This window comes from Tenrec ecaudatus, chromosome 1 (assembly GCF_050624435.1).
Source record: "Tenrec ecaudatus isolate mTenEca1 chromosome 1, mTenEca1.hap1, whole genome shotgun sequence".
Lineage (NCBI taxonomy): Eukaryota > Metazoa > Chordata > Mammalia > Afrosoricida > Tenrecidae > Tenrec > Tenrec ecaudatus.
The window spans coordinates 14,455,356-14,526,158 of NC_134530.1; the positions used below are offsets into that span (position 1 = coordinate 14,455,356).

Here is a 70,803-nt window from a genome sequence, read left to right on the forward strand (position 1 = left end):
CTAGCCCATGGTACTGGCCTGTGTGTCCCAGTGTCAGGCGGGTCTTCAGCACCTGTGGAGGCAGGGAGGCCAGAAGCTCCTGTCAGTGGTCTCACGGGGGACTCATGCCCTGTCCCTGTGCAAGGAGCTCTGTTGGCACAGCTCAAAAACAGGGTGGGCCTCCAGGCCCTCAGAGGACGGTGAGACTGTCCACGGCCGTCAAGGGTACACTGGTGAGGAGGGTCCTCAGAACCCCTAAGGGCACCTCTGCTCTGGGGCCTGGAGAAGTGTAGTGAGTGGACATATGGGGCTAAGTGCCCTGGAGCCAGCCCTGCCTCAAGTCAAACACCCGCCCCAGGGAAACAGACACTCCCCAGGTTTGTTAACCTCACCTGCCAGGAGGCAAACACCCAGGGTTTTATTCATGAGTGGGTCAAGTAGATGGCCAGCCCTTGCTTCCTAGTTTATCCGGTACAATATTTGTGCCCAATTTTACTCCTGTATCTGCCCCCTTTCAGAACAAAATCATGACCCGCTGTCAATGCAACACTTTAGTACTAAAGCCAATGATGCTACATAATGTGTAGGGATCTGTTTCTGCAGCCTCACTGGGTCTTCTCAGCACGCCTCCCTCCCTGCTCCCTCCAGGCTCAAGCCCATCCACTCTGGGAAGCTTTGGTCTAGAAGCTCTGCTGAAACCATTTCAGTCCCGTGCCAGCCTCCCTGACTGGTGGTAACTCTGCCTCAGGTACACTGTCTGGGATTGTATCCCCAGCCATCCCGGGCCTCATCAACTCCACGCTGGACACCAGAAACACAGAACAATTGATGTTCACGCTCCCTGAACCAGACCAGCTGTGTCCCCACATTCATATGAACACATGAGCAGAGGCAGGAAGACCGCATGGTTTCAAACCAGGAAAGTTGTGCTTCAACGTCGGATCCACTCCCTGTCTTCAGGATTCCATCCTGTGTGCAGACAGTGATCCCAGATGCTGGGCGATGCCAACAAGTACGTGGAATCCAGAGCCGAGCAAGGCCATTGAGCAGCCTGCCGGTGCCAAGGTTACAGCCTTGCTGGCTGGGAGAAAAGTAGTCTGGAAGTACTTACCGATGAAGATCAAAGACTACAGCCGTCAGGATGGATGGCACCCCAACACAGAGGAAACCAACGACCTCAGAACTGGACCGAGAAACAACAGAGTGACACAAAGAGCAAAGAGCAAAGCAGTCAAGGGTTTCCGTCTGGCTCAGATCTGCCACCAGCTCCCACTGGAGCCGCAATCATGCACTCAAGGGACAGGCTGCCTTGGGCACTTGTGCAACACCCCTCTTGAGAAGTGTCCAAGAGCCACAATGCCAAGGCAGGACTCAGGTGGAAGCCATGGTGACGTCATATGCACGTAACAGTTGTGCAATCAGCCGATGCCTTAGAAAGACGGTATTGGCAAGAACAATAACTGGACGATGGGATCGTAGAAGGAGAAGCCCGGCTTAGGGCAATGCCAGCAGAGGCTTCTCAGATGTGAGGACAGCAAGACTTTGGCTGAGCGACCATGAGACCCAGTGGTGATAAAAAAAAGATGTCCTGGTTGCGAAAGGAGGAGGTCAGTAAAACACAAGGGCCAGCTTCCCAGAGATGGATTAACAGTATCCCCAAAGGGCACTGAGTGTCTCTGTCCACGCAGTGTTCCCTGATGTCATGCGAGTGGTTCCTGTGAGGTGCTGGGGACTCGGTTCTGACTCACAGGGACTCAGTGGAGCAGCAGGAACCAACCCCCATCGTACTTCATCTTAACTGTGCTTCTGATGTTTCTGCCGGGGTTGCGGCCGCTTTGTCCGCCCATCTCCTTGAGGCCCTGCTCTGGTTCGCAGCCCTCCATTTTGCCAAGCAAGAAGGCCTTCTCCAGGTACATGAGCAAATTCGGAATCCAAAGTCACGCCATCCTTGCCTCTCAGAGCATTCTGGCAGATCTGGGAGTTCATTTGACAGTCCGGGGAACCGACCACATCCCTCACCAGCACCATCATTCAAGGGCATCGATGCTTCTTCAGTCTTTCTCAGTCAAAGTCCAGCTGTCCCATGCATAGGAGGTGCCCAAGAATGCCATGGTCAGGTTACCAAGCATCAGAACCAATCTGACAGCAACCACCAACCAAATGGAGCCGGCACAGCATGTGGCGGGTCCTGGTGAGGGTCGAACATGGTGCTTTGTGCAGGATGCCTGAGGCACACGAGTCATTGCTCAGTAGGTAGGGACTGCAGTCGCTTCATCGCGTGAGGCCGCCCGCTGACCAGGCTCTCACTTACCTCCAAGGGGTTGATGAGTTTTTGGGAAATGGCCACCGCCAGAGACCTCGCCAAGGCATCCTCCTGGAAGATGGGGTTTGAGGACTCCCTGAAGTGAGCTTTACACTGCGGGCCCGAGCGAGGAGAGAGGAAGGTGAGCACAGCTCCTGGGCTTTCCAGCCTCACACCTATCTTTGTAGAGGGGTACAAGACAACAATGAGGGTGGGTCACTCTGAGTCGCATGTCATCTAACCTGCTACTGGTAGACTGCAGGTTAATTTCCCGGGTCTTGAGTGACTGGAAGGAGAGACACTGCCAGCCGAGGTTTAGTTCCACACAGACAGGGGAACTCGGGAAGTGGCACTCAAATTGGAGCACCATGAGTAGGCAGCTGATTCAGGGGATACCACCCACAGCTGTGTGTCTCGGCGAGGCAGTCAAGCAACTCCTGGCGTGGAGCCCATTGCTGGGGGTCAGATAGGTCAACCTCTGACAGCGGTGGCTGTGGTAGTGGTGAAGCACTGCACCAGCTCAGCGCAGTTGGCTGAAATGTCCCAATTACCAGATACCAGATCTCAAGGCCTAAGCTCAGGACAGATGTGTGGGAGGGGGTTATTGACCCAGGAGGTCCTCTCACTCAGCAGAATCCTTCCACTAGGCTGCCTGAACACCAGACCCCCCGCGCTCAAAAGACCTCTCAGTAAGCGCTGCTCACCTGGGCATCATCTTGACTGGTTTCGGTGACATCTCAACTTTAAGCAAGCAGACCACCAGGCCTTTCTTCCACTGGGCTCTGAGAAGTCCCTAGAAGAGACCATGCATGGGTGGACAATAGCTTCCCCGTCCTGCCACAAACAGTCCAATTACACTGCACATTATAAGAAGCACACAATGATGGTGGTGGGCGATGGCCACTCAGACCTGGTTCAGATGGGGCACGGGTCCCTGCTTTGGCTATTCACCGTGGGTGATTCCACAGGCCTGCACAAAGCTGTCAAATGTCTGCAGCAGAACCCCAGAAGGTGTGTAGACCCAGGAACATACACCAACCACCCTGCCCCAGACAAGTAGCCTTCCTCTGGGCTATCTCATAACTTAGGAGGGCAGGCCAGCCAAAAAAGAGGAGACAAGAACAAAACAGAGCTAGCTGAAGGTTTAAAAGCCCAAAGGGCCCGCACCCTGGGGCCAGGCAGGGAGCTCCCTGGGGCTCCGGACCCGCTTGCAGGAGGCCATGTCCCGGCAGCGTGCCCAGGGGCTGTATTCCCACTGGCGTGGCAGGACCGGCCTGACTCTGAGACAGAAGTCCAGCAGGAGGATCGGACCCCTGCGGAGGGGACCTGGCTCCAAGAGCAAAGGCCAAGCTGAGGGGAGGCACCGCCCCCTCCCGCCGTCACCATAACGGATAGCCGAGCGCGACCAATGGGAGACGGCCCTCGCTCACTGGCCACCAATTTCGAGAATTCAAGGTCAACCGCCAATCGGAAAGCAGCGACGGTCAGTAGGCACGAGCACAGGGCACTGGACATCTCGGAGAGCCAACGGGTTGCGAGCAGCCATCGTTGGCTGGCAAACCGACGTGACCTGGGAGCATGGCGCCAAACGAAGCAGGAGCTCCCGGCTCGCTGGGAGGCTCTGGGACCAGAGCGAAGGCTTCGAGGGGTCAAGCATGCTGAGCCCAAGGCTTTCGAAGGCCTCTGTGAACAGACTTGGCGGGTGCTGGTGCGATGGGTCGCGACCCCCACCAATGGAGGGCGGCCTTGTGAAGGCCCGAACTGGCTGCAATCAGCCCATTGCGAACTCGTCTGGATGCTATTGGACAGACTGGATTGCTTTCACTGTGACCTGAATCCTTTTCTAGACTTGACTTCTAAATGTAGCCAATGGCTGAGGTGAGCGGCTGAACCTGGATGCCTGACACCATTGGGAAGAAATGGCAAGGGAGGTGATCCAGTGCTTGCTTTCGGTGGGAGCCAAGGAAAACCAGGCTGCAATGGGCATGATCTCACATAAGATGGGGAACTGGATTGGTGGTAGGAGATGGAAAAGGCAGGCGACGTGGTCCTTGGTTATGGGATATGGAAAATCAGGCTTGACTTTTTGGTTTACCACCCTCGTGATCCAGGTAGTCAAGCCTGGCACTCGGTGGGCTTGAGGTTCAGGTCTTTCCAGAATATGACGGTCACAGATTAAAGGAAAACTAGAGCTGTCCTATGTCATCCTGGATTCCTCCCTCCGACATGCCTCCTTGGGTGAAAACACACTACACCCGCTTATCTCCCAAGTAGCATAGAATTCCATGCTCCGGGCTTCCCTGCTGAATTCAAAGACCGAAGGCTCAGCGAACTTCCAAGAAGTGTGGAATCTGAGTTTCTGATTCATGAAAAGCCACCCGCCCCCCTTACTGTAAGGCCTGGAGGTCAAAAATCTGGTCCTAGCCTCCATCTTATCTGCGGAACCCTGGCAACGTCATGATGTTCTACTGTCTTCAAGATACAGGGTACAGGTACCCTGGCATCCTTTCTAATCCTAGCGATCCCTAGTACCTCATTCCTCTTTTGGAATTGGAAATCTCAGCTGCCAGCTTTGATTTGGGGATTCCTGGGGCATTCCCTTTTACATTTGGGGATCCCAGGTCCCTCCCCACTGGAAACCTGAGGATCCATGCTCCCTGATTAGACTCAGGAATCACAAGGACTCCTCCTTCTGGACCTGGGGATGCTTGTTCGTCTCTTAGAATCAGTGATTAAAATGTCCCCATTCTCTTTCCAGACTCAAGAATTCCAGGGCCCAGGTCCCTTTCTAAAAGCATGAAAACCATGGTTTCCAGTAGATAGTAACTTAACAAATGCCCTCTATGGGGTTACCCAGGCTATCCAACTTAATAGGAGCAGACAGTCTCCTCTTTCTCTCAAAGCGCATGTGAGGTCTGTGAACCACTGACCATGGAGTTAGGAGGCCTGTGTTTACCTGACAGTGCCACAGGAAGTCACAGCTCCCCTCCCAGGCCCGGCATCCCAGGCACACCCGGCCAAGCTCACCCTTTAGTTGCCAACTGATTCCCAATTCCCCATTTGCTCTTGAGTCCACAGCATGTCTTTTTATTCCTGGCAGGATCCAGACTGCAATCCCGACCTGTACTCCAGCGATAGAGGCTCCAGCATCTTCCAGGCCTAGAGCTCCAGCACATTCTTTTTCCACAACTGTTCCACACAGATGAAGCAGCACGATTTGGGGCCGAGGGGGACTCACTGGACTCAGCCCTTTGGTCTCTTTCTGACCCTGTGCCTGTGGTTGAGCTCTGACCTAAACTCTGATGGTGGTCTTCCTTTGCTCTTATACCGCATAGCTGATTCCTCGTGCAGGAATGACCATGAGTAAGGTGGGTTCAGGATTCTGTATAGTCCATGCCAGGCCTGCTGTGCCAGGATGTACCAGACGAGTTATTTCACAGTGGGATTCGCCCTCAATAGTAATTAGGGGAACGAGGCCAAGTCATTGCCCACACCATTGTTGGAATGGAGGGGGGTGTATTGACGTGCCTGAAGGCAAAGCCACAGATCATGAAACTGGGCAGAAGTTCAGATTTGTGGGTATGTATGACTTGGAGGATGTCGGTGGAAAGCATAGGAGGCCAGACTCAAGTATAGAGAATTGGGTGCAGTGGGCCGGCAATTGGAGGACTTTTAGTGGGTGTATAAGATGGGCAGCATAGAGGCCAGGCTGCCCTTAAGCTTGCATCTTCATTCTTATCAATGGGTAGCTGGCCATCTGGCAATGGACTGTAGACAGTGTCACAATGCAGATGTTTACCCCAAGGTTGCTGGGTATTCGATGTTTGTCCTTGTTGTGTTCCAGAAGCTGTGCAGAATCAGTGAGAGGGGCAGGAGGAAGAGGAAGGTTAGAATGGGCTCTAGCCCTTGGCTACACCAGCCCTGCCAATCTTATGTATTGCCATGTCAGTGTATGCATGGGTCATAATTCCAAACACGTATGGTGTGTATCATTGATAAAATGAGGGGATCACTTAGCCCCACAGCATCTGAAATGCAGTCTCGCAGTACCTGGTACTGGTACTGGAGGGAGAAGTGACTAAAGATAACGGACCCGGCATGTTAAGGAAGTAACCGTTGTACGAGGAATGGATCCCGTCAGCAGAGCATCTGCAATGTCCAGGCTCACAGGTCCTAGTCCTTGTCTGTACGGCCCAGCGTCAGCCGAGTCTTCATCTGTGGAGCCATGGATCTCATCTCAGAGGAAATCATGGGGTGATTTGAGCCCCTGACATCCATCTGTCTGTCACACTGTGGTAGCTGGCATATTGCTGTGAGGGCAGAGTTTCTGGAAAAACTTCCCCACTCTTTTGACGCCGCAGGTTCCCACAGGGTGGGCAGCTTTCCGTGGCGCACCTCGGCATGGGTGAGACCAGGAAGAGAGGACAGGAGATCTCTTTCCCAAAGTCAACCTATTTCATGCTCTGTCTGAAATTCGTATACAGCACAATTCAAACCAGAATCTCTCAACAGAAAATAGGGTTTAGCAGTGCAGGAGTGTGCCCGGATGGTATGGATCCAGGGTCACACACATGGCCAGAACTGTGCCAGTGCATGCCTGGGAACAGGCCACCGGGCTGTCACCAGCGGCTGCCACCATATGTTGGGCTTCCACTCCTGCTCTGGGAATTTTCTGACACCTTCTTCACACAATGATGTCCTCCACATGGGGGCCTGTAAGGTGGGAGCAGTTTCATATCATGTAGTGTTGAATGGACTGACCCCACGTAATCACCCCTATCTACCTGTAGTCTGGCTCTCACCTAAATTCCCAGGGTGCTCTTCATAGTTTTGTACACAGAGTAGCTAATCCCAACAGCCGTGCAGCCGTGACAACCTTTAATATGGTGGTGGTTAGGCCTCAGAAAGCCCTGGCCAGCCCTGCTCAGCGAGGATGTGACGGAAAACTGCCCGCATGATGGGTTTTGAGCCTTCCACAGTATCTATGATGAATGAGGCCAAGCTATTACACATAGAATAAAGGAAGTCAGGATGTTGGGGGGTGATTGGGAAAGCCAGTCGTCTGGCAGGTTTGCAGAGGAAATGAGCTAGTGTGGAGGCGGCAGCAAAGGACTTCATTCGGGGAGTTTTCAAAGGCCTGTGTAGGGAAAGGATTTCTGGACAATTCCCCTCAAAGAGGTCACAGTGGTGAGGATGCCTATGATTGGCTAGGGCTTTGGGCATGTGTTTAGAGGGCACTGTGGAGAGAGGCTTTGTCGAGGTCAGAGAGTGAGCTCTGGTCTGTTTTGAGAGTTTCAGATGGGTTGGGGTGTGGTTATTAAGGTAGTTGGGGAATTAGATCTGAGGAGTTGTTTTGGGGACCCTGGTGAGGAGGAGCTGCTAAAGGTGAAGTGAGCCCAGGTGGCCCAGTGCATTGCGTCTGGTCTGCCCACCTCAAAGCCAGCAGTGTGTACCCACCAGCGCCTCTCTGGGAAAAAGACAAGGCTGTCTACTCCCATAATGGTTGAGGTAAAGTCCCAGACACCCACAATGGCAGTTCCACCCCATCTTCTAGGGTCTCCGAGTCAGTGTCGAGTGATGAATGCTGAAGCTGTCTGCTCCCATGAGGATGGACAACTTCAAAGACCTTAAGGAGCCGTCCTGCTCTGTCCAATAAGGTCGATGTGAATCCCCAGTTGGACTATATGGTGCAGGTCTGACCTGACAAGTGTGGGGAGTAATTATGGGACCATTCGTTGGCTAAGTCTATTTGAGCAAGCTGGCCTCTTTGGGGGTGTGAGTCCTGTGTCCTGGGGTCCCTGGGTGGGCTGCACTTGGGACATTGGTCAGCTGCTAATCAGAAGTTTGAAGCCCACCGCGAGATGCTAGGGAGGAAAGGCCTAGAAATGGACTTACTCTAACCGGGCCCTTGCAACGTCCTCGTGTTGCCCACGTTCCCTCCGACACGGGAATGTGTGAGTTGGCCATCAACTCTTGAGCATGTGGTATGGCACAAGGTCGGGGGAATCGTGCATGGGGGGCGGGGTGTGTGTACGCTGGGACTAGATCACATTTTGGACTGAGGGAAAATGGGACAGGATGTTTAGATTTGTGGATAAGTATGAGTTCTAGGCATTTGGTTTGCGGCATAAGTTGCCAGGGCCAAGTAGGAATAATTTGGGGATGAGAAGGGATGAGAACATTTGGGGAGGCCACAAAGTGGGTCTCATCAGGGGAAGGCAGACTTATTGCTTGCATCTTTGTTCTTATTAATGTCAGGAAATAACTGGCCATCAGGCTGCACACTATGGAGACTGTTTGGGTACAGATGTTCTCAGCCTAGCTAGGCTCTTGGTCATCCATTCTTCTCATTTGCCACATGTTGTTCATCATCTGCAAGGAGCAGGGGTCCAGAGTAGGCTCAGAATGGGCCCTAGTCCTGGGGCACACCACATCCTCCTACAGCAAGCTCACCCCCACCTCTGCCAACCTTTTTTACGGCCAGGTCTGTGCATGCACACGGGAGGATGCCAAGTATGTTGGGAGCATATCCTTAATTAAACGAGGCCAAGCCGTGGTGTCGAAGCATTTGGCAGATGCAGTCGCCTAGACCCTGGTAATGGCCTGTGCGACCCTGTGTCAGGCGAGTCTTCAGCACCTGGGCGGCCATGGATCTCCCCTCAAAAGTACTCTTGGGGGTGGTTGGAGCCCCTGACATCCACCTGTCTGTCACACTGTAGTAGCTGGCATAAGGCTGTGAGGGCAGAGCTTCTGCAAAAGCTTCCCCACTCTTTTGACCCCGCAAGGGCCCTCTTGATGGGCACTTTCTGTGGAGCATCCAAGGTTGGGTGAGACCAGGAAGAGAGGCCAGGTGATCTCTTTCCCAAAGTCAGCCTATCTCATGGTCCGGCTGAAACCCATTCAGCAGCACTGTACAAACCAGAAGCCCTCCACTGATAGAAGGGGTTAGCTGTCCTGGGGGGGCGTGGCTCCGGAAGGTATGGATCCTGGGTCACACACATGGGAGGAACGCTTTCTGCCACTGCCCCCAAGTGATCTCGCATGTGATACAATCACCTGCCACGATGCATCCAAGGAAGCCAGGTGACGCTGTGGGTGAGGAGTTCCCACTACTAACTGCAAGGTTGACAGTTCAAACTCATCTTGGGAAGAAAGCAAGACTTGTGGCTCCCAGAAAGATTCACAGTCTCAGAAAACCTGTGAGTCCCAAGTCGACTCACCAGCCCTGGATTTGGTTTAATAACGCCAACTGATGCTCTCACTGAACTCCCACCATGCCATGGATTCGATTCATCTGGACTCACAGCTACTCCTCCAGGACACATTATTGCTGAGAGTGTAACTCCTCCCAGGAATAGAAAGGATTGTGTTTTGACCAGGGATCGGCTCATCATTTGAACTGCTAAGTCTTAAGTTAGTAACGCATCATACCATAAAGTCTCCTCTTGCTACCAGCTTCTCAAATGCAAGGGAACATCACGTAATCCATCGAGGAAGAGGGTGGATCCAAAACCTCATGACTTTCTGAGATCTAGGCAGAAGAGGAGAGACACTGTGATAGGCGTACATTTATCGTGCCAACGTGGCAAATGAACGTGGGATTAATTAAAACGGGGAGAGATAAATGGCTACCCGAGCCTTGCCTTTCCTGTCTCTTGCTCTTTGCTGATCAGACCAATGTGTGGTTGCCGTAGCTGGTTTTCTGCCTCATCCTGCAAGCTACACTCCTTATGATTCACCTAACCTATGGACTGTGTCACTGTACTTTGAGGTTCCTTCAAGGCCTGCGTCACCATGCTACTGGAGTATACATTCATTTCACTGGGGACTGTCAAACCCTGTCATCTTGTTGACTGTTGGTGACCTGCCGTGCAGATTGGTGCTTTTGGCCAGAGAGCCTGCTTCTTTGACATATACCGGCAGCGCTTGAACTTCCAGTATAGTAGCTGACTCTTAAGCGTTAATTGCATTGGGCCATTTGTACTGCCCTATAGACTAATGAGCTTTTTGTTTCATGCATTGTGTATTTCTGTATATCAATCTTTACAAAATCCTAAGTGTCCTGGTTTTGTCTCTCTAGAGAACCATGTCAATCAAAGACACACAGATACTTGTTTGAGAAAGATGCCATGTCAGGCTGGGTTCACGAACCAGGAGAGCATCCAACATCCTGAATTCAGGAAGTCAGTGTTTGCCAGTGAAGTGCCTCCCGGTTGCCTTTTGTGACCACAGCCCAGAGAGACAAGGACTTGGATCTCTGCTCCTCCACAGCCTTGTCCTTTCCAGCCGACTCCATGAGAGGCAGACAGCTACGGAAAGAGGAAGTGATGTGGAGGTCAGAGCAGACCCCAGACCTCATAGTTGGCCAGGTCAAAGCCTGGGTAGGGAATGAAGCCCAGCCCATTGAGCAGATAACGTTTGTAGAAACCTGGGGCTTCCCCAGCATCTGCTGCACATAGTTCTGTAGCCTGTTGTACTGGACCGTGTCGTGCTGGGTCAGCAAGATCTTCCGAAATTGAGAGAACCGGGAAAGTGTTCACCCCGAAAACACTGCCACTTCATAAAATAGACTCTCCCCTTGTAAACCAGGTACCCTTACAACCATTCAATTGAAAACCACTTACCTTTGATGCTCCCACTGCCCCTGCAGCCTGTGAACACTGAAATGGCTATGGGTGTGGGGATACCAAAGGCATCCGTCACCTTAACATTCCAACTGTGCTCTTCTGTGTCCCTGTACACATCCATTCCTCTGGGGAGGTCCAGGTCCCACTCCAGGGCCCAGACCCAATCCAGGGATGCATATGGCAGCCACCTAAAAAGTAGGGGAAACGAAACACATGGGTAGTTGGGGAGCAGAGCACTAGGCCACCCAAGGGGAGGGTGTTGTTCATACCTCCACAGGAGAGGGAGAAGGTTACCAGAGTTCAACCTGGTGTGTGAAGATGTGAATGAAATATACTGGTCTGAAGCAAGGAACCAGAAGGTCTGTGGCGTCGCCTCCAATCCCGATTCCAACAACTTGGAATAACCTAACACCCAACCCCCATAAAATTTACTTCAGTGGATAACACTGAAGCTACAGTTCAGGGACAGGCCATTGTGGTTCAAAGCACATAGGAGCAAAGTAAGAGAGAAGGAGAGAGTGTGGAAAGCATCCTCGTGCACCAAGTCCTGGGGAAGGTATTCCTGCTAAAAGCATCCAATCCACAGAGAGGACCAGACAACCAGCCCCATCATGAGACATGTCATGCCTCACTGATCCATAGCACTAAGGGGGACCACACTGGAAACACAGTGCTGTGATTGTGTCAGATGTGACCCCAACACGCGGGGGCACAACACTAATGGTGCACAACACAGCTGCCAGGGGAGCAAAGCAATGAGGGCCCAGGAGAATATCAAAATAGACGTAGGGTCGCAGGCCTTTGTACCCCATCAGACAAGACTACAAAACACACCAAAGTTCAACAAACAGACCTGGAAGCATTTATAGACTTCTTTTTTGCGTGGTTGGTTCTTGTTTGTTTTGTTTTGCTCTACCTGGTTTTTAGGACTACATATTGTCTCCCCATGTCTATCAAGATTAGTTGGTCCGGATGAACAATCTGGAGAAAAGAGAGACCCACTGTTCCAGGGGTACTCAGTAGAGAGGACGGCAGGATAAAGGCAGTGGGTGTGAACAGACCTATGGAAAAGGGAACCAGTGATCTGAAATCAATAGCACGGAGGGTGTATGATGCCTACTGGGACTTAATGAAGGCAGTGTAAACCAGAGCAATTACTGAACCCTGAATGAAGGTCCTGCATGATAGTGGGACAAGAGGAAAGTGAAAGGAAGTAGAGTTAAGAACTAGGACTCAAAGGGCATTTAGAAAGGCCTTAATACAGCATGTTCACATGTGAGTATACTATATGTAACGATAGGGAGAGAGATGTCTGCAGATATATTTATGTTAAGTGTTAAGCTACCATGTGGACACTGGGTCTCTACTCAATTCCTCCCTTGACACGAGAACACGTTGTTCTAACAACCAGGCATTCCATGATGCTCACATTCCTGACAGGATGGCTGAAGTCAAAGTAGGTGCATAGGAAATGTGATGAAGAAAGCTGATGGTGCCTGTGTATCAAATGATCTAGCACGTGGGGTCTTAAAGGCTTGAAGAGAAGCCAGCGACCATCTAGCTGAGAAGCATCAACGTCCACAAGGCAGACACACACCACCCTGTTTGATCATGAAGTGTAGACAGTGACAGGTATCAGGCATCAAAGACTCAGAAAAAATTATCCCATCAATGTGCATGAGAAGTGTGCAGTGGAGACCCAAAGCCCATCTGTACATGATTGGGTATCCCTTTAAAGAAGGTTTACAAGGACGAGTCAACCAGTCAGAGTGCAGTATACCACTGATGAAACATGTAACTTTCCTCTAGTTCTTGATGGCTTCCCCCCTTCTCCTCTCCCCCCACTATCATGACCACAATTCTACCTCACAAGTCTGGCTAGACCAGAGCATGTACATCGGTAGAGGTGAGATCTGGAAACACAGAGAATGCAGGACACATAATGAGCGTAATCATACCAGTAGGGAAAAGGTTAGCTGGGAGGAGGAAAGTGGATCTGATCACAATGATCTACCTATGACAAACTCCCAGGTGCATAGAAAATACCAAAGTGGATGAAGGGAAAACCCAGTCAATGCAAGAGGCAAAATAAAAATCATAAATTTTCCAGAGTTTATGCAGGAGGAAAGGAAAAAGAAATGAGGAGAGATACCAAGGGCTCAAGTAGAAAGAAAATGTTTTGCATATAATAGCATTCAATATACAAATATGCTTGAACCAATGTATGGATTGTAATAAAAGATGTATGAGCCCCTATAAATTGACGAAGAAGAAGACGGAAAAGAAAAGAAAGACAGAAAACACAGCTGCTGTGTGTTAGATTAGCCCCTAAGAAACAGGGAGAACTGGATTGGCAGGAACCTACACATTGGCATGTGACATGTGCAATCGTCACAAGATACAGCAAGGCATACCTTTGGGTTTAACGCCCTCAGGGTCTGGCTGGACAGGCCCTACCCCTGGTGGGCGTGAGGTTCAGGTGCTTCTAGGTAATGGTGGTCACCGAGAAAAGGAAACTTTGAGCTCTCCAATCAGGCCCTTGCTTCCCCCCTTCCTCATGACTCCTGAGGTGCTGCTGGCAGTTTTGAACTAAGTTTGGGGTGAGTAACCCACTACGTTACCAAGGCACCTCGTGGCTCACATATTTCAAAATGCAAGGAGACATCATGTAATCAATCCATCTAGGTAGAGGGTGGGTCCTAAACCTAAAGACTGAGTTTAGGGGAGATGAGGAGAGGCACAGACACACTTGTTAGAGGAAGGTGCCAAGCCCAGCCTGGGGCCAACAACTGGGCAAGCACCCAACATCCTAAATTGAGGAAGACAGTGGTGGCCCTTCAAGTGCCAAGCCCTTCCCCCTTCTGTGGTTACAGCACCACACGATAAAGCCCTTTGGGCTCTGCTTCTCCACAGCCGTGTCCTCCCCAGCCCACCCCAGGAGGGGCAAACACAGGAGGGGAGAGGAAGAGTGAAAAGTTGGAGATGGAGGCGCAGGAGGGTGCAAGGCTTATTCAGGAGTGAGAAGTATAGAGAGGTGAGTTATTATTGAGGTGAGGGAAGATTCCTGGGTGAGTTCCTCAACCCAGTGTGTTAGGTCAGGGTGTTGGGGCGGACGGATATATATAGGGTGTGAGACAAAGGCATGTGGGCTTATAAGTGGGAGGGAGGTTTCCTGTGCTGTGTTTGTTTGCAGGTTTTGGCGGGGGTTGCACGTTTCGGGTCTGGGGATGACCTGTTGGCAAATCATCTTGTTCTTTGCAAACGTGCTTCTGAGAATGCTCAGGAGAGAGGGCTGTGTGACCCCTGCCTGTTAGATGGGCTCTGTGAAATTCTGGAGGCAAAAGTTACAAAGTTCAGCAGGCTTTTTGTCTTCTTCAGAAGCTGGTACAAGAGGCTGCCTAGCCTGTACCCGGCCAAACTTCCCAAAGTCTTCATAGTGGTAATGGGCATCATCTTTGATCGTGAACTACATCATGCTGAGGCGGGACGACGAGGAGATCTAAGAGTTTTAAAATCTGGGGCCCGGACCAGCCAGCAGCAGACTCTAAGGGTAAAGCAGGATTTGGCTGAAGATCAGGTTGGAGATGGCTTTCATCCCGTCCTGCAAATTTGCAAACACGCAGGGATGCAACTGTAACAGTACACAAATTTTTGCCAAGGGCCCAACAAGGAGTATAAATCATGACATGACAGAAGTTTGAAAAACATGAGGAAGTGCCCGTGGAGCCCTTTTGTCTAATCCTCGACATGATGTAGAGCACTTGAATGTTCTCCCCAACCGTACCTGATTCATTAATGTAGTAAAAATATTCTTAAAAAACATGCAGGTCCCCCCTTTCTCTGCTGTTAGTAAGTCAGGGGTACGGTGACTTTGTAGGGTGACTTGGGCTAAGGACGTTAATTGTTTGTAGAGGGAAGCCAGCGAGTTAGAAGTGGAATCCATCATGAATTGTACTTTGTCCTTAAAGGTTTGGGGCTGAATGATGATTTGTCCTATAGCTTCTAGAGTCACGACAGCTGTGGGGAAGGAGGAAATGAGGCTGGATCTCCCAGGACTGGTTGATAAATTTCTCAATTGGTGTTAGAGCCACAGAGCACGTGCAGGTCCCACAGTCATTAGACTTCCTCTTGGCTCTACATGGTGAGTTGTGCACTACTGTTACTGGGAGGTAGTAGGCACTGCTGGAAGAATTGAGGCATGTTGTTAGGGCTCCATTGCACCAGAGGATGATTCTTAGGGGGCTTGAAGTGAGCCTTTAATGGTCTCCTTGTGATTGCAGGGTAGGCTCGACACCTGTCTTGTGGATGATAAATAACACAGGGGTTAGCTGATGCCAACCTGACGTTCAGGTGCAAACAATGGTACCTTAGGAATGGGGCAGGACAAGGGTTGCTGGTTTTGGCTGAAGGGAGGGAGCTTACCGGAACTGCAGCCAACAGTGGACGTTGCAGGGAGGCGCAGATGAACCAAGAGTCATTTTCTATTCCAGAGGCATTTAACTAAAGGGCTGTTTCTTGGATCAGATTTACCCACTGGAAGGGGTTAGTGTTGTTGTCCTGGTGTGTAAGTTAGGCTAATAGGTTAAGTTCATTACCATGGTTGTCTTTAGCTACTTCATCAATGCTCTTTGGTGGGTGGGGAAATTGAATCTACTGCTATGGATTGATAGGATGGCGGAGGGCTTTGCAGCGGTGCGGTGTGGATACAAACAGGCCGTGATGCCTTTTCCCCACCTTGGATCCGAGGGGTCTGCAATATATATTTGATACTCTCCACATTGGTTTCTGGGAAGGGTGTAACTCTGAAGGATAGAGTAGTGGTGCGCATTACACGGATGCTGCAACTAGGAACAATATGCAGACACCAAGTCTGTTTCTGGGAACTGTTTACAACACTGCTTTGTTCATGTAGAGAGCAGAGGACCAGGTTGTTTTGCTCGCTGAATTTGTGTGGGGCTCCTGGGATTAATGGACGAAGAAAGGTGATGTTGAAGCGAAGGCAAACGGACCGCCGCCACCCACGCTGGCCGCAATGGGCTCTACTGATGGCATGCCTTATGCCGTTAGGAGTTCCACCGCGGCCATGGAGGAAGAACTGCCACACGTGCAAGACCTGGCGTGGAGCAGAGTAGGACGCACCAAAGTTTGTATGTGTGGGTCTACATGGAGAACCGTCAGAGCACATGCTAGGTATGAGAAGCAGGAGGTCCCCTCAGAAAGCATAGGGTAGTAGGTCCCACAATCTGGGTTGAATACCAGTCATGACTTGTGTTGGGTTAACCTTATGCTGGTGAGACTATGCCAGATAGGGTCACCAAGGACGTTGACTGTGCTGGGAGTAGTGAGGATTAGGGGGTATGGCCCTGTCCACGTAGGTTGTCAAGGCTGAGAATCAAGTTCTTTTAGCAGAACAGAGTCTATCGGACTGATTCCTGGCAAGTCAGGTCATGTAGGAGTAGGGGGGTGAGGGCAGACACCGGTCTGCATGCTGCTGGAGCAGTTTCTTAGAAGAGAAAGAAAAGGTTAATGGTATCCTAGTGGTGGTGCTTGGGTTGTTAGGTTGTGGTTGATGGGGACGACTTTGCCACACAAAAGTTCAAATGGGCTTACAAAAGAAGGAGAGCATGGTATTGGGGTGGTGCTTCAGATTTGAGTTAAGGCAAGAAGGAGTAAGTGTACCCACAGGCCCTGAAGTTCCTGGGAATGCTTAGACCAGAATTCCTCAAACTAATGCCCGTGAGCTATGTGTTGCCGGCCAAGGACAGTTATCTGGTCTGCCAAGGGTTTTTGCCCTGTTATTTTTACTTCAAAATAAGGTATGTACATGTGCATAGGAATTTATTCATAGTTTTTTTTTAACTATCGTCTGGCCCTCCAACAGGTCTGCGGGACAGTGAAGTGACCTCTCTTTAAATCTTTGGGAATCCCTGGTTTAGACAGAATATATTTTATACTTCCGTTCATTCTGTCCACCTTTCCTGAAGTTTGAGGCCTGTATGGAATATGCAAATGTCATTTAATTTTCAGAGAAAGTTAGATCTGTGTGATTTGGGTTCTGAATCATGGAACATTATCTGACTGGAGTTGGGGAGGACCTGGGTGTGATTTGGGTGAGTAGAATGTCTGTACCTATATCTTGTCTCTCGTGTAGTTGGGAAGCTTCGACCCAACCTATAAAGGTATCTCCACATGCGAGGATTCAGAAATTTTTGCGTTTAGTCATCTGAGTAAGATCGATCTGACCATCTTGGCAGTAGGCCACGTAGTTGGTTTATGGGCACGTAGGGTATAGACCGCTTTGCAAATGGAGCAAGAGGAACTACCATTTTGGACGAGCTGGGTTCGTTGAGGTTGATATAAGATTGGTGGCAAGAATTGGGACAAGGCACGGGGCCCAATGTGTAAAGAGGAATGCATTCAGTTGAAGAAGTCTTCAGCTTGTTGTGTGGCTAGTGTTATTTGACTTTGGAGAACTAACAACCCTTCTTGAGTTGTCTTCCCTTTTCGCTCAGGGTGGCTTCTTCCTGGGGTGTGTAAGAGGGTTGCATGTCGGGGATGGTGAACGAGAGAATTGGGGCTGCATTAGTCGGGTTGTCGGTGCGGTTTCTTGCAGTAGCATTTGCCTGGTGGTTGCCCAGGGTGACAGGAGAGGTATCGGTGTGATGTCCTCTGCAATGAATAGTAGCTACTTTTCTCAGTGGCTGAAAAACCTGTAAGAGATTGGCTATTAATTGACAGTTTCCAATGTGGGACGCTTTGGTGGTCATAAATCTGCACTTTTCCCAGATGGTGGCGTGACAATGAGCTGTAAGGAACACATATTTAGAATCTGAAAACAAAAAATTTATATTAGATGTTTTCCCTTTAGTTAAAGAGAGAGCTCAAATGAGAGTGATAATTCTTACTTTGGCGAAGGTGTTCCGATGGGGAGGTGTGCTGTTTCCCAGACTCAACCAAGTGAGATGACAGCACAGGCGGCCATTAACAAACAAGGTTAGATGTGGAATAGTGTACGGTGGATCAGAGTTTGGGACGGGGCATCATTAGTTCGGAAATTGCCTGTGGGCAAACGTGACTTCTAGGCTCCAGAGAGTCTGGGAGTTGGGGCAAAAGAGTTGCCTGGTTCAAATCGGGAGCCTGGCGTAGGGTCATGTTAGGGTTTTCAATAAACAAGGTGGATTTGTTCCAAGTGGCTTGTAGAGAGTAGAGAAAGAACGTGATGTGAGAGGATGTCCTGCAGTCTGTGGGATATAACGTCTGGATAGGCTCTCCCAGTGTTAACTTGAAGGCTCCTTTAGTTAGGGAGGTAACTGCTGACAGAGCCTGGAGGCTAGGTGGCCAATCCCTGATCATCCTATCCAGTTGTTTACACAAATAAGCCACAGAGGACAGAGCAGGCCCACGGGACTGAGTCTGGACTTCAACTCATATACCTTGCTTTTCGTGAGTGTAAAGTTAAAAAGGTTTGGTGGGCTTTGGTATATGCAAAGGTGGGAAGCGAAGGAGACCATGGGCAGAGTCAAGGTGGGCAGAGTCAAGGTGGCCAGGAGGGGTGGCCCTAGCCGCTTTGTACAAGGGGTTTGGTAACGGGGGAAATGAGGAAACCAATGTCTGAAACATCCTCCGAAGCCTTGGGAAGAATGTATTTGGTCTGCGGTTTGAGGAGTTTGGAGTTCGCTCACTGCCTGGCGACCTTCTGTTATCAGTCCCCATGTGGTGGGAGTGAGCTGCAGCCCCAAGTAGATAATGGTTTTACATGAGAGCTGGGCGTTAGCTCCTCAGACTCCATAGCCTTCCGTAGTTAAGAAGCACACGAGTTGGGCAGGATGTTCCAGAGAGCAGGCTTCAGATGTGCTGCACAGCAGGAGGTCCTTTACCTACTGAAGCAGAATGGACGGTGAGAGGGGACAGTGCAGAGGGTCAGTGGTTAGCGCCTGGCTGAACAAACAGAGCAAGTCGTGGTACCCATGGGGCAAAACGGACCAGGCATATTGGCAGGCGGTTGTGGTGTCGGGACCTCCCATGTGAAGATAAACTAGCAGGAAGCGTCCAGTGGGACAGTAAAGAAAGCGTCCTTCAGGTCCAATATGGTAAAATGGGTGTTGTCAAGTGGACTACAATACAGGATAGTGCAGGGTGATGGACATCTGGGTAGGTGGGGACTACAGCCTCATTAATACGGTGCAAGTTCTGTACTAGGCAGTAGGACCCATCTGCCATCTTGACGGCCAAGACAGCGGTGTTGCACGCAGGGTGTGCAGGCACAATATGTTGGATACATAGGAGGCGCTGCATGATGGGTTTCAGGCCTCTGCCGTGAGTGAGGGAGATTGGAAACTAGGGGTTAGATTGGAACGTGGAAGGGTCTTTAAGGGGATGATATTTTGCGACAAGCTGTCGGGAAGTGTCCCACACCTCAGGGTTTATGTGGTGTGGCAGTGGAGCAGTGGAGGGCGTGGGTGGAGGCTCAATGGTGGAGAGCTTTAGCAAAAAGGTTGCTGGGGAAGGAGAGGTGGGTAGGAAGCATTTCTATTGGAGACTAACTCCCAGCTTAGACAGGAGATTCCCTACCCAGCCACGGCGCAGGCCATGAAGGCATCATTTAGAAGGAATAGCAAAGAGAGGACTTTCCTATATCTAATACCCGAGGAGGGGTGAGCAAAGGTTTTGATGGGTTGTCATCTATACTGACAACCATAATTTGGGAAGGAGAGGTGGGGCCCGAGAAGGAAAGAAGTAATGAGAAGGTAGCTCCTGTATCTACCAAAAAGGAGACTGCTTTGCACACTACCTTGATAGTCACTTGATCTCATCCAGGGTCACTGGGGTCGTTGAGTCCACGCATCTTCAGTCGTTGTCATTGGCCAGGTCGAACAGTGCCAAGGGCAGGTCAGGGCTTGGAGAGAGAGTCCCTCCAACGATAGGCGCTGAGGGGCAGTCACTTCTCCAGTGTCCCTTGTGACCGCACCCCAGGCAAGTCTTGCTCGTTGCTCACAGCTGTGGACAGTGTTTAGCCCAATGCCCTTCCTGGCTATATTTAAAGCGGCGTCGAGATGGTGGAAGGTTAAATGCTCAGCTGGGGTCTTAAAGCGGCAACCAAAGCCTGGGCTTGCCAACTAGTCTGTTGGTGGGCTTGGGACTCATGTACTCCCTCAGCCTGTACCTCTCAGACATTAAAAACATTAAAGGCCATGTTGAGCAGGTCACGGATGTGGGGCTGAGGGCCATTCTCTGCAGTGTTAAGTTTCTTTTGAATATTGCCAAGTGCATTATGCCAAGTGCATGGCTGGAGAGGTGGGGTGCAACCAAGTATACTGTGTTAAGGCTTCAGTGAAGTGTGAAGGGAAAGGTGCGAGGTTTTCATTTGGCTGCTGGGTAATTTCTCCTAGCTTGTCAAACTTAACTGCTTTATGAGAGATGGCGTGTAAGCCGGCCAACAAACATTGTATCAAGCGGTCTCGGCCAGCTCTGCCCTCTCATACAGCATGGGTACCTGTTTGATAAGATCAGGTCAGGTCCCCCTACGGACCGCCTGGGGGCCTATGGGCATGGTGGCACCTGTGAGGTGGACCTGTCTGCATGCTGCTGTGCCGTTGAAAAAACCTGCTCTCGCTCATCAGGGTTAAGAGTAGACGTAACGACGATATAAAGATCATCCATGTTATGTCATACGTTTGTGTGAGGTTTGAAAGTCTTTAAAACAAGTAGTGGGGTCCTTAGAAAATGTCCGTAAGCATTTTTCTATTTGCGAAAGATCCATCATGGAGAAGAGCGCTTGAACTGGGATAGGGTCTTCCACTCCAAACAACAGGGGAGTGAAGGGGGTCCGGAGGGGGAGACAGATGTTTGGGGAGCTCTGAAGGCTGAGAAGGTGGTGGGGTTGGTTCCAGACTCATAGGAGATGGTAGGGACTAGGGTGGAGGATCGGGAAGTGTGAAGAACAAAACATCCAAGCTATCAGAAGGATGGGAAGTGTGTGCGGGGGTGGGAGGTTCCGGAGTTTGGAAGAGTCCACCAGAGGGGATTGAGAAAGGAGGACGTTGGCTGGTTTGGCAGGAGGCACAGAAAGGGGGACGAGAGCAGAGGAAAAGATGGCATGAACGTACAGAATCTCAGACCATTCTGAGGTTTCATGACCGGAGTTGTGAACGTCGCGGAGAATATGGGAATGGAAAGTCCCATTTTCTGGCCAACGCGATCCTTGTTGAATTCGTATTGTGGCCCCACTTGGTTACGGAAATGGATCAGACCTTTAGGGCAGTTATCCGGAGCCAGTCCTAATTCATTGAGATTGACCGGGAGGCAACCCACAAGACAGTCCCTGGGAGGATTGGACAAAGCATGTCCCATGATGTGTCAAACTGCAGGGGTCTGGACAGAGAAGGGCGGCTCCTCATTCCCCTCTGTCCCCCACAGCCAGGAAGTGGCCTGGTAAGGCTGAGAGGCGTCCCTGTCAGAGGTAGGGAGCCAGGAGGAGAATCCTGGACGCTTTGGAACAGGAAGTATCCTTGATGCAGGCCTGCGGCATACTCGGCGGACAGGGATGAGCAGCCCCAGGACCTCAGAGAGGCCCAGGTCGATGGCTGCATAGGGGAAGACCCCCAGCACTTTGGTCAGTTAACTGCGGTAGAAGGCCCAGGACCCCAGTTCCCCAGGATCTTCTGGTAGCAGTCCTGCAGTCCCATGTACTGGCCCATCCGGCACAGGGTCAACTTCGTTTTCAGCACCTGGAGAGTACTGGGACCATTCTAAGACAAGAGACATCATGAGAAGCTGCCACCTATGTGGCAGTGGGGACTTCAGGGTAGACTGTGGTCAGCAGAGTTTCCAATCTAAGAAGAGGAAAAAATGCCTGCTAACCTATTCTCGCAAACCTGCCAATGAGATAGCTATGGAGCACAGAGGCCAAGACATGGGAACAGGCAAGGCTTGTTCTGTGGCTTCTGGGATCCAAGGAGTTGGTGCCAACAGGGTGGCACTTGATCACTCTCTCTGGAAACCCTACCTCCCATTGCCACACTACAAAAGGAGTGCTGCCTCAGGAGCAGCTAATGGGGCTCCCCCTGCTGTTGGCCCAAGCTCCTCCTCACCTCCATTGGATCAATGATGCTTTCTTTTCTGGAATATAGGTTTGATTTCTGGCACTAGCCATGCAGCCAGCCATTGAGCTCTCCTGTCCACACAGAATGTCTTACTGGCACAGGATGGCCCATGTAACCTGTGGGTGGGAGGCACAGGTGTCAGGGCCTTAGCAGTGCCCCTTCACCTCCAAGAGCCCAGCCCCCACTGCTACCTACCATGCCATGCCTGCTCACAGCTCCCTCCTGTTCATGGGCCATGAACTTGATCAACTTGTGTGCCCTCTAGTTTCTCCCTTGAGGACGTTCATGTCATTGCCACAGCACAATGAGTGGACCGCACCTGCATTGACCATGCTCCACAGGTCCCCCAGGATATCCAGGTTGTTGGTTTTGTAGGAGTAGACCTGGGCAGGGACACAAGGGTGCTGGGAATGTGTCGCATACAGGTAGGTTATTCCCCAGGTTGTTCCCCCAAATTTTATCCAAACCTAAGATGCTGCTTGCTAACACATGGTCAATGGCTAGTCACTTGGAGGTGAACTGCTTCAAGGTTTCCTGCCTGAGGGCTATGGCCATCTAGAGCATTCAGACAATATAGTCTGTCCCACCTGAGATGTGGCCCACTCCCTGATCAGTGGGACAGTGGATTGTTCCCCTGAAGGACAGCCCCAAAGCCAGGTGAAGCCAACTCCAGGAGGTACAAGATTTGGCTGCCTTCTGGTCCTTAGAGGCCGCCAATCTTGTCACATGGATACTCTTAGTACCTGCTCTTACTGTGGCGTGTACACCCCTTGCCTGTCCCTTCCTATTGCAAGTATGCCGAAGGTACAACCCCTCCCATTTACAATGGAACCAGGGGGGCTTGCATGTCCCCAAAGTGTATATAAGCCCTGACCTGAAATATATCCCCCCTCCCTGCACGGATCTGACAGCTGAGATCCTGGACGTCTGAGAGGTGAGCAATTGAATGCCTCATTTTGTCTGATATCTCTTTCAATTGACCTAATTACACAACCGCCACTTGGCACCCTTTCATCCAAAGTTCATATACTCCTGGGGAGATGGCAGTTCTCTCCAAAGCCCCTCACCTGCATGAAGTGGTTGGGTTGGTTCCTGGGCCTCTGCCAGTGCATGTCAGAGAACTGTCCACCAGTCTGCCAACAGCAGTTTCCACCACATGCTGGCCTTCTACTCCTGCTCCTGGAGTTTTCAGGCACCTCCATGGACACAGTCATGTCCTCCCCAGGAGAGCCTGTCAGGAGGAGCGGGTGTCACATCATGTACTGTTGAAGGGACTGACCCCACCTAATCACCCCTATCTACCTGTGGTCTGGCTCTCACCTAAACTCCCAGGGTGCTTTTCATTGTTGTATAGACCGTGCAGCTGATGGCCACAGCCGGGATAACTTTTAACAGAGTGGGTGTTAGGCCTCGGAAGAGCCCCGGCCAGCCCTGCTCAGCCACGATGTCTCTGAAAATGGCCCGCATGGTGGGCTTTGAGCCCTCCACAGTATCTATGAGGAATGAGGCCAAGTTATTACACATAGAATAAAGGAAGTGGGGGTGTTGGGGTGCTGATAGGAAAAGTATGGAGTCTGGAATGTTACAAGGAAATAAGCTAGTGTGGAGGCGGCAACAAAAGACTTCATTCAGGGTGTTTTCAGGCGCTCTTGTAGGGAAAGGGTTTCTGGACAATTCCCCTGAAAGAGGTGACTGTGGTGAGGATGTCTATGTTTGGCTAGGGCCTTGGGCATGTGTTCAGGGGGCTTGTGGAGAGAGGCTTTGTCAAGGTCAGGGAGTGAGCTCTGGTCTGTTTTGAGAGTTTCAGATGGGTTGGGTTGTGGTGATTAAGGTAGTTGGGGAATTAGATCTGAGGAGTTGTTTTGGGGACCCTGGTGAGGAGGAGCTGCTAAAGGTGAAGTGAGCCCAGGTGGCCCAGTGCGTTGAGTCTAGTCTGCTCACCTCAAAGTCAGCAGTGTGTACCCACCAGCGCCTCTCTGGGAAAAAGACAAGGCTGTCTACTCCCATAATGGTTGAGGTACAGTCCCAGACACCCACAATGGCATTCCACCCCATCTTCTAGGGTTCCCGAGTCAGTGTCAAGTGATGAATGCTGAAGCTCTCTGCTCCCGTGAGGATGGACACCTTCAGAGACCTTAAGGAGTCATTCTGCTCTGTCCATTTGGGTCAATGTGAATCTCCGGATAGAATGTATGGTGCAGGTGTGTCATGAGTCTATTTGAGCAAGCTGGCCTCTTTGGGGGTGTGAGTCCTGTGTCCTGGGGTCCCTGCGTGGTCTATCCTTGGGACATTGGCTCAGCTTCTAATTGGAAGTTTGAAGTCCACCGATATATGCTAGGGAAGGAAGGCCTAGAGATGCCCTTCCCCAAACGGGGCCCTTGAAACAGCCCCGGGTTTCCCAACTTCCCTCCGACACAGGAATGTGTAAGTTGGCCACCATCTCCTCAGCAAGTGTTGTATCACAAGGTCAGGAGGAAAACATGCACGGGGTGGGGGCGGGGTCGAGGTGTGTGTCACCCAGGACTAGATCACCTTTGGGACTGAGGGTAAATGGCACAGGATGTTAAGATTTTTGGGGAAGTATGAGTTCTAGGCATTTGGATGGCAGCCTAAGAGGTCAGGGCCAAGTAAGGAGAATGGGGGTGTGGGATGTGCTGAGGGCATTTGGTGGGGCCACAAAGTGGGTCTCATCAGGGGCAGGCAGACCTTTTGCTTGGAGCTTGGTCCTTAATAGCGTCAGGGGATAGCTAGCCATCTGGCCACACACTGTGGACACCGTCTGTGTGTAGATGTTGTAAGCCTGGCTGTGTTCTTCGTTATCCCCTCTGCTCTTTACCCGTATGTTGTTCATCATCTGCAAGGGGTAGGGGGCCAGAGAAGGCTCAGAATTGGCCCTAGTCCTGGGCCACGTCAATGCCGCCTACAGCAACCTCACCCCCACCTCTGCCAACCTTATTGACAGCCAGGTCAGTGCAGGCATACGGGATGATGCCAAGCATGTTGGGCGCATAACCCCTATAGAACGCGGCCGGGCCTTCACGGCGAAGAATCTGGCCGACGCAGTCACCTAGGCCATCGTACTGGCCTGTGCGTCCCAGCGTGAGGCGGGTCTTCAGCACCTGTGGAGGCAGGGAGGCCAGGGAGCTCCTGTCAGTAGTCTCATGGGGGACTCATGCCCTCTCCCTGTGCAAGGAGCCCTGTTGGCAAAGCTCAACAACGGGGTGGGCCTCCAGGCCCTCAGAGGTCGGTGAGACTGTCCACGGTCGTCAAGGGGACACTGGTGAGGAGGGTCCTCAGAACCCCTATGGGCATCCCTGTTCTGGGGCCCGGAGAAGTGCAGTGAGTGGGACATATGGGGCTAAGTGCCCTGGAGCCAGCCCTGCCTCAAATCAAACACCCGCCCCAGGGAAACAGACACTCACTCTCCAGGTTTGTTAAACTCATCTGTCAGGAGGCAACCCCCCAGGGTTTTATACACGAGTGTGGCAAGTAGATGGCCAGCCCTTGCTTCCTGGTTTATCCGGTACAAGAGTTGTGCCCAATTTTACTTTGATTTCTACCCCCTTTCAGAACAAAATCATGACCCGCTGGCAATGCAACACTTTACTACTAAAGCCAATGGTACCACATAATGTGTAGGGATCTGTTTCTGCAGCCTCACTGGGTCTTCTCAGCACGCCTCCCTCCGTGCTCCCTCCAGGCTCAAGCCCACCCACTCTGGGAAGCTTTGGTCTAGAAGCTCTGCTGAAACCATTCCCGTCCCGTGCCAGCCTTCCTGACTGAAGGGTGGTAACTGTGCCTCAGGTGTACTGTCTGGGATTGTATCCCCAGCCATATCTGGTCTCGTCAACTACACACTGGACACCAGAAACACAAAACAATTGATGTTCACGCTCCGTGAACCACACCAGCTGGGTCCCCACATTCATATGAACACATGAGCAGAGGCAGGAAGACCGCAGGGTTTCAAACCAGGGAAGTTGTGCTTCAACGTCGGATCCCCTCCCTGTCTTCAGGATTCCATCCTGTGTGCAGACAGTGATCCCAGATGCTGGGCGATGCCAACAAGTACGTGGAATCAGGAGCCGAGCAAGGCCATTGAGGAGCCTGCCGGGTGCCAAGGACACAGCCTTGCTGGCTGGGAGGAAAGTTGACTGGAAGTACTTACCGATGAAGATCAAAGACTACAGCCGTCAGGATGGATGGCACCCCAACACAGAGGAAACCAACGACCTCAGAACTGGACCAAGAAACAACAGAGTGACGCAAAGAGCAAAGAACAAAGCTGTCAAGGGTTTCCGTCTGGCTCAGATCTGCCACTAGCTCCCACTGGAGCCGCAATCAGGCACTCAAGGGACAGGCTGCCTTGGGCACTTGTGCAACACCCCTCTTGAGAAGTGTCCAAGAGCCACAATGCCACAGGCAGGACTCAGCTGGAAGCCATGGTGACATCATATGCACGTAACAGTTGGGCAATCAGTCTATGCCTAAGAAAGACGGTATTGGCAAGAACAGTATCTGGACGATGGGATCCCCGAAGGAGGAGCCCGGCTTAGGGCAATGCCAGCAGAGGCTTCTGAGATGTGAGGACAGCAAGACTTTGGCTGAGTGACCAGGAGACCCAGTGGTGATAAAAAAAGATGTCCTGGTTGCGAAAGGAGGAGGTCAGTAAAACACAAGGGCCAGCTTCCCAGAGATGGATTAACAGTATCCCCAAAGGGCACTGAGTGTCTCTGTCCGAGCAGTGTTCCCTGCTGTCATGCGAGTGCTTCCTGTGAGGTGCTGGGGACTCGGTTCTGACTCACAGGGACTCAGTGGAGCAGCAGGAACCAACCCAATCGTACATCATCTTAACTGTGCTTCTGATGTTTCTGCCGGGCTTGCAGCCACTGTATCCACCCATCTCCTTGTGGGTCCTGCTCACTGGACAGGAACATGGCCAAAGTCTGGGAGCCAAAGTCTCGCCATCCTTGCCTCTCAGAGCATTCTGGCAGATCTGGGAGTTCATTTGACAGTCCGGGGAACCGACCACATCCCTCACCAGCACCATCGTTCAAGGGCATCGATGCTTCTTCAGTCTTTCTCAGTCAAAGTCCAGCTGTCACGTGCATAGGAGGTGCCCAAGAATGCCATGGCCAGGTTACCTAGCATCACAGCCAATCTGACAGTAACCACCAACCAAATGGAGCCGGCAGATCATGTGGCGGGTCCTGGTGAGGGTCGAACACGGTGCTTTGTGCAGGATGCCTGGGGCACAAGAGTCATTGCGCAGTAGGTAGGGGCTGCAGTCGCTTCATTGTGCGAGGCCGTCCACTGAGCAGGCTCTCACTTACCTCCAAGGGGTTGATGAGCGTCTGGGAAACGGCCACCACCAGAGACCCCGCCAAGACATCCTCCTGGAAGATGGGGTTTGAGGACTCCCCGAAATGAGCTTTACACTGCGGGCCCGAGCGAGGAGAGAGGAAGGTGAGCACAGCTCCGGGGCCTTCCAGCCTCAAGCCCACCTTGGAGAGGGCCTGAGGACTCGGACAGGAGACAGAGGGCTGGGAAGGCGGGCTCGTGTGATCCGGAGGGCGGGGCTGTAGACACCTATCACTTCCTACCTCTTCGAAGACGAGAAACTTGATCCCATACTCAGGGGCGATCTTGAGCACGTTTATACCATTGCCGCGCCACAGCGAGCGGAAGCCTCCCTCCTGGATCAGGCTCCGTAACCCCCCCAGCAGGTTCATAAGGTGTTTTTTGGAAGAGTAAACCTGAGGGTGGAAAAGACCTGACCCTTGGACAAACCCCTCCCCGATGCCCTCTCCATTCTCAACCCAGCCCCACCTGCAGCTCCCAGCTCCTCGGATCTGGGTGCAGCCAGCGCCATTGAAAAAATCAGGCTCCCCCCGTCACTCCAAGCTTCCCCCTCACCTCTGGGCTCCATTGCTCGCCCTTGTCCCCATCCACCAAAACCACAATCTCCTTCCTGTATCCCCAACAATACCCTAGAGCCCCACCCTGAAACCGGGAAAGCCCCGCCCACTAATGCCCATTGGCTGCAGTGGAGGCCCCACGCCCACACCTGCATGTGCACTCGGGTCCGGTCCAGAGGGGCGGTGCTGGTGCGGGACACGGTTCCCGCGACGGCTCCAGAGAGCAGAATCTTCCACCAGGCCCCCTCCTTGTCCATCCTTGCGTCCCCAATGGGGACCATCAGGACTTCTCCATTATCCAACAGCTGTGGGCCAGATAGAGATCCCCACCCAATGTCATGGGCTCTCCTCTCCTTGCCCAGGTCGGAAGCTCATGCCAATCCATTCTGCTTGGTTCGGGACACTGGGCTCGCCTAGAGGGGCTTAGGAATTGAGGTATTCTACCAAGAGATACTCGTGGCAACTCTTAACCAGCGTCTTAATTGCGGTAGGTGAGCAACCCACTGCTCACCCAATGGTCAGCAGTCCACGTCAACCAGCAAGAGAAGACAGATGTGACAGACGCATTCTCCTGCGTGGAGTCTTTCAGGGCTGAGCAGACTGGAAGCCTACAGAGGACCAGGCCAAACCCAGCCAAACCCTCTGTCATCGGGCCAACTCCGTCCAACAGTCGCCCTACCCACAGAGTAGAACTGCCCCGGCAAATTCCCGAGTGGGTCGATCTTTTTTGAATGATAATTTAAAATTTTCTTGATTTGGGAGTTTTTTGAGATGGCCCACCTTTGTGTGATAGTCGGCCTTTTCTGTCTTGCCTCACATTCTCAACATGCTGTCAACCACCACACTTGTGAGAGGGGCCCTGCTGGCCTCCCGGGGGTCATGCATTGGGTTTGCTAACCAGGAAGTCAGCAGTGAGTAATCCCAGCCCTCCACACGCTCCACAGAAAGATGAGGCTTTCTACTCCCTTAAAGCGCTCCAGTCTCCGGACACCAAGGGGCACTTCTACCAAGTCCTGTAGGGTCACTGTGGGTCAGCAGGGATTTATGGCAGTGAGTTTCCGACATGAGTGCAGAGAGGTTTCTGAGCCCATCTCTTTTGAGCTCTAAGAGACCACATGAAGCATAAATGGATGAAAAAGGAGACAGAGAGAGAGAGAGAGAGAGAGAGAGAGAGAGAGAGAGAGAGAGAGAGAGAGAGAGAGAGAGAGAGAGAGAGTGCTCTGAATTTGAACTCCTAACTGGGTTCCTTGGTGGTGTCACAGGTTATGTGTTGAACTGTTAACAGTAAGGTCAGTTGTTCCTCCTCACCAGCCCTTTTTTAAAGAGAAAGTTGAGGCTGCCTGCTCTCTGAAAGCCCGCTAGCCTCAGAAACCCCCTCTGCCCCATAGGCTCATTCTGTGTTGGAAGAATGGCCTCGGCCTCCTAACTGTGAGAGAATAGGTCGGTGCCTGACTGGCCAAGCCCCCCTTTTGACACGGACCTAGGGAGCTAAAGGCTGGGCACAGGCCGCTTTCGCCCTCCCCCACAATGTGTGCTGAGTGCCCAGTCTTACCTGCTGGTAGGTGGCAGGCTTTTGCTTGTGGTCAGCCACCTGGCTGAACACAGGCGCGGGAAGGAGAGTGTTCGGGGGATTCCAGTCCTGCGAGGGTGATGGGGGCGGGGGCATGATGCGAGGCGGTGGGGACGGACGCGGGGCTGGATGTTCGGGGAATAAAAATGTCGTGAATCTTTGCAATTGGGTGTTTGCCCAAGAGCAACGCTGTTGCTTCTTGTCAGGTAGAGTCGCCATTGTCGTCTCAAAGTAAGAGCCGTCTGCAGGGCCTTAAGTCCTCCTGGAGCCAGTGAGGTCACAGAGGTCCTTGTGAGCCCCTGGTGTGTGGCAGGAAAGCCCACAGCCCCAGGTGAGGGCCACCCCGCGGTGGCAAGCCCACCAGGCCCCAAGGGTGCTCACTTCGCTCTCCGGAAGGGCTGGTGGCTTGAAGCCTCACACTTTAGGTTCACAGCTGAACCCTTGCCCACGTGCCCCATCGGGGCCCCTACCTGGCGCCCCAAACCTACCAATGTGTTACAGGGAAAACAAACCCATAAAGAGGGTTGTCAGACTGGCCCGCTGCGCCCCCAGCGGTAGCGAGTAGAACTGTGCTTTAAAGGACTTTCTTGTAGGTCTCTGGGCAGAAGCAGATCTCCAGGCTTGTCTCCCTGCCCACTTTGGGGCTCGTCCCCCAACCTGGAGTCCGGCCCCACGCATGGCGTCCTCACTGGTTCCCGAGGAGGAAGTATGGCACAGGATTTTGTCCATGGGAACCGGTCAAAGCCTGGTTTATTCACTGAAAAGTGCCCGGTTTGAAAGTACCGAGAGGCGAGTTACAGAAGAGAAGCCTAGGCCACCCCGTTTCTGACAGCTTGAAGAGCTACATGGTCGTGAAGCGCACCTGCTGCTGATTTTAGGCTAGCTGCTCCCCGCAGTTTTTCTGTCCGACAAGGACTGTCACAGCGACCTGACCGGGGGCAAGGTGGTTTGCAGATGGATGGAAGTGGCTGCTGGGATGGGGGGTTGGCGTAGTCACCAGCTCTTTCATCATCTTTGAGACATGGATCGCAAGGATTTTCTACCAAAGCCCCACTTCCCGGTGGCCTCAATGCCAGCGAGTTCACTGCTGGACCCGCCCAAGGATGTTGGCTCCTCCCTTTACTTCCTGTTTAGAGATGTAGAACAAGCAAATCAGTTCTGTGAGAAGCATACTCAGATTGTGAGGAGTTGTCTCATTTATTTTGGACTTACTAACAAGAGGGACCAGTATCTGGGAAAGGATGACATGTTAGGTGTAGGAAAGAAAGCAGTAAGAAAGTGACCCCAGCGAGAGGACTGGAAAACTGGATGCAAGAGTCAAGTGTCCCCAAACTGTGAGAATGCACAGGCCCGGCTCGGGCTTTGTTCTTTTGTACCCGAGGTTCCTATGGATTGGAACTCACTCCCAGAACTTGAAATCAACAAGCCATGGAAAACAAAAGCTGATGCATCCATGGCATAAAAGCTGACTGGGTACGGCATCGTTTATATTTCGACTTATGCTTATTATTTTTGTAAAATCTATGAGAAAAGCTCACAGAGCTGTGGATCACTTTCTTCCCAAGCATATTTTATTCCTTAAGCCATTCGATGTGTTTCTAGTTGGCCTTAGGGAGATCTTATAGCACTGTTGTGCAAAGATGAAGCCTACATGCCCCACACTTGGAGGCCAAGATGGAAATATCCACAACGACCATGAGCTCCCTTGGGAGGAAGATGGCCCAGACACTAGAGAACACCGGCATGCTATCAGAAACTTGGCCTCACGGAAGGTGTCGGGCAGGTTTTTGGCCAGGTACGCCAGGTATCCCAGGACACTGTAGAAGGGAAGGTGAAAACACTGAGTGTGTGTCTATGTTTACAAAAGGACTTCACAAGCAGAAGTGAGTTGGACTGAGCCCTCTGTACTGCTTTGTGGACTGATTAGCTGTCATATCACATTTATATAAATATTCAAAAGAATCCGTGTTGTGCTTCCCTAGAGAACCCTCTCTAACACAATCAAGTCAAGGTTTGAGCCAGAACTGTGAAAACGGGCACAGTGAAGACAACATCGAAGGTGATTTGAATGAGGCTATGTTGTGACAGTCAATGAGGTGTAAGTGGCAAAGGATGCAATGGAGGAGGGAGAGGAGCAGGACAAAACTGAGCCATCCAGGGACTCCTATAGCCAGATAAGAAGTGAGATTAGCTCAGTTTTGCTTTTTTTTTTTTTTTTTTTTCAGTTTATCTGCGTTTGATTATACATTTTCCTCACTGGGAACAAAATACAATCAAAGCAGCAAATATGCTTCCACTTCTGACAGATTCCTGTGAATCCTGAGTAATAGCTTGTGCTACACACTGAGTGTGGCATCCATAAGAAGAGAGCCATTGATAATAAATAGTTCACGTGGGTTGTAAGAATGAATCATATTACCTTAGACAGCACTACTGTTGGATAACATGCATTGGATTTTGTTGAGAGATCCTGCCTCAAAAGGGCCCAAGTGATCCTAACTCATAATGACCCTAAACACCAAAGGAGAACAGCCCCAGAGCTAGCAATTCCAAGAACTGCTTCTGGTGGAACCAGTGTAGGTTACTACGACGAACCATTTGGGTAGTAGGCAGAGCTTAACTGTTGCTTCACCTCAATTATAATGTATAGAAAGTACTTTTCAAATCCCCTGATGAATTTGATCATCATGGATGCACACAGACAGGTCTAAACAAAATGAAGATCTATCATTTTGATGAAAGTTAAATATAATACAATTTCTTTGCTGACATTAGGCCAAAGGAGCAAAGATGATTGAACCCTCTGCTGACTGACATATTGGATGGCCATAACTATTCTCCAGCTGTCCCATGTCACTACCCCCTGGACAGCACACAAAGCCACTTTGGTAAGCATCCTGCCTCTGAGTAGGTCATTGCTTCATTTGTCTCTTTCCACCATCCAGGTAGATGGCATGGATAGACTACACTCCTCACCACCACGTGATCACCTCCAGCACCCATGACGCGAAAATCCCATTCCCTGTGACCTAGGCCATCTGAGATCTCATCCTTCATGATCATTAACCTAATCATAAGACTATAGGTCTCTCAGGTGTATCAGACACCCCAATACTTCCCTTTACCTTAATCTCTACCCCAACCTGACATCATAAAAGATGACAAGGTAGTAAATAATATACGACCGGACACTGCCCTCAACAGCTCAAAACTTCTCTGCTCCTCAGAATCCTTATTTCCGCCAAAGACAAGAGATCGATCCAGCCATCTTCTGTTGGCATGACTGTTGCTCTGTGTTCTAACACTCCTATAACCTCCCCCTCTTTGTGCTGTGTACTATTCTTGTAATAAATCTTTAATAAGAATTCTTAAACTGTGGGACAAGTAATGACGGGGGAGAAATATGATTATTTTCTCTCTTTGCTTTCCATTGACTTTCTGTGTCCTCTAGTGGCAACATCTCATCAATCCACAAGTTAATGTCCACATCAGAGTCAAAGATGCTGGACAAAGTTTAGAACCCAAGCAGACATAACGACTCCTGAGCTTCTTACTGTGCATTATTTTTCCTGTTTGTATTTTGAATACTTTTTTCTCTGGTCCACAAGAGAGAAAAACAGGATAGGCAAAGAACTCCTTGAGAAGAAAAACGAAGCTGGTGGTCTTGCAGTATCTCACCTCAAAACCTACTATAAAGCCATTGTTGTCACCCCAGCCAGGTATTCGTGCAGTGACAGGTACTTATTCGATAGGAAACTTGAATATAATGAATTAATGAGAATGGAGGAGGATATCTGGGGAAAGGTAGGTGAGAATGGTCACATCACTGGAGGGACATCATGCATCAGCGACAATTGCTTGTACATGAAGTCGTTACTGGATAAATGAGTGTTTTGATGTGGATGTTCTCAACAAGGAAGAAACATTTTTGAAAAGGACAAGAAAGATATATCTAGGCAACTTCTTCCACTGTTACCTGCAGTGATTTCACCAGGGAAGAGGGAGAGCAAGGCTCTGGAACGACCTCATGCTGGTCTGTATCCATCTATACTGAGGAGATAGAAGTTCTTCTAATGAGCTGAGGATGGTAGAATCAGAAAAGACAGTGTGGCAGTTAGTTAAAAATTTCCTTTGGGATTTCTTGTAAATCCCCAAAAAGAGGATCCTGTGAGAGCCAAAAGGGTTGCTGACCATGCCCTAGATGATCCACAATAGCACTAAAGACCACTGACACCAAGCTCGCCCTCAATGTATGGCCCATGGTCTGTAGAATTGATCTTGTGACCAACACAGCAAATGGGAACCAATTATCCCATTTCCCATCAATTTTGCAAATGACAAAATTATCTAGAAAATTAAGGAACATAAAGAAGAACTAAGCAATACAATCAACTTGATCTCTTAGACACAAGAAGGACAACTTCACCCAACAAAACACATTATACCTTTTCTTTTTTTTAGTACACATAAAGCCTACCCCAGATTCGGTCACATTTAATGCCATAAAGCATAGATAAGCATAGACTCAAAAATCAAAGGATGGGGAAAATATACCAAGCTATCAGTAATCACAAGTAAAATATAGTAGCACTATTAATCTCTGACAAAATAGACATCTAGATTAATGATATAATAAATGACAAATAGGGTCACTATTCAATTATGAAAGCCTTAACTTACCAAGAAACCATAACTTTCATGAACATAAAAGCACCAAATGAAAAAGCATAAAAACATATCCATCAAATTCTTACAGAAATGAAGAGAAAAATAGATCAAATTTTACCATCCTGGGAGACTTCAATACTTCACTTTCAACTAAAGACTGATCAACTCTAAAGAATACCAGCAAAAATACAGGGGAAACCGTCAAAGTTGATCTCAGGTATATCGAGAAAAGCTCACCCACAGCAATTCCATTCACGATCTCTCTGGCATTTATGGTAGCTATTCCACAACAGGTCATATTTTAGGTCATGAAAGAAGCATCGGTAAATTAAAAAAAAACATTGATGTACTACAAACCATCACGTCAATCGCAATGCCATAAATTTAGAAATCAACCAGAGAATGATTAACTCCAAACATTATAATACATGGAAATTGAAAATAAAATACAGGGAACTACTGAAAATGAATGATATATGCACATCAAACTATTTCATGCAAACAGTCAACAGAGGACCCCTAGATTGGGAAAAAGTACTGTGATAATACATTAGATAAAGGGATAATCCCCCAAATCTACAGAAAGCTACAACATCTTAAGTTAATGCCATTAATCACCGTCGACACAATTTGAAATATGAAGATACTACAAACAGTTTTCAGCTTACAATGGTGTAAAGTCAGAATTATGTCAAGCACAATGGTACATTTGTTGCCATCGTCATTCTTAAAATATTTTCTTTCTACTTGAGCCCTTGGTATCTGCTCCTCGTTTGTTCCCCTCCCTAATGAACCCTTGATAATTTATAAATTGTTATTATTTTGTCATGTCTGACACTGTCCGACGTCTCCATTCTGACACTTTTCTGTTGTCTGCCCCCAACGGAGGGGGTTACATGGAGATCCTTGTAGTCAGTTCTCCTCTCTATCCCACCTACCCTCCACCCTCCCAGTATCACCGCTCTCATCATTGATCCTGGGGGGGTCATCTGTCCTGAATTCCCTGTGTTTCCAGTTCCTATCTCTACCCGTGTGCATCCTCTGCTCTAGGCGGATTTTAAGGTAGAATCGGTATCATGGTACTGGGGAGGGGGGAAGCATTCAAAAACTAGAGGAAAGCTGTATGTTTCACCCTTGCCACACTGCACCCTGACTGGCTCATCTCCTTCCTGAATGGATGGATGGATGGATTATGATAAGAGTTGTTTGACCCCCAATAAAAGATTAAAAATAATAGAAGACCATAAGACCTGCATAACTTATTGCCCTAGCACATGATAAATTTCCATTAAATAATTTTATTAATTATAAAAAATCAGATTAAGCATAGAATCATCACCTTCCAATAGTCCAATACATGGAAATAAGCCAAACTTTACTTAAAAACCACTGAGTGTTTGAGGAAATAAAGAGTAAAGTCAAAATATTCCTTGAAGCATATGAGAATGAAAATTGAGCATATAAAAATATCTGAGACACTATTATGGGTTAAAAAAGCGACAGCCACTAAAATGTGTTGTACATTTAAAGAGCCTTTATTTGGTTATAACCAGTCTGCCAGAATATCAAAGTGATTTTTTTTCAGTCCTGGGTATATATTTCAGTTCATCTTTAAATGCAAAAACCACTTTATATCAATGAGTAATTGAATATTAGGAAACCCTCCCAGCCCACACTAGGTCAAATCCTTAAGTCTTCCATTAGCCCATATGTCTGATACCAGTCCCTAAATTCCTGCTCAGCCTCATGCAGCACAGGCAATAGTGCAGAATACAAGAAGATCAGAGACAAGTGGATGGAAAGTCCTGTGGATCCAATGGTGCTGGATGCATCTCAAGGGCTCTATCTGTCAAGTGTGGCTCCACGTGCCTTATCAACAGGAATGTGTAGCACAGAGAGTGTGGACCTGACCTCCAGTGAGCCAATTACCTCTGTGGCACCTCTTAATGAGGTCATCCAACTGTGACCTGATTGCCAGGCTAAATTGCACCCCTTATTTCTTACTAACCACCAGTTGACAGGAGATTATGTAACTACCACAACTATTGTCATGTCTAAAAAAGACTACAGAATATGCTTTGTGTTTCTTATTGAAAGATAAAAAATCTTGTTTTTATTTGATATGTGTGTCTTCTAATGGGAAGCCATGGTAACCATCACATATCACCGATATTCTCCTGTGGTTTCAGATTATTAATAGTTTTACATATTTTCTTTCAAGGGAGTTCACACTGAGTGCTCTATTGGGGTGGGGACCTTTGGTTGAACTGCAGGCTGCTGCTGAGGTAGGTGATAACGCCCTCCTGTTCTTAAATGAAGGAGATTTCAGTAGAGCACCATGGGAGTCACAAGAAGCTTAGAGGGCAGGCTGACAAAAAAGAGGAGACAAGAACAAAGCAGAGATTGCTGAAGGGTTAAAAGCCCAAAGGGCAGCGGTCCCCCACTCTGAGCCAACTCCAAAGAAAAGCACTGGACGCTCAGCCCCTGAAAGCTCTCTTCCTACTGCACTGGGGCCACAAATGTCCTCCTTATGCCCACTGTGTCACTTTTGGCCACCAAACCCAAACTTGGGTGTACTGCTGTTGAGGGCAGTGGACCAGTAGTCTCCCGTCTTTACTGCAATCTAGAAATAAGCAGGATCACTGGGTTACCAACCCACTAGGCCGTGCTCTGGGGCTCAGCTCCAGGTCCCTGACAGCCGCCATCCCTTGTACACCAGAGCCCCAGAAGGAGGACAGGAACCAAGGCTTCCCCACTGTTTTGTCCTGAACCATGAGACGAGCAGAGTCCAGTGGTTGTGGCACATGCCCCAGGTGCAGTGGTACGTGTTGGGCAGCTACCTGCTAGATGAGTGGCTCAAAACCACGCGTTGGGCCATGGGAGAAAGAGGAGGCTTTTTGTTCCCATACAGAATTGCAGTCTCAAAATCAGCAGGGCAATTCCACCCTGTCCTGCAGTGTCGCTGAGTCCTTGCTCCCTCACTACTGTGCAGACCTGAAGAACTTTTGACTCTCATGTAAGTAAGCCCCATAGGGGCAGGAGAGAGACATCACAGAAAAGAGGGGTAAGCTCAACACTGATTGGGGAGAGAGACACTGCAGACATACCCAGTAGGACCTCTTGCTTCCAGGACAGGGGTTAAACTGTCCGAGGAGAGGGTCCCCTGATTGTCACGAATTTGATGACGGGACCCCGGACTCTCCCTTCCCTGTGCCGCGGGGTCACTCTGAGAGGATAATGCCTGATGCAACTCCTCCCACGCATGACCTAGGACCCCACCCCCAAAGGCGACCCCTGGCTCGCGACCTTACTCCTGACTCCTCCCCTGCACGCCAAGCAGCAAGCGCCCCCCAGGAACCAAAGACTCCTCTCGTGGCGGTCACACAGCTAAGGTGTCCCCTCGGGTCCCTGGACACCCTCGCTGGGCGGCTGAGAAAAGCCTGGCCCACTGCACCCCAGCCACCGCCACCGCGACCTCAGCGTCCTGGGCCCGCACTTTGGGGCCAGGCAGGGAGCTCCGGGGGCTCTGGACCCGCTTGCAGGCAGCCATGTCCGGGCAGCGTCCCCCGGAGCTGTATTCCCACGTGGCGCGGCAGGACCGGCCTGACGCTGAGGCAGAAGTCCAGCAGAAGGAGGGAATCCCGCTGGAGGAGGCCTGGCTCCACAAGGAAAGTCCAAGCTGAAGGGAGGCACCGCCCCCTCCCGCCGTCACCATAACGGACTGCGGAGCGCAACCAATGGGAGACGGCCCTCGCTCACGGCCACCAATCGCGAGCCTTCTAGGCCCACCGCCAATCAGAAAGCAGCGACGGTCAGAAGGCGGGAGCACGGGGGACCTGACATCTCTGAGAGCCAATGGGTTGCGAGCAGCCATCCTTGGTTGGCAAACCGACCTGACCTAGGAGCATGGCGCCACATGAAGCGGGAGCTCGCGCTCTGGGACCAGAGCGAAGGCTTCGAGGGCTCACGTGTGCTGAGTCCAAGGCTTTCGAAGGCCTCTGTAAACAAACTTGGCGGGTGCTGGTGCGATGGTCGCGACCCCCACCAATGGAGGGCGGCCTTGTGAAGGCCCGAGCTGGCTGTAACCAGTCCACGGAGAAGTCGTCTGGATGCGATTGGACTGAGACTGGATTGCCTTCCCCGTGACCAGAATCCTTTTCTAGACTTGACTTCTAAATGCAGCCAATGGCTGAGGTGAGCGCCTGCCCCTGGATGCCTGACACAATTGGGAAGAAATGGCAATGGAAGTGATCCAGTGCTTGCTTTTGGTGGGAGCCAAGGAAAACCCGGCTACAGTGGGTGCGATCTCACAGAAGAGGGGGAACTGGATTGGTTGTAGGAGATGGGAAAGGGAGGCGACAAGGTCCTTGGTTATGGGATATGGAAATTCAGGCTTGACTTTTTGGTTTACCACCCTCGTGATCCAGGTAGGCAGGCCTGGCACTCGGTGGGCTTGAGGATCAGGTCTTTCCAGAACATGACGGTCACAGGGTAAAGCAAAACTAGAGCTGTCCTATGTCATCCTGGATTCCTCCCTCCGACATGCCTCCTTGGGTGAAAATACACTTCACCCGCTTTTCTCCCAAGTCGCATAGAATTCCATGCTCCGGGCTTCCCTGCCAAATTCAAAGACCGAGGGCTCAGGGAACTTCCAAGAAGTGTGGGATCCGAGTTTCTGATTCCTGTAAAGCCACCCGCCCCCCTTACTGTAAGGCCTGGAGGTCACAAATCTGATCCTAGCCTCCATCTTATCTGCGGAACCCTGGCAACGTCATGATGTTCTACTGCCTTCAAGATTCATGGTACAGGTACCCTGGCATCCTTTCTAATCCTAGAGATTCCCCAGTACCTCATTCCTGTTTTCGAATTGGAAATCTCAGCTGCCAGCCTCGATTTGGGGAATGCTAGGGCATTCCCTTTAACATTTGGGGACCGCAGGGGCCTACCACCAGCCCCCTCAAACCTAAGGATCCATGCTCCCCAATTAGACCCAGGAATCACAAGGACTCCTCCTTCTTGACCTGGGGATGCTTGTTGGTCTCTTAGAATCAGTGATTAAAATGTCCCCATTCTCTTTCCAGACTCAAGAATTCCAGGGCCCGGGTCCCTTTCTAAAGGTATGAAAACCAGGGTTTCCAGTAGATAGTAACTTACAAATGCCCTCTATGGGGTTACCCAGGCTATCCAACTTAATAGGAGCAGACAGCCTCCTCTTTCTCTCAAAGAGCATGTGAGGTCTGTGAACCACTGACCATGCAGTTAGGAGGCCAGCGTTTACCTGACAGTGCCACTGGAAGTCACAGCTCCCCTCCTAGGCCCGGCATCCCAGGCACACCCGGCCAAGCTCACCCTTTAGTTGCCAACTGATTCCCAATTCCCCATTTGCTCTTGAGTCCACAGCATGTCTTTTGATTCCTGGCAGGATCCAGACTGCAGTCCCGACCTGAACTCCAGCGTTAGAGGCTCCAGCATCTTCCAGGCCTAAAGCTCCAGCACACTCTCTTTCCACAACTGTTCCACACAGATGAAACAGCAAGATTTGAGGACGAGGGGGACTCAGTCGACTCTGCCCTTTTGTCTCTTTCTGACCCTGTGCCTGTGGTTGAGCTCTGACTTAAACTCTGATGGTGGTCTTCCTTTGCTCTTATACCGAATAGCTGATTGCTAGTGCAGGAATGACCTTGAGTAAGGTGGGTTCAGGTTTCTGTTTAGTCCATGTCAGGCTTGCTGGGCCAGGATTCACCAGATGAGTACTTTCATTGTGGAAATCGCCCTCGACAGTAATTAGGGGAACGAGGCCAAGTTATTGCCCACACCATTGTTGGAACGGAGGGGGATGTATTTTCGTGCCTGAAGTCAAAGCCACGGACCATGAAACTGGGCAGAAGTTCAGATTTGGGGGTATGTATGACTTGGAGGATGTCAGTGGAAAGCATACGAGGCCAAACTCAAGTATAGAGAATTGGGTGCAGTGGGCCGGCAATTGGAGGATTTTAGTGGGTGTATAAGATGGGCAGCATAGAGGCCAGGCTGCCCTTCAGCTTGCATCTTCGTTCTTATTAATGGGTGGCTGGCTGTCTGGCAATGGACTGTAGACAGTGTCACAATGCAGATGTTTGCCCCCAGGTTGCTGAGTATGCGATGTTCGTCCTTGTGTTGCAGAAACTGTGCAGAATCAGTGAGAGGGGCAGGAGGAAGAGGAAGGTCAGAATGGGCTCTAGCCCTGGGCCACACCAGCCCTGCCAATCTTATGTATGGCCCTGTCAGTGTATGCATGAGGCATAATTCCAAACACGTATGGTGTGTATCCATGATAGAATGAGGGGATCACAGCCCCACAGCATCTGAAATGCACAGTCTCGCAGTGCCTGTTACTGGTACTGGAGGGAGAAGTGACTAAAGGTAACGGACCCAGCATGTTAAGGAAGTAACCGTTATACAAGGAGTGGATCCCCTGTCAGCAGAGCATCTGCAATGGCCAGGCTCACAGGTCCTAGTCCTGGTCTGGATGGCCCAGCGTCAGCCAGGTCTTCAGGACCTGGGAAGCCATGGATCTCATCTCAGAGGAAATCATGGGATGATTGGAGGCCCTGACAACCATCTGTCTGTCACACTGTGGTACCTGGCATATTGCTGTAAGGCCAGAGCTTCTGGAAAAGCTTCCCCCTCTTTTGACCCCGCAGGGTCCCCCATTGAGGGCAGCTTTGAGTAGCGTACCCAGGCATGGGTGAGACCATAAAGCGAGGACTGGAGAGCTCTTTCCCAAAGTCAACCAATCTCATGCTCCAGCTGAAACACGTTCACAGCACAGTACAAACCAGAAGCTCTCAACTGAAAGAAGAGGGTAGCAGTGCAGGAGTGTGTCCGGATGGTATGGATCCTGGGTCACACACATGGCAAGAACTTTGCCAGTGCATGCCAGTGAAATGGCCACCAGGCTGCCCCCAGCGGCTGCCACCACATGCTGGGCTTCCACTCCTGCTCTGGGAATTTTCTGACACCTTCATGCACACACTGATGTCCTACACATGGGGACCTGTCATGTGGGGGGGTGTCACATCATGTAGTGTGGAATGGACTGACCCCACCTAATCATCCCTGTCTACCTGTGGTCTGGCTGTCACCCAAATTTCCAGGGAACCCTTCATTGTATTATACACAGTGTAGCTGATGCCAATACCCGGGAAAACTTTTAATGTGGTGGTTTGGCCTCAAAAAAGCCCTGGCCAACCCTGCTCAGCGAGGATTTGACTGAAAACACTCCGCATGGTATGTTTTGAGCCCTTCACAGTATCTATGAGGAATGAGGTCAAGTTATTGCACATAGAGTAAAGGAAGTGGGGGTGTTGGGGTGCTGATAGGCAAAGACAGGTGCTGGAAGGTTTGCAGTGGAAATTAGGTAGTGTTGCGGCGGCAGCAAAGGACTTCATTCAGGGAGTTTTCAAGGGTCTGTGTAGGGGCTGTGTTTCCAGACAATTCCCCTCAAAGAGGTGACAGTGGTAAGGATGCCTATGTTTGGCTAGGGCCTTGGGCATGTGTTCAGTGGGCTTGTGGATAGAGGCTTTGTCAAGGTCAGGGAGTAAGCTCTGGTCTGTTTTGAGAGTTTCAGATGGGTTGGTTTGTGGTTATTAAGTTAGTTGGGGAATTAGAACTGAGGAGTTTTTGGGGGACACTGGGGAGGAGGAGCTGCTAAAGGTGAAGTGAGCCCAGGTGGCCCAGTGCGTTGAGTCTGGTCTGCTAACTTCAAAGCCAGCAGTGTGTACCCACCAGCACCTCTGAGGGAAAAAGACAAGGCTGTCTACTCCCATAGTGGTTGAGGTAAAATCCCAGACACCCACAATTGCAGTTCCAGCACATCTTCAAAAGTCCACTGATGAATGCTGAAGCTGTCTGCTCCCATGAGAATGGACAACTTCAGAGACCTTAAGGAGTCGTTCTGCTCTGTCTACTAGGGTCGATGTGAATCCCCAGGTGGACTATATGGTGCAGGTGTGTCCTGACAATTGTGGGGAGTAATTATGGGACCATTCGTTGGCTAAGTCTATTTGAGAATGCTGGCCTCTTTGGCGGTGTGAGTCCTGTGTCCTGGGGTCCCTGGGTTGTCTATACTTGGGACAATGGCTCAGCTGTTAATCGGAAGTTTGAAGTCCACCGAGAGATGCTAGGGAGTAAAGGCCTAGAAATGGACTTACTCTAACCGGGTCCTTGCAACGTCCTCATGTTGCCCACGTTCCCTCCGACATGGGAATGTGTAAGTTGGCCATCAAGTCTTGAGCATGTGTTGTGTCACAAGGTCGGGGAAGTCGTGCATGGAGGGCTGTTTGTGTGTACCCCGGGCCTAGATCAAATTTGGGACTGAGTGAAAATGGGACAGAATGTTTAGATTTGTGGGTAAGTATGAGTTCATTTGGTTTGCGGCATAAGAAGCCAGGGCCAAGTAGAGAGAATTTGGGTGTGAGAGGGGATGAGAACATTTGGGGAGGCCACAAAGTGGGCCTCATCAGGGGTAGGCAGTCCTATCACTTGCATCTTTGTCCTTATTAATGTCAGGTAATAACTGGCCAACTGGCTGAACACTATGGAGACTGTTTTGGTAGAGATGTTCTCAGCCTTGCTAGGGTCTTGGTTATCCATTCATCTCATTTTCCACATGTCGTTCACCATCTGCAAGGAGCAGGGGTCCAAAGAAGGCTCAGAATGGGCCCTACTCCTGGGCCACACCACATCCTCCTACAGCATACACACCCCCACCTCGGCCAACATTGTTACGGCCAGGTCTGTGCAGGTGTATGACCAAGTATGTTGGGCGCATGTCCTCAATAAAACGAGGCAAAGTCCTGGTGTTGAAGCATCTGGCAGACGTAGTCGCCTGGCCCCTTGTAATGGCCTGTGGGAGCCAGTGTCGGGCGAGTCTTCAGCACCTGGGAGGCCATTGTTCTCCTCTCAAAGGTACTCTTAGGGGTGTTTTGAGCCCCTGTTATCCAACTGTCTGTCACACTGTAGTAGCTGGCATAATGCTGTGAGGGCACAGCTTCTGCAACAGCTTCCCCACTCTTTTGACCCCCCAGGGGCCCCTATGGTGGGCAGCTTTGAGGGGAGCATCCAGGCTTGGGTGAGACCAGGAAGAGATGCCAGGTGATCTCTTTCCCAAACTCAGCCTATCTCATGGTCTGGCTGAAACCCATTCAGCAGCACAGTACAAACCAGAAGCCCTCCACTGATAGAAAGGGTTAGCTGTCCGGGGAGGCCGTGGGGGTGGGGGAGTGTAGGAGCTCCGGAATGTATGGATCCTGGGTCACACACATGGGAGGAACGCTTTCTGCCACTGCCCCCGAGTGATCTCACATGTGATACAATTACTTGCCACGATGGATCCAAGGAAGCCTTGTGACACTGCGGGGAGGCGTTTCCACTACTAACTGCAAGGTTGACAGTTCAAACTCATCTTGGAAAGAAAGCAAGACTTGTGGCTCCCAGAAAGATTCACAGACTCAGAAAACCTGTGAGCCCCAAGTCGATTCACCAACCCTGGATTTGGTTTAATAATGCCAACTGATGCTCTCACTGGACTCCCACCATGCCATTGATTCGATCCATCCGGACTCTTAGCTACTCCTCCAGGACACGGTATTTCTGAGAGTGTAACTCCTCCCAGGAATAGAAAGCATCGTCTTTCTGCCGGGGAGCAGCTCGTCACTTTGAACTGCTAAGTCTTAAGTTAGTAACGCATCATACCATAAAGGTGCCTCATGCTACCAGCTTCTCAAATGCAAGGGAACATCACGTAATCCATCGCGGAAGAGAGTGGCTCCTAATCCTCATGACTTTCTGAGTTCTAGGCAGAGGACGAGAGACACTGTGATAGGCATAGGTTTATCGTGCCAACGTGGCCAATGAACATGTGGGATTAATTAAATGGGGGAGAGATAAACAGCTAGGAGAGTCTTGCCTTTCCTGTCTCTTGCTCTTTGCTGATCAGACCAATGTGTGGTTGCCTTAGCTGGTTCTCTGCCTCAACCTACAAGCTACACTCCTTATGAGTCACCTAACCTGTGGACTGTGGCACTGTAGTTTGAGGTTCCTTCAAGGCCTGCTTCACCATGCCACTGGAGTATACATTCATTTCGCTGGGGACTGTCAAACCCTGTCATCTTGTTGACTGTTGGTGACCTGCCGTGCTGATTGGTGCTTTTGGCCAGAGAGCCTGCTTCTTTGACTTATACCGGCAGCGCTTGAACTTCCAGTATAGTAGCTGACTCTTAAGCATTAATTGCAGTGGGCCATTTGTACTGCCCTGTAGACTAATGAGTTGTTTGTTTCATGCATTGTGTATTTCTGTATGTCAATCTTTATAAAATCCTAAGTGTCCTGGTTTTGTCTCTCTATAGAACCATGTCAATCAATGAAACACAGATACTTGTTTGAGAAAGACGCCATGTCAGACTGGGTCCAGGAACCAGCAGAGCATCCAACATCCTGAATTGTGGAAGTCAGTGTTTGCCAGTGAAGTGCCTCCCGGTTGCCTTTTGTGACCACAGGCCAGGGAGACAAGGACTTGTGGCTCTGCTCCTCCACAGCCTTGTCCTTTCCAGCTGACTCCATGAGAGGCAGACAGCTATGGAAAGAGGAAGTGATGTGGAGGTCAGAGCAGACCCCAGACCTCATAGTTGGCCAGGTCAAAGCCTGGGTAGGGAAAGAAGCCCAGCCCATTGGGCAGATAACATTTTGTAGTAACCTGGGGTTCCCCCAGCATCTGCTGCACGTAGTTCTGCAGCCTGTTGTACTGGACCGTGTCGTGCTGTGTCAGCTAGGTCTTCCGAAATTGAGAGAAGCAGGAAAGTGTTCACCCTGAAAACACTGCCACTTCATGTAGACTCTCCCCTTGTAAACCAGGTACCCTTGCAACCATTCAATTGAAAACCACTTACCTTCGATGCTCCCACTACCCCTGCAGCCTGTGAACACTTAAATGTATGGGTGTGGGGATACCAAAGACAGCCGTCACCTTTACATTCCAACTGTGCTCTGCTGTGTCCCTGTACACATCGATTCCTGTGGGGTGGTCCAGGTCCTACGCCAGGGCCCAGACCCAATCCTGGGATGCATATGGCAGTGAACTAAAAAGTAGGGGGAAAGAAACACATGGGTAGTTGGGAGCAGCGTAGTAGGCCACACAAGGGGTGGGTGTTGTTCATACCTCCACAGGAGAGGGAGAGAGGTACCAGAGTTCAACCTGATGTGTCAAGATGTGAATGAAATATACTGGTCTGAAGCAAGGAACCAGAAGGTCTGTGGCATCGCCCCCAAACCCGATTCCAACAACTTGAATAACCTGACACCCATCCCCCATAGAATTCACGTCAGAGGACAGCAATGAAGTTACACTTCAGGGAGAGCCCAATTGGGGTCAGAGCACATAGGAGCAAAGCAAGAGGGAAGGAGAGAGTGTGGAAAGCATCCTCGTGCACCAAGTCCTGGGGAAGGTATTCCTGCTCAAAACATCCAATGCACAGAGAGGACCAGACAACCAGCCCCATCATGAGACATGTCATGCCTCACTGATCCATAGCGCTAAGGGGAAACACACTGGAAACACAGTGCTGGGATTGTGTCAGATGTGACCCCAACACCCGGGGGCACAACACTAATGGTGCACAACACAGCTGCCAGGGGAGCAAAGCAATGAGGGCCCAGAAGAATATCAAAATAGACGTTGGGGCTCAGGCCTTTGTACCCCATCAGACAAGACTACAAAACACACCAAAGTTCAACAAACAGACCTGGAAGCATTTATAGACTTCTTTTTGCGTGGTTCGTTCTTGTTTGTTTTGTTTTGCTCTACCTGGTTTTCAGGACTACATATTGTCTCCCCATCAAGATTAGTTGGTCCGGATGAACAATCTGGAGAGAAGAGGGACCCACGGTTCCAGGGGTACTCCGATGAGAGGACAGCAATATAAAGGCAGTGGGTGTGAACAGACCTAGGGAAAAGGGAGCAAGTGATCTGAAATCAATGGCACGGAGGGTGTATGATGCCTGGTGGGACTAAATGAAGGGCAGTGCAAACCAGAGCAATTACTGAACCCTGAATGAAGGTCCTGCATGATAGTGGGACAAGAGGAACGTGAAAGGAAGTAGAGTTAAGAACTAGGACACAAAGGGTATTTAGAAAGGCCTTCACACAGCATGTTCACATGTGAGTATACTATATGTAACGATAGGGAGAGAGATGTCTGCAGATATATTTATATGTTAAGTGTTAAGCTACCAGGTGGACACTGGGTCTCTACTCAATTCCTCCCTTGACACGAGAACACGATGTTCTAACAACCAGGCATTCCATGATGCTCACATTCCTGACAGGATGGCTGAAGTCAAAGTAGGTGCATCAGAAATGTGATGAAGAAAGCTGATGGTGCCTGTGTATCAAATGATCTAGCACGTGGGGTCTTAAAGGCTTGAAGAGAAGCAAGCGACCATCTAGCTGAGAAGCATCAACGTCCACAAGGCAGACACACACCACCCTGTTTGATCATGAAGTGTAGACAGTGACAGGTATCAGGCATCAAAGACTCAGAAAAAAATATCCCATCAATGTACTTGAGGAGAGGTGTGGAGTGGAGACCCAAAGCCCATCTGTACATGATTGGGTATCCCTTTAAAGAAGGTTTACAAGGACGAGTCAAGCCAGTCAGAGTGCAGTATACCACTGATGAAACATGTAACTCTCCTCTAGTTCTTGATGGCTTCCCCCTTTTCCCTCTCCCCCCACTATCATGACCACAATTCTACCTCACAAGTCTGGCTAGACCAGAGCATGTACATCAGTAGAGGTGAGATCTGGAAATACAGAGAATGCAGGACAGATAAACCCCTCAGGACCAATAATGAGAGTAATCATACCAGTAGGGAAAAGGTTAGCTGGGAGGAGGAAAGTGGATCTGATCACAATGATCTACCTATGACAAACTCCCAGGTGCATAGAAAATACCAAAATGGATGAAGGGAAAACCCAGTCAATGCAAGAGGCAAAAAAAAAAATCATAAATTTTCCAGAGTTTATGCAGGAGGAAAGGAAAAAGAAATGAGGAGAGATACCAAGGGCTCAAGTAGAAAGAAAATGTTTTGCATATAATAGCATTCAATATACAAATATGCTTGAACCAATGGATAGATTGTAATAAAAGCTGTATGAGCCCCTATAAATTGACGAATAAGAAGAAGGAGAAGAAAAGAAAGAAAGACAGAAAACACAGCTGCTGTGGGTTAGATTGGCCCCTAAGAGACAGGGAGAACTGGATTGGCAGGAACCTACACATTGGCATGTGACATGTGCAATCGTTACAAGATACAGCAAGGCATAACTTTGGGTTTAACGCCCTCAGGGTCTGGCTGGACAGGCCCTAACCCTGGTGGGCGTGAGGTTCAGGTGCTTCTAGGTAATGGTGGTCCCAGAGAAAAGGAAACTTTGAGCTCTCCAATCAGGCCCTTGCTTCCCCCCTTCCTCATGACTCCTGAGGTGCTGCTGGCAGTTTTGAACTAAGTTTGCGGTGAGTAACCCACTACGTTACCAAGGCACCTCGTGGCTCACATATTTCCAAATGCAAGGAGACATCATGTAATCAATCCATCTAGGTAGAGGGTGGGTCCTAAACCTAAAGACTGAGTTTAGGGGAGATGAGGAGAGGCACAGACACACTTGTTAGAGGAAGGTGCCAAGCCCAGCCTGGGGCCAACAACTGGGCAAGCACCCAACATCCTAAATTGAGGAAGACTGTGGTGGCCCTTCAAGTGCCAAGCCCTGCCCCCTTCTGTGGTTACAGCACCACACGATAAAGCCCTTTGGGCTCTGCTTCTCCACAGCCGTGTCCTCCCCAGCCCACCCCAGGAGGGGCAAACACAGGAGGGGAGAGGAAGAGTGAAAGGTTGGAGATGGAGGCGCAGGAGGGTGCAAGGCTTATTCAGGAGTGAGAAGTATAGAGAGGTGAGTTATTATTGAGGTGAGGGAAGATTCCTGGGTGAGTTCCACAACCCAGTGTGTTAGGTCAGGGTGTTGGGGCGGACGGAGATATATAGGGTGTGAGACAAAGGCATGTGGGCTTATAAGTGGGAGGGAGGTTTCCTGTGCTGTGTTTGTTTGCAGGTTTTGGCGGGGGTTGCACGTTTCGGGTCTGGGGATGACCTGTTGGCAAATCATCTTGTTCTTTGCAAACGTGCTTCTGAGAATGCTCAGTAGAGAGGGCTGTGTGACCCCTGCCTGTTAGATGGGCTCTGTGAAATTCTGGAGGCAAAAGTTACAAAGTTCAGCAGGCTTTTTGTCTTCTTCAGAAGCTGGTACAAGAGGCTGCCTAGCGTGTACCCGGCCAAACTTCCCAAAGTCTTTATAGTGGTAATGGGCATCATCTTTGATCGTGAACTACATCATGCTGAGGCGGGACGACGAGGAGATCTAAGAGTTTTAAAATCTGGGGCCCGGACCAGCCAGCAGCAGACTCTAAGGGTAAAGCAGGATTTGGCTGAAGATCAGGTTGGAGATGGCTTTCATCCCGTCCTGCAAATTTACAAACACGCAGGGAGGCAACTGTAACAGTACACAAATTATTGCCAAGGGCCCAACAAGGAGTATAAATCATGACATGACAGAAGTTTGAAAAACATGAGGAAGTGCCCGTGGAGCCCTTTTGTCTAATCCTCGACATGATGTAGAGCACTTGAATGTTCTCCCCAACCGTACCTGATTCATTAATGTAGTAAAAATATTCTTAAAAAACATGCAGGTCCCCCCTTTCTCTGCTGTTAAGTCAGGGGTTCGGTGACTTTGTAGGGTGACTTGGGCTAAGGACGTTAATTGTTTGTAGAGGGAAGCCAGCGAGTTAGAAGTGGAATCCATCATGAATTGTACTTTGTCCTTAAAGGTTTGGGGCTGAATGATGATTTGTCCTATAGCTTCTAGAGTCACGACAGCTGTGGGGAAGGAGGAAATGAGGCTGGATCTCCCAGGACTGGTTGATAAATTTCTCAATTGGTGTTAGAGCCACAGAGCACGTGCAGGTCCCACAGTCATTAGACTTCCTCTTGGCTCTACATGGTGAGTTGTGCACTACTGTTACTGGGAGGTAGTAGGCACTGCTGGAAGAATTGAGGCATGTTGTTAGGGCTCCATTGCACCAGAGGATGATTCTTAGGGGGCTTGAAGTGAGCCTTTAATGGTCTCCTTGTGATTGTAGGGTAGGCTCGACACCTGTCTTGTGGATGATAAATAACACAGGGGTTAGCTGATGCCAACCTGACGTTCAGGTGCAAACAATGGTACCTTAGGAATGGGGCAGGACAAGGGTTGCTGGTTTTGGCTGAAGGGAGGGAGCTTACCGGAACTGCAGCCAACAGTGGACGTTGCAGGGAGGTGCAGATGAACCAAGAGTCATTTTCTATTCCAGAGGCATTTAACTAAAGGGCTGTTTCTTGGATCAGATTTACCCACTGGAAGGGGTTAGTGTTGTTGTCCTGGTGTGTAAGTTAGGCTAATAGGTTAAGTTCATTACCATGGTTGTCTTTAGCTACTTCATCAATGCTCTTTGGTGGGTGGGGAAATTGAATCTACTGCTATGGATTGATAGGATGGCGGAGGGCTTTGCAGCGGTGCGGTGTGGATACAAACAGGCCGTGATGCCTTTTCCCCACCTTGGATCCGAGGGGTCTGCAATATATATTTGATACTCTCCACATTGGTTTCTGGGAAGGGTGTAACTCTGAAGGATAGAGTAGTGGTGCGCATTACACGGATGCTGCAACTAGGAACAATATGCAGACACCAAGTCTGTTTCTGGGAACTGTTTACAACACTGCTTTGTTCATGTAGAGAGCAGAGGACCAGGTTGTTTTGCTCCCTGAAGTTGTGTGGGGCCCCTGGGATTAATGGACGAAGAAAGGTGATGTTGAAGCGAAGGCAAACGGATCGCCGCCACCCACACTGGCCGCAATGGGCTCTACTGATGGCATGCCTTATGCCGTTAGGAGTTCCACCGCGGCCATGGAGGAAGAACTGCCACACGTGCAAGACCTGGCGTGGAGCAGAGTAGGACGCACCAAAGGTTGTATGTGTGGGTCTACACAAGAACCGTCAGAGCACATGTTAGGTATGAGAAGCAGGAGGTCCCCTCAGAAAGCATAGGGTAGTAGGTCCCACAATCTGGGTTGAATACCAGTCATGACTTGTGTTGGGTTAACCTTATGCTGGTGAGACTATGCCAGATAGGGTCACCAAGGACGTTGACTGTGCTGGGAGTAGTGAGGATTAGAGGGTATGGCCCTGTCCACGTAGGTTGTCAAGGCTGAGAATCAAGTTCTTTTAGCAGAACAGAGTCTATCGGACTGATTCCTCGCAAGTCAGGTCGTGTAGGAGTAGGGGGGTGAGGGCAGACACCGGTCTGCATGCTGCTGGAGCAGTTTCTTAGAAGAGAAAGAAAAGGTTAATGGTATCCTAGTGGTGGTGCTTGGGTTGTTAGGTTGTGGTTGATGGGGACGACTTTGCCACACAAAAGTTCAAATGGGCTTACAAAAGAAGGAGAGCGTGGTATTGGGGTGGTGTTTCAGATTTGAGTTAAGGCAAGAAGGAGTAAGTGTACCCACAGGCCCTGAAGTTCCTGGGAATGCTTAGACCAGAATTCCTAAAAATAATGCCCGTGAGCTATGTGTTGCCGGCCAAGGACAGTTATCTGGTCTGCCAAGGGTTTTTGCCCTGTTGTTTTTACTTCAAAATAAGGTATGTACATGTGCATAGGAATTTATTCATAGTTTTTTTTTTTAACTATCGTCTGGCCCTCCAACAGGTCTGAGGGACAGTGAAGTGACCTCTCTTTAAATCTTTGGGAATCCCTGGTTTAGACAGAATATATTTTATAATTCCGTTCATTCTGTCCACCTTTCCTGAAGTTTGAGGCCTGTATGGAATATGCAAATATCATTTAATGTTCAGAGAAAGTTAGATCTGTGTGATTTGGGTTCTGAATCATGGACAATATCTGACTGTGTGGAGTTGGGGAGGACCTGGGTGTGATTTGGGTGAGTAGAATGTCTGTACCTATATCTTGTCTCTCGTGTAGTTGGGAAGCTTCGACCCAACCTATAAAGGTATCTCCACATGCGAGGATTCGGAAATTTTTGCGTTTAGTCATGTGAGTAAGATCGATCTGACAATCTTGGCAGTAGGCCACGTAGTTGGTTTATGGGCACGTAGGGTATAGACCGCTTTGCAAATTGAGCAAGAGGAACTACCATTTTGGACGATCTGGGTTCGTTGAGGTTGATATAAGATTGGTGGCAAGAATTGGGACAAGGCACGGGGCCCAATGTGTAAAGAGGAATGCATTCAGTTGAAGAAGTCTTCAGCTTGTTGTGTGGCTAGTGTTATTTGACTTTGGAGAACTAACAACCCTTCTTGAGTTGTCTTCCCTTTTCGCTCAGGGTGGCTTCTTCCTGGGGTGTGTAAGAGGGTTGCATGTCGGGGATGGTGAACGAGAGACTTGGGGCTGCGTTAGTCGGGTTGTCGGTGCGGTTTCTTGCAGTAGCATTTGCCTGGTGGTTTCCCTGGGTGACAGGAGAGGTATCAGTGTGATGTCCTCTGCAATGAATAGTAGCTACTTTTCTCAGTGGCTGAAAAACCTGTAAGAGATTGGCTATTAATTGACAGTTTCCAATGTGGGACCCTTTGGTGGTCATAAATCCGCACTTTTCCCAGATGGTGGCGTGACAATGAGCTGTAAGGAACACATATTTAGAATCTGAAAACAAAAAAATTATATTAGATGTTTTCCCTTTAGTTAAAGAGAGAGCTCAAATGAGAGTGATAATTCTTACTTTGGCGAAGGCGTTCCGATGGGGAGGTGTGCTGTTTCCCAGACTCAACCAAGTGAGATGACAGCACAGGCGGCCATTTACAAACAAGGTTAGATGTGGAATAGTGTACGGTGGATCAGAGAGTTTGGGACGGCGCATCATTAGTTCCTCAATTGCCTGTGTGCAAACGTGACTTCTAGGCTCCAGCGAGTCTGGGAGTTGGGGCAAAAGAGTTGCCTGCTTCAAATCGGGAGCCTGGCGTAGGGTCATGTTAGGGTTTTCAATAAACAAGGTGGATTTGTTCCAAGTGGCTTGTAGAGAGTAGAGAAAGAACGTGATGTGAGAGGATGTCCTGCAGTCTGTGGGATATAACGTCTGGATAGGCTCTCCCAGTGTTAACTTGAAGGCTCCTTTAGTTAGGGAGGTAACTGCTGACAGAGCCCGGAGGCTAGATGGCCAATCCCTGATCATCCTATCCAGTTGTTTACACAAATAAGCCACAGAGGACAGAGCAGGCCCACGGGACTGAGTCTGGACTTCAACTCATATACCTTGCTTTTCGTGAGTGTAAAGTTAAAAAGGTTTGGTGGGCTTTGGTATATGCAAAGGTGGGAAGCGAAGGAGACCATGGGCAGAGTCAAGGTGGGCAGAGTCAAGGTGGCCAGGAGGGGTGGCCCTAGCCGCTTTGTACAAGGGGTTTGGTAACGGGGGAAATGAGGAAACCAATGTCTGAAACGTCCTCCGAAGCCTTGGGAAGAATGTATTTGGTCTGCGGTTTGAGGAGTTTGGAGTTCGCTCACTGCCTGGCGACCTTCTGTTGTCAGTCCCCATGTGGTGGGAGTGAGCTGCAGCCCCAAGTAGATAATGGTTTTACATGAGAGCTGGGCGTTAGCTCCTGAGACTCCATAGCCTTCCGTAGTTAAGAAGCACACGAGTTGGGCAGGATGTTCCAGAGAGCAGGCTTCAGATGTGCTGCACAGCAGGAGGTCCTTTACCTACTGAAGCAGAATGGACGGTGAGAGGGGACAGTGCAGAGGGTCAGTGGTTAGCGCCTGGCTGAACAAACAGAGCGAGTCGTGGTACCCATGGGGAAAACGGACCAGGCATATTGGCAGGCGGTTGTGGTGTTGGGACCTCCCATGTGAAGATAAACTAGCAGGAAGCATCCAGCGGGACAGTAAAGAAAGCGTCCTTCAGGTCGAATATGGTAAAATGGGTGTTGTCAAGTGGACTACAAGACAGGATAGTGCAGGGGTGATGGACCACTGGGTAGGTGGGGACTACAGCCTCATTAATAAGGTGCAAGTTCTGTACTGGGCAGTAGGACCCATCTCCCATCTTGACGGCCAAACAGCGGTGTTGCACGCAGGGTGTGCAGGCACAATATGTTGGATACATAGGAGGCACTGCATGATGGGTTTCAGGCCTCTTCCGTGAGTGAGGGAGATTGGAAACTAGGGGTGAGATTGGAACGTGGAAGGGTCTTTAAGGGGATGATATTTTGCGACAAGCTGTCGGGAAGTGTCCACACCTCAGGGTTTATGTGGTGTGGCAGTGGAGCAGTGGAGGGCGTGGGCGGAGGCTCAATGGTGGAGAGCTTTAGCAAAAAGTTTGCTGGGGAAGGAGAGGTGGGTAGGAAGCATTTCTACTGGAGACTAACTCCCAGCTTAGACAGGAGATTCCCTACCCAGCCACGGCGCAGGCCATGAAGGCATCATTTAGAAGGAATAGCAAAGAGAGGACTTTCCTATATCTAAAACCAGAGGAGGGGTGAGCAAAGGTTTTGATGGGTTGTCATCTATACCGACAACCATAATTTGGGAAGGAGAGGTGGGGCCCGAGAAGGAAAGAAGTAATGAGAAGGTAGCTCCTGTGTCTACCAAAAAGGAGACTGCTTTGCACGCTACCTTGATAGTCACTTGAGACTCATCCAGGGTCACTGGGGTCGTTGAGTCCACGCATCTTCAGTCTTGTCATTGGCCAGGTCGAACAGTGCCAAGGGCAGGTCAGGGCTTGGAGAGAGAATCCCTCCGACGATAGGCGCTGAGGGGCAGTCACTTCTCCAGTGTCCCTTGTGACCGCACCCCAGGCAAGTTTTGCTCGTTGCTCACAGCTGTGGACAGTGTTTAGCCCAATGCCCTTCTTGGGTATATTTAAAGCGGCGTCAAGATGGTGGAAGGTTAAATGCTCAGCTGGGGTCTTAAAGCGGAAACCAAAGCCTGGGCTTGCCAACTAGTCTGTTGTTGGGCTTGGGACTCATGTACTCCCTCAGCCTGTACCTCTCAGATATTAAAAACATTAAAGGCCATGTTGAGCAGGTCACGGATGTGGGGCTGAGGGCCATTCTCTGCAGTGTTAAGTTTCTTTTGAATATTGCCAAGTGCATTATAAAACGAGTGTCTAAAACATTAGCCCTGGCTGGAGAGGTGGGGTGCAACCAAGTATACTGTGTTAAGGCTTCAGTGAAGTGTGAAGGGAAAGGTGCGAGGTTTTCATTTGGCTGCTGGGTAATTTCTCCTAGCTTGTCAAACTTAACTGCTTTATGAGAGATGGCGTGTAAGCTGGCCAACAAACATGTATCAAGCGGTCTCGGCCAGCTCTGCCCTCTCAGCCAGCATGGGTATCTGTTTGATAAGATCAGGTCAGGTCCCCCTACGAACCGCCTGAGGGCCTACGGGCATGGTGGCACCTGTGAGGTGGACCTGTCTGCATGCTGCTGTGCCGTTGAAAAAACCTGCTCTCGCTCATCAGGGTTAAGAGTAGACGTAACGATGATATAAAGATCATCCATGTTAAGTCATACGTTTGTGTGAGGTTTGAAAGTCTTTAAAACAAGTAGTGGGGTCCTTAGAAAATGTCCGTAAGCATTTTTCTATTTGAGAAAGATCCATCAGGGAGAAGAGCGCATGAACTGGGATAGGGTCTTCCACCCCAAACAACAGGAGAGTGGAGGGGGTCCGGAGGGGGAGACAGATGTTTGGGGAGCTCTGAAGGCTGAGAAGGTGGTGGGGTTGGTTCCAGACTCATAGGAGATGGTAGGGACTAGGGTGGAGGATCGGGAAGTGTGAAGAACAAAACATCCAAGCTATCAGAAGGATGGGAAGTGTGTGCGGTGGTGGGAGGTTCCGGAGTTTGGAAGAGTCCACCACAGGGGATTGAGAAAGGAGGACGTTGGCTGGTTTGGCAGGAGGCACAGAAAGGGGGACGAGAGCAGAGGAAAAGATGGCGTGAACGTACAGAATCTCAGACCATTCTGAGGTTTCATGACCGGAGTTGTGAACGTCGCGGAGAATATGGGAATGGAAAGTCCCATTTTCTGGCCAACGCGATCCTTGTTGAATTCGTATTGTGGCCCCACTTGGTTACGGAAATGGATCAGACCTTTAGGGCAGTTATCCGGAGCCAGTCCTAATTCATTGAGATTGACCGGGAGGCAACCCACAAGACAGTCCCTGGGAGGATTGGACAAAGCATGTCCCATGATGTGTCAAACTGCAGGGGTCTGGACAGAGAAGGGCGGCTCCTCATTCCCCTCTGTCCCCCACAGCCAGGAAGTGGCCTGGTAAGGCTGAGAGGCGTCCCTGTCAGAGGTAGGGAGCCAGGAGGAGAGTCCTGGATGCTTTGGAACAGGAAGTATCCTTGATGCAGGCCTGCGGCATACTCGGCGGACAGGGATGAGCAGCCCCAGGACCTCAGAGAGGCCCAGGTCGATGGCTGCATAGGGGAAGACCCCCAGCACTTTGGTCAGTTAACTGCGGTAGAAGGCCCAGGACCCCAGTTCCCTAGGATCTTCTGGTAGCAGTCCTGCAGTCCCATGTACCGGCCCATCCGGCACAGGGTCAACTTCGTTTTCAGCACCTGGAGAGTACCGGGACCATTCTAAGACAAGAGACATCATGAGAAGCTGCCACCTATCTGGCAGTGGGGACTTCAGGGTAGACTGTGGTCAGCAGAGTTTCCAATCTAAGAAGAGGATTATATGCCTGCTAACCTATTCTCGCAAACCTGCCAATGAGATAGCTATGGAGCACAGAGGCCAAGACATGGGAACAGGCAAGGCTTGTTCTGTGACTTCTGGGATCCAAGGAGTTGGTGCCAACAGGGTGGCACTTGATCACTCTCTCTGGATACCCTATCTCCCATTGCCACACTCCAAAAGGAGTGCTGCCTCAGGAGCAGCTATGGGGGCTCCCCCTGCTGTTGGCCCAAGCTCCTCCTCACCTCCATTGGATCAATGATGCTTTCTTTTCTTGAATATAGGTTTGATTTCTGGCACTAGCCATGCAGCCAGCCATTGAGCTCTCCTGTCCACACAGAATGTCTTACTGGCACAGGATGGCCCATGTAACCTGTGGGTGGGAGGCACAGGTGTCAGGGCCTTAGCAGTGCCCCTTCACCTCCAAGAGCCCAGCCCCCACTGCTACCTACCATGCCATGCCTGCTCACAGCTCCCTCCTGTTCATGGGCCATGAACTTGATCAACTTGTGTGCCCTCTAGTTTCTCCCTTGAGGACGTTCATGTCATTGCCACAGCACAATGAGTGGACCGCACCTGCATTGACCATGCTCCACAGGTCCCCCAGGATATCCAGGTTGTTGGTTTTGCAGGAGTAGACCTGGGCAGGGACACAAGGGTGCTGGGAATGTGTCGCATACAGGTAGGTTATTCCCCAGGTTGTTCCCTCATATTTTATCCAAACCTAAGATGCTGCTTGCTAACACATGGTCAATGGCTAGTCACTTGGAGGTGAACTGCTTCAAGGATTCCTGCCTGAGGGCTATGGCCATCTAGAGCATTCAGACTATATAGTCTGTCCCACCTGAGATGTGGCCCACTCCCTGATCAGTGGGACAGTGGATTGTTCCCCTGAAGGACAGCCCCAAAGCCAGGTGAAGCCAACTCCAGGAGGTACAAGATTTGGCTGCCTTCTGGTCCTTAGAGGCCGCCAATCTTGTCACATGGATACTCTTAGTACCTGCTCTTACTGTGGCGTGTATACCCCTTGCCTGTCCCTTCCTATTGCAAGTATGCCGAAGGTACAACCCCTCCCATTTACAATGGAACCAGGGGGGCTTGCATGTCCCCAAAGTGTATATAAGCCCTGACCTGAAATATATCCCCCCTCCCTGCACGGATCTGACAGCTGAGATCCTGGACGTCTGAGAGGTAAGCAATTGAATGCCTCATTTTGTCTGATATCTCTTTCAATTGACCTAATTACACAACCGCCACTTGGCACCCTTTCATCCAAAGTTCATATACTCCTGGGGAGATGGCAGTTCTCTCCAAAGCCCCTCACCTGCATGAAGTTGTTGGGTTGGTTCCTGGGCCTCTGCCAGTGCATGTCAGAGAACTGGCCACCAGTCTGCCAACAGCGGTTTCCACCACATGCTGGCCTTCTACTCCTGCTCCTGGAGTTTTCAGGCACCTCCATGGACACAATCATGTCCTCCCCAGGAGAGCCTGTCAGGAGGAGCGGGTGTCACATCATGTACTGTTGAAGGGACTGTCCCCACCTAATCACCCCTATGTACCTGTGGTCTGGCTCTCACCTAAACTCCCAGGGTGCTTTTCATTGTTGTATAGACCGTGCAGCTGATGGCCACAGCCGGGATAACTTTTAATAGAGTGGGTGTTAGGCCTCGGAAGAGCCCCGGCCAGCCCTGCTCAGCCACGATGTCTCTGAAAATGGCCCGCATGGTGGGCTTTGAGCCCTCCACAGTATCTATGAGGAATGAGGCCAAGTTATTACACATAGAATAAAGGAAGTGGGGGTGTTGGGGTGCTGATAGGAAAAGCATGGAGTCTGGAATGTTACAAGGAAATAAGCTAGTGTGGAGGCGGCAACAAAAGACTTCATTCAGGGTGTTTTCAGGCGCTCTTGTAGGGAAAGGGTTTCTGGACAATTCCCCTGAAAGAGGTGACTGTGGTGAGGATGTCTATGTTTGGCTAGGGCCTTGGGCATGTGTTCAGGGGGCTTGTGGAGAGAGGCTTTGTCAAGGTCAGGGAGTGAGCTCTGGTCTGTTTTGAGAGTTTCAGATGGGTTGGGGTGTGGTGATTAAGGTAGTTGGGGAATTAGATCTGAGGAGTTGTTTTGGGGACCCTGGTGAGGAGGAGCTGCTAAAGGTGAAGTGAGCCCAGGTGGCCCAGTGCGTTGAGTCTAGTCTGCTCACCTCAAAGCCAGCAGTGTGTACCCACCAGTGCCTCTCTGGGAAAAAGACAAGGCTGTCTACTCCCATAATGGTTGAGGTACAGTCCCAGACACCCACAATGGCATTCCACCCCATCTTCTAGGGTTCCCGAGTCAGTGTCAAGTGATGAATGCTGAAGCTCTCTGCTCCCGTGAGGATGGACAACTTCAGAGACCTTAAGGAGTCATTCTGCTCTGTCCATTTGGGTCAATGTGAATCTCCGGATAGAATGTATGGTGCAGGTGTGTCATGAGTCTATTTGAGCAAGCTGCCCTCTTTGGGGGTGTGAGTCCTGTGTCCTGGGGTCCCTGCGTGGTCTATCCTTGGGACATTGGCTCAGCTTCTAATTGGAAGTTTGAAGTCCACCGATATATGCTAGGGAAGGAAGGCCTAGAGATGCCCTTCCCCAAACGGGGCCCTCGAAACAGCCCTGGGTTTCCCAACTTCCCTCCGACACGGGAATGTGTAAGTTGGCCACCATCTCCTCAGCAAGTGTTGTGTCACAAGGTCAGGAGGAAAACATGCACGGGGTGGGGGCGGGGTCGAGGTGTGTGTCACCCAGGACTAGATCACCTTTGGGACTGAGGGAAAATGGCACAGGATGTTAAGATTTTTGGGGAAGTATGAGTTCTAGGCATTTGGATGGCAGCCTAAGAGGTCAGGGCCAAGTAAGGAGAATGGGGGTGTGGGATGTGCTGAGGGCATTTGGTGGGGCCACAAAGTGGGTCTCATCAGGGGCAGGCAGACCTTTTGCTTGGAGCTTGGTCCTTAATAGCGTCAGGGGATAGCTAGCCATCTGGCCACACACTGTGGACACCGTCTGTGTGTAGATGTTGTAAGCCTGGCTGTGTTCTTCGTTATCCCCTCTGCTCTTTACCCGTATGTTGTTCATCATCTGCAAGGGGTAGGGGGCCAGAGAAGGCTCAGAATTGGCCCTAGTCCTGGGCCACGTCAATGCCGCCTACAGCAACCTCACCCCCACCTCTGCCAACCTTATTGACAGCCAGGTCAGTGAAGGCATAAGGGATGATGCCAAGCATGTTTGGCGCATAACCCCTATAGAACGCGGCCGGGCCTTCACGGCGAAGAATCTGGCCGACGCAGTCACCTAGGCCATCGTACTGGCCTGTGCGTCCCAGCGTGAGGCGGATCTTCAGCACCTGTGGAGGCAGGGAGGCCAGGGAGCTCCTGTCAGTAGTCTCCTGGGGGACTCATGCCCTCTCCCTGTGCAAGGAGCCCTGTTGGCACAGCTCAACAACGGGGTGGGCCTCCAGGCCCTCAGAGGTCGGTGAGACTCTCCACGGTCGTCAAGGGGACACTGGTGAGGAGGGTCCTCAGAACCCCTATGGGCATCCCTGTTCTGGGGCCCGGAGAAGTGCAGTGAGTGGGACATATGGGGCTAAGTGCCCTGGAGCCAGCCCTGCCTCAAATCAAACACCCGCCCCAGGGAAACAGACACTCACTCTCCAGGTTTGTTAAACTCATCTGTCAGGAGGCAACCCCCCAGGGTTTTATACACGAGTGTGGCAAGTAGATGGCCAGCCCTTGCTTCCTGGTTTATCCGGTACAAGAGTTGTGCCCAATTTTACTTTGCTTTCTACCCCCTTTCAGAACAAAATCATGACCCGCTGGCAATGCAACACTTTACTACTAAAGCCAATGGTACCACATAATGTGTAGGGATCTGTTTCTGCAGCCTCACTGGGTCTTCTCAGCACGCCTCCCTCCGTGCTCCCTCCAGGCTCAAGCCCACCCACTCTGGGAAGCTTTGGTCTAGAAGCTCTGCTGAAACCATTCCCGTCCCGTGCCAGCCTTCCTGACTGAAGGGTGGTAACTGTGCCTCAGGTGTACTGTCTGGGATTGTATCCCCAGCCATATCTGGTCTCGTCAACTACATGCTGGAAACTAGAAACACAAAACAATTGATGTTCACGCTCCCTGAACCACACCAGCTGTGTCCCCACATTCATATGAACACATGAGCAGAGGCAGGAAGACCGCAGGGTTTCAAACCAGGGAAGTTGTGCTTCAACGTCGGATCCCCTCCCTGTCTTCAGGATTCCATCCTGTGTGCAGACAGTGATCCCAGATGCTGGGCGATGCCAACAAGTACGTGGAATCAGGAGCCGAGCAACGCCATTGAGCAGCCTGCCGGGTGCCAAGGACACAGCCTTGCTGGCTGGGAGGAGAGTTGACTGGAAGTACTTACCGATGAAGATCAAAGACTACAGCCGTCAGGATGGATGGCACCCCAACACAGAGGAAACCAACGACCTCAGAACTGGACCAAGAAACAACAGAGTGACGCAAAGAGCAAAGAGCAAAGAGCAAAGCAGTCAAGGGTTTCCGTCTGGCTCAGATCTGCCACTAGCTCCCACTGGAGCCGCAATCAGGCACTCAAGGGACAGGCTGCCTTGGGCACTTGTGCAACACCCCTCTTGAGAAGTGTCCAAGAGCCACAATGCCACAGGCAGGACTCAGCTGGAAGCCATGGTGACGTCATATGCACGTAACAGTTGGGCAATCAGTCTATGCCTAAGAAAGACGGTATTGGCAAGAACAGTATCTGGACGATGGGATCCCCGAAGGAGGAGCCCGGCTTAGGGCAATGCCAGCAGAGGCTTCTGAGATGTGAGGACAGCAAGACTTTGGCTGAGTGACCAGGTGACCCAGTGGTGATAAAAAAAGATGTCCTGGTTGCGAAAGGAGGAGGTCAGTAAAACACAAGGGTCAGCTTCCCAGAGATGGATTAACAGTATCCCCAAAGGGGAATGGGTGTCTCTGTCTGCGCAGTGTTCCCTGCTGTCATGCGCACTGGTTCCTGTGAGGTGCTGGGGACTCGGTTCTGACTCACAGGGACTCAGTGGAGCAGCAGGAACCAACCCTATCGTACATCATCTTAACTGTGCTTCTGATGTTTCTGCCGGGCTTGCAGCCACTGTATCCACCCATCTCCTTGTGGGTCCTGCTCACTGGACAGGAACATGGCCAAAGTCTGGGAGCCAAAGTCTCGCCATCCTTGCCTCTCAGAGCATTCTGGCAGATCTGGGAGTTCATTTGACAGTCCGGGGAACCGACCACATCCCTCACCAGCACCATCGTTCAAGGGCATCGATGCTTCTTCAGTCTTTCTCAGTCAAAGTCCAGCTGTCACGTGCATAGGAGGTGCCCAAGAATGCCATGGCCAGGTTACCTAGCATCACAGCCAATCTGACAGTAACCACCAACCAAATGGAGCCGGCAGATCATGTGGCGGGTCCTGGTGAGGGTCGAACACGGTGCTTTGTGCAGGATGCCTGGGGCACACGAGTCATTGCGCAGTAGGTAGGGGCTGCAGTCGCTTCATTGTGCGAGGCCGTCCACTGAGCAGGCTCTCACTTACCTCCAAGGGGTTGATGAGCGTCTGGGAAACGGCCACCGCCAGAGACCCCGCCAAGACATCCTCCTGGAAGATGGGGTTTGAGGACTCCCCGAAGTGAGCTTTACACTGCGGGCCCGAGCGAGGAGAGAGGAAGGTGAGCACAGCTCCGGGGCCTTCCAGCCTCAAGCCCACCTTGGAGAGGGCCTGAGGACTCGGACAGGAGACAGAGGGCTGGGAAGGCGGGCTCGTGTGATCCGGAGGGCGGGGCTGTAGACACCTATCACTTCCTACCTCTTCGAAGACGAGAAACTTGATCCCATACTCAGGGGCGATCTTGAGCACGTTTATACCATTGCCGCGCCACAGCGAGCGGAAGCCTCCCTCCTGGATCAGGCTCCGTAACCCCCCCAGCAGGTTCATAAGGTGTTTTTTGGAAGAGTAAACCTGAGGGTGGAAAAGACCTGACCCTTGGACAAACCCCTCCCCGATGCCCTCTCCATTCTCAACCCAGCCCCACCTGCAGCTCCCAGCTCCTCGGATCTGGGTGCAGCCAGCGCCAATGAAAAAATCAGGCTCCCCCCATCACTCCAAGCTTCCCCCTCACCTCTGAGCTCCATTTCTCGCCCTTGTCCCCATCCACCAAAACCACAATCTCCTTCCTGTATCCCCAACAATACCCTAGAGCCCCGCCCTGAAACCAGGAAAGCCCCGCCCACTAATGCCCATTGGCTGCAGTGGAGGCCCCACGCCCACACCTGCATGTGCACTCGGGTCCGGTCCAGAGGGGCGGTGCTGGTGCGGGACACGGTTCCCGCGACGGCTCCAGAGAGCAGAATCTTCCACCAGGCCCCCTCCTTGTCCATCCTTGCGTCCCCAATGGGGACCATCAGGACTTCTCCATTATCCAACAGCTGTGGGCCAGATAGAGATCCCCACCCAATGTCATGGGCTCTCCTCTCCTTGCCCAGGTCGGAAGCTCATGCCAATCCATTCTGCTTGGTTCGGGACACTGGGCTCGCCTAGAGGGGCTTAGCAATTGAGGTATTCTACCCAAGAGATACTCGTGGCAACTCTTAACCAGCGTCTTAATTGCGGTAGGTAAGCAACCCACTGCTCGCCCAATGGTCAGCAGTCCACATCAACCAGCAAGAGAAGACAGATGTGACAGACGCATTCTCCTGCGTGGAGTCTTTCAGGGCTGAGCAGACTGGAAGCCTACAGAGGACCAGGCCAAACCCAGCCAAACCCACTGTCATCGGGCCAACTCCGACCAACAGTTGCCCTACCCGCAAAGTAGAACTGGCCCGGCAAGTTCCCGAGTGGGTCGATCTTTTTTGAATGATAATTTAAAATTTTCTTGATTTGGGAGTTTTTTGAGATGGCCCACCTTTGTGTGATAGTCGGCCTTTTCTGTCTTGCCTCACATTCTCAACATGCTGCCAACCACCACACTTGTGAGAGGGGCCCTGCTGGCCTCCCGGGGGTCATGCATTTGGTCTGCTAACCAGGAAGTCAGCAGTGACTAATCCCAGCCCTCCACACGCTCCACAGAAAGATGAGGCTTTCTACTCCCTTAAAGTGCTCCAGTCTCCGGACACCAAGGGGCACTTCTACCAAGTCCTGTGGGGTCACTGTGAGTCAGCAGGGATTTTTGGCAGTGAGTTTCCGACATGAGTGCAGAGAGGTTTCTGAGCCCATCTCTTTTGAGCTCTAAGAGACCACATGAAGCATAAATGGATGAAAAAGGAGACAGGGAGAGAGAGAGAGACAGAGAGAGACAGAGGACAGAGAGAGAGAACTCTGAATTTGAACTCCTAACTGGGTTCCTTGGTGGTGTCACAGGTTATGTGTTGAACTGTTAACAGTAAGGTCAGTTGTTCCTCCTCACCAGCCCTTTTTTAAAGAGAATGTTGAGGCTGCCTGCTCTCTGAAAGCCCGCTAGCCTCAGAAACCCCCTCTGCCCCATAGGCTCATTCTGTGTTGGAGGAATGCCCTCGGCCTCCTAACTGTGAGAGAATAGGTCGGTGCCTGACTGGCAAAGCCCCCCTTTTGACACGGACCTAGGGAGCTAAAGGCAGGGCACAGGCTGCTTTCGCCCTCCCCCACAATGTGTGCTGAGTCCCCAGTCTTACCTGCTGGTAGGTGGCAGGCTTTTGTTTGTGGTCAGCCACCTGGCTGAACACAGGCCCGGGAAGGAGAGTGTTCGGGGGATTCCAGTCCTGCGAGGGTGATGGGGGCGGGGGCATGATGCGAGGCGGTGGGGACGGACGCGGGGCTGGATTTTCGGGGAATAAAAATGTCGTGAATCTTTGCAATTGGGTGTTTGCCCAAGAGCAACGCTGTTGCTTCTTGTCAGGTAGAGTCGCCATTGTCGTCTCAAAGTAAGAGCTGTCTGCAGGGCCTTAAGTCCTCCTGGAGCCAGTGAGGTCACAGAGGTCCTTGTGAGCCCCTGGTGTGTGGCAGGAAAGCCCACAGCCCCAGCTGAGAGCCACCCCGCGGCGGCAAGCCCACCAGGCCCCAAGGGTGCTCACATCGCTCTCCGGAAGGGCTGGTGGCTTGAAGCCTCACACTTTAGGTTCACAGCTGAACCCTTGCCCACGTGCCCCATCGGGGCCCCTACCTGGCGCCCCAAACCTACTAATGTGTTACAGGGAAAACAAACCCATAAAGAGGGTTGTCAGACTGGCCCGCTGCGCCCCCAGCGGTAGCGAGTAGAACTGTGCTTTAAAGGACTTTCTTGTAGGTCTCTGGGCAGAAGCAGATCTCCAGGCTTGTCTCCCTGCCCACTTTGGGGCTCGTCCTCCAACCTGGAGTCCGGCCCCACGCATGGCGTCCTCACTGGTTCCCGAGGAGGAAGTATGCCACAGGATTTTGTCCTTGGGAACCGGTCAAAGCCTGGTTTATTCACTGAAAAGTGCCCGGTTTGAAAGTACCGAGAGGCGAGTTACAGAAGTGAAGGCTAGGCCACCCCGTTTCTGACAGCTTGAAGAGCTACATGGTGGTGAAGCGCACCTGCTGCTGATTTTTAGGCTAGCTGCTCCCCGCAGTTTTTCTGTCCGACAAGGACTGTCACAGCGACCTGACCGGGGGCAAGGTGGTTTGCAGATGGATGGAAGTGGCTGCTGGGATGGGGGGTTGGCGTAGTCACCAGCTCTTTCATCATCTTTCAGACATGGATCGCAAGGACTTTCTACCAAAGCCCCTCTTCCCGGTGGCCTCAATGCCAGCGAGTTCACTGCTGGACCCGCCCAAGGATGTTGGCTCCTCCCTTTACTTCCTGTTTAGAGATGTAGAACAAGCAAATCAGTTCTGTGAGAAGCATACTCAGATTGTGAGGAGTTGTCTCATTTATTTTGGACTTACTAACAAGAGGGACCTGTAGCTGGGAAAGGATGACATGTTAGGTGTAGGAAAGAAAGCAGTAAGAAAGTGACCCCAGCGAGAGGACTGGAAAACTGGATGCAAGAGTCAAGTGTCCACAAACTGTGAGAATGCACAGGCCCGGCTCGGGCCTTCTTCTTTTGTACCCGAGGTTCCTATGGATTGGAACTCACTCCCAGAACTTGAAATCAACAAGCCATGGAAAACAAAAGCTGATGCGTTCATGGCATAAAAACTGACTGGGGAAGGCATCGTTTATATTTCGACTTATGCTTATTGTTTTTGTAAAATCTATGAGAAAAGCTCACAGAGCTGTGGATCACTTTCTTCCCAAGCATATTTTATTCCTTAACCCATTCGATGTGTTTCTAGTTGGCCTTAGGGAGATCATATAGCACTGTTGTGCAAAGATGAAGCCTACATGCCCCACACTTGGAGGCCAAGATGGAAATATCCACAACGACCATGAGCTCCCTTGGGAGGAAGATGGCCCAGACACTAGAGAACACCGGTATGCTATCAGGAACTTGGCCTCACGGAAGGTGTCGGGCAGGTTTTTGGCCAGGTACGCCAGGTATCCCAGGACACTGTAGAAGGGAAAGTGAGAATCCTGAGTGTGTGTCTATGTTTACAAAAGGACTTCACAAACAGAAGTGAGTTGGACTGAGCCCTCTGTACTGCTATGTGGACTGATTAGCTGTCATATCACATATATATAAATATTCAAAAGAATCCATGTTTTGCTTCCCTAGAGAACCCTCTCTAACACAATCAAGTCAAGGTTTGAGCCAGAACTGTGAAAACGGGCACAGTGAAGACAACATCGAAGGTGATTTGAATGAGGCTGTGTTGTGACAGTCAATGAGGTGTACGTGGCAAAGGATGCAATGGAGGAGGGAGAGGAGCAGGACAAAACTGAGCCATCCAGAGACTCCTATAGCCAGATAAGAAGTGAGATTAGCTCAGTTTTGCTTTTTTTTTTTTCAGTTTATCTGCGTTTGATTATACATTCTCCTCACTGGGAACAAAATACAATCAAAGCAGCAAATATGCTTCCATTTCTGACAGATTCCTATGAATCCTGGGTAATAGCTTGTGCTACACACCGAGTGTGACATCCATAAGAAGAGAGCGATTGATAATAGTTCACTTGGGTTGTAAGAATGAATCATATTACCGTAGACAGCACTACTATTGGATAACATGCATTGGATTCTGTTGAGAGATCCAGCCTCAAAAGGGCCCAAGAGATCCTAAGTCTTAATGACCCTAAACACCAAAGGAGAACAGCCCCAGAGCTAGCAATTCAAAGAACTGCTTCTGGTGGAACCAGTGTAGGTTACTACGACGAACCATTTGAGTAGTAGGCAGAGCTTAACTGTTGCTTCACCTCAATTATAATGTATAGAAAGTACTTTTCAAATCCCCTGATGAATTTGATCATCATGGATGCACACAGACAGGTCTAAACAAAATGAAGATCTATCATTTTGATGAAAGTTAAATATAATACAATTTCTTTGCTGACATTAGGCCAAAGGAGCAAAGCTGACTGAACCCTCTGCTGACTGACATATTGGATGGCCATAACTATTCTCCAGCTGTCCCATGTCACTACCCCCTGGACAGCACACAAAGCCACTTTGGTAAGCATCCTGCCTCTGAGTAGGTCATTGCTTCATTTGTCTCTTTCCACCATCCAGGTAGATGGCATGGATAGACTACACTCCTCACCACCACGTGATCACCTCCATCACCCATGACGTGAAAATCCCATTCCCTGTGACCTAGGCCATCTGAGATCTTATCCTTCATGATCATTAACCTAATCATAAGACTATAGGTCTCTCAGGTGTATCAGACACCCCAATACTTCCCTTTACCTTAATCTCTACCCCAACCTGACATCATAAAAGACCACAAGGTAGTAAATAATATATGACCCGAAACTGCCCCCAACTGCTCAAAACTTCTCTGCTCCTCAGAGTCCTGATTTCCGCCAAAGACAAGAGATCGATCCAGCCATCTTCTGTTGGCATGGCTGTTGCTCTGTGTTCTAACACTCCTATAACCTCTCCCTCTTTGTGCTGTGCACTATTCTTATAATAAATCTTTAATAAGACTTCTTAAACAACTGTGGGACAAGTAATGACGAGGGAGAAATATGATTATTTTCTCTCTTTGCTTTCCATTGACTTTCTGTGTCCTCTAGTGGCAACATCTCATCAATCCACAAGTTAATGTCCACATCAGAGTCAAAGCTGATGGACAAAGCTTAGAACAGAAGCAGACATAAAATAACGACCCTGAGCTTCTTACTGTGCATTATTTTTCCTGTTTGTATTTTGAATACTTTTTTCTCTGGTCCACAAGGGAGAAAAACAGGATAGGCAAAGAACTCCTTGAGAAGAAAAACGAAGCTGGTGGTCTTGCAGTATCTCACCTCAAAACCTAGTATAAAGCCATTGTTGTCACCACAGCCAGGTATTCGTGCAGTGACAGGTACTTATTCGATAGGAAACTTGAATATAATGAATTAATGAGAATGGAGGAGGATATCTGGGGAAAGGTAGGTGAGAATGGTCACAGCACTGGAGGGACATCATGCGTCAGCGACAATTGCTTGTACATGAAGTCGTTACTGGATAAATGAGTGTTTTGATGTGGATGTTCTCAACAAGGAAGAAACATTTTTGAAAAGGACAAGAAAGATATATCTAGGCAACTTCTTCCACTGTTACCTGCAGTGATTTCACCAGGGAAGAGGGAGAGCAAGGCTCTGGAACGACCTCATGCTGGTCTGTATCCATCTATACTGAGGAGATAGAAGTTCTTCTAATGTGCTGAGGATGGTAGAATCAGAAAAGACAGTGTGGCAGTTAGTTAAAAATTTCCTTTGGGTTTTCTTGTAAATCCCCAAAAAGAGGATCCTGTGAGAGCCAAAAAGGTTGCTGACCATGCCCTAGATGATCCACAATAGCACTAAAGACCACTGACACCAAGCTCGCCCTCAACGAATGGCCCATGGTGTGTAGAATTGATCTTGTGATCAACACAGCAAATGGGAACCAAGTATCCCATTTCCCATCAATTTTGCAAATGACAAAATTATCTAGAAAATTAAGGAACATAAAGAAGAACTAAGCAATACAATCAACTTGATCTCTTAGACACAAGAAGGAAAACTTCACCCAACAAAACACATTATACCTTTTCTTTTTTTTAGTACACATGAAGCCTACTCCAGATTCGGTCACATTTAATGCCATAAAGCATAGATAAGCATAGACTCAAAAATCAAAGGATGGGGAAAACATACCAAGCTATCAGTAATCACAAGTAAAATATAGTAGCACTATTAATCTCTGACAAAATAGACATCTAGATTAATGATATAATAAATGACAAATAGGGTCACTATTCAATTATGAAAGCCTTAACTGACCAAGAAACCATAACTTTCATGAACATAAAAGCACCAAATGAAAAAGCATAAAAACATATCCATCAAATTCTTACAGAAATGAAGAGAAAAATAGATCAAATTATACCATCCTGGGAGACTTCAATACTTCACTTTCAACCAAAGACTGATCAACTCTAAAGAATACCAGCCAAAATACAAGGGAAACCGACAAAGTTGATCTCAGGTATATCGAGAAAAGCTCACTCACAGCAATTCCATTCACTATCTCTCTGGCATTTATGGTAGCTATTCCACAACAGGTCATATTTTAGGTCATGAAAGAAGCATCGGTAAATTAAAAAAAAACATTGATGTACTACAAACCATCATGTCAATCGCAATGCCATAAATTTAGAAATCAACCAGAGAATGATTAACTCCAAACCTTAGAATACATGGAAATTGAAAATAAAATACTGGGAACTACTGAAAATGAATGATTTATGCACATCAAACTATTTCATGCAAACAGTCAACAGAGGACCCCTAGATTGGGAAAAAGTACTCAGTGATAATACATTAGATAAAGGGATAATCCCCCAAATCTACAGAAAGTTACAACATCTTAAGTTAATGCCATTAATCACCGTCGACACAATTTGAAATATGAAGATACTACAAACAGTTTTCAGCTTACAATGGTGTAAAGTCAGAATTATGTCAAGCACAATGGTACATTTGTTGCCATCGTCATTCTTAAAATATTTTCTTTCTACTTGAGCCCTTGGTATCTGCTCCTCGTTTGTTCCCCTCCCTAATGAACCCTTGATAATTTATAAATTGTTATTATTTTGTCATGTCTGACACTGTCCGACGTCTCCATTCAGACACTTTTCTGTTGTCTGCCCCCCACGGAGGGGGTTACATGGAGATCCTTGTAGTCAGTTCTCCTTTCTATCCCACCTACCCTCCACCCTCCCAGTATCACCGCTCTCATCACTGGTCCTGGGGGGTCATCTGTCCTGAATTCCCTGTGTTTCCAGTTCCTATCTCTACCCATGTGCATCCTCTGCTCTAGCCGGATTTTAAGGTAGAATCGGTATCATGGTACTGGGGAGGGGGGAAGCATTCAAAAACTAGAGGAAAGCTGTATGTTTCACCCTTGCCACACTGCACCCTGACTGGCTCATCTCCTTCCTGAATGGATGGATGGATGGATTATGATAAGAGTTGTTTGACCCCCAATAAAATGATTAAAAATAATAGAAGACCATAAAACCTGCATAACTTATTGCCCTAGCACATGATAAATTACCATTAAATAATTTTATTAAGTATAAAAAATCAGATTAAGTATAGAATCATCACCTTCCAATAGTCCAATACATAGAAATAAGCCAAACGTTACTTAAAAACCACTGAGTGTTTGAGGAAATAAAGAGTAAAGTCAAAATATTCCTTGAAGCATATGAGAATGAAAATTGAGCATATAAAAATATCTGAGACACTATTATGGGTTAAAAAAGCGACAGCCACTAAAATGTGTTGTACATTTAAAGAGCCTTTATTTGGTTATAACCAGTCTGCCAGAATATCAAAGTGATTTTTTTCAGTCCTGGGTATATATTTCAGTTCATCTTTAAATGCAAAAACCACTTTATATCAATGAGTAATTGAATATTAGGAAACCCTCCCAGCCCACACTAGGTCAAATCCTTAAGTCTTCCATTAGCCCATATGTCTGATACCAGTCCCGAAATTCCTCCTCAGCCTCATGCAACACAGGCAATAGTGCAGAATACAAGAAGATCAGAGACAAGTGGGTGGAAAGTCCTGTGGATCCAATGGTGCTGGATGCATCTCAAGGGCTCTGTCTGTCAAAAGTGTGGCTCCACGTGCCTTATCAACAGGAATGTGTAGCACAGAGAGTGTGGATCTGACCTCCAGTGAGCCACTTACCTCTGTGGCACCTCTTAATGAGGTCATCCAACTGTGACCTGATTGCCAGGCTAAATTGCACCCCTTATTTCTTACTAACCACCAGTTGACAGGAGATTATGTAACTACCACAACTATTGTCATGTCTAAAAAAGACTACAGAATATGCTTTGTGTTTCTTATTGAAAGATAAAAAATCTTGTTTTTATTTGATATGTGTGTCTTCTAATGGGAAGCCATGGTAACCATCACACATCACCGATATTCTCCTGTGGTTTCAGATTATTAATAGTTTTACATATTTTCTTTCAAGGGAGTTCACACTGAGTGCTCTATTGGGGTGGGGACCTTTGGTTGAACTGCAGGCTGCTGCTGAGGTAGGTGATAACGCCCTCCTGTTCTTAAATGAAGGAGATTTCAGTAGAGCACCATGGGAGTCACAAGAAGCTTAGAGGGCAGGCTGACAAAAAAGAGGAGACAAGAACAAAGAAGAGATTGCTGAAGGGTTTAAAGCCCAAAGGGCA

The 70,803-nt window shown here is 50.0% G+C and overlaps 2 protein-coding genes across 2 annotated transcripts; both read right to left on the reverse strand.

The window, feature by feature from the left end:
- Positions 1-23,330: 23,330 nt before the first annotated feature.
- Positions 23,331-29,594, reverse strand: LOC142444416 (calcium-independent mitochondrial carrier protein SCaMC-3L-like). Its single transcript, XM_075545336.1, has 7 exons — positions 29,481-29,594; positions 28,078-28,233; positions 27,614-27,766; positions 27,344-27,448; positions 24,962-25,129; positions 24,717-24,864; positions 23,331-23,503 (listed from the first exon to the last, which is right to left on the reverse strand). The coding sequence occupies exons 1-7, from the start codon at positions 29,592-29,594 to the stop codon at positions 23,331-23,333; spliced, it is 1,017 nt and encodes a 338-aa protein (XP_075401451.1).
- A 27,960-nt stretch (positions 29,595-57,554) lies between these two features.
- Positions 57,555-62,441, reverse strand: LOC142431588 (mitochondrial carrier protein SCaMC-3L-like). The gene is made up of 6 exons (XM_075536614.1): positions 62,310-62,441; positions 61,846-61,998; positions 61,576-61,680; positions 59,186-59,353; positions 58,941-59,088; positions 57,555-57,727 (listed from the first exon to the last, which is right to left on the reverse strand). Exons 1-6 carry the CDS (start codon positions 62,439-62,441, stop codon positions 57,555-57,557), a joined length of 879 nt encoding a protein of 292 aa, XP_075392729.1.
- Between the last annotated feature and the right edge of the window lie 8,362 nt (positions 62,442-70,803).

Bases quoted from the DNA above. Each gene is read 5' to 3' on its own strand.
- LOC142444416 (XM_075545336.1), bottom strand. From the start codon at position 29,594: ATGCCCCCGCCCCCATCACCCTCGCAGGACTGGAATCCCCCGAACACT. The intron at 27,767-28,077 runs GTGTGGGCGTGG...TTCCACCCTCAG, and splicing joins GGACCCGAGTGCACATGCAG to GTTTACTCTTCCAAAAAACA. The intron at 25,130-27,343 runs GTAAGTGAGAGC...CTGCCTCCACAG, and splicing joins CGCTCATCAACCCCTTGGAG to GTGCTGAAGACCCGCCTCAC.
- LOC142431588 (XM_075536614.1), bottom strand. From the start codon at position 62,441: ATGGTCCCCATTGGGGACGCAAGGATGGACAAGGAGGGGGCCTGGTGG. The intron at 61,999-62,309 runs GTGTGGGCGTGG...TTCCACCCTCAG, and splicing joins GGACCCGAGTGCACATGCAG to GTTTACTCTTCCAAAAAACA. The intron at 61,681-61,845 runs GTAGGAAGTGAT...TCGGGCCCGCAG, and splicing joins AGTTTCTCGTCTTCGAAGAG to TGTAAAGCTCACTTCGGGGA.